The following is a 72,089-nucleotide window of genomic DNA, read 5'->3' as shown; positions in this document are numbered from 1 at the left end:
TATTCTGTCCAGACCCCTCACGATTTTGAAAACCTCTGCCAAATCTCCTCTCAGCCTTCTCTTCTGTAAGAATATCCCCAACCTCTTCAATCTGTCCAGCTAGCTGAAGTCCCTTATCCCTAGAACCATTTTCATAAATCTTTCCTACACTCTCCCTAAAACCTTCACATTCTTTCTAAAATGTGATGCCCAGAAATGGAAACAATACTGCAGTTGAGGCCAAACCAGTTTTATAAAGGTTCATCATAACTTCCTTGTTTTTGTACTCTATGCCTCTATTTACAAAGTCCAGGATTCCATATGACTTTATAACCACTTTCTCAACCTACTCTGACACCTTCAATGATTGCACACATTTACCCCTAGATCTCTCTGTTTCTGCACCCTCTTTAGAATTGTACCCTTTAGTTTATACTGCCTCTAATTCTTTTGCCCACCAAAATGTACCACTTCACACTTCTCTGAATTAAATTTCATCTGCCACATGTACACCCGTAGCACCAGCCTACCTATGTCTTCTTAATGTCTACCATTATCCTTCTCGCAGTACTTCCAAGTTTTGTGTTACTTACAAATTTTGAAGGTGTTCCCTACAAAACCAAGACTAGTTAATTAATGTAGATCAATAAAAGCAGAGGAACTAATACTGACCTCTTGCAGACCTTCTTCCAGTTTGAAAAACAACTGTTCACCACTACTCTCTCCTGTCATTTGTGCATCGTCATATCCAGCCTGCCACTTTCCCCTTCATTGCAAGAGCTTCAAGTTTGTTGGCAAGCCCTTTATGTGGTACTTTATCAAATGTCTTTTGGAAGTCTATATATACCACATCAATCTTATTACCTTCATTAATCATCTCCGTTACCTCATCAATAAACTCGATCAATTATTTGTCTGCATGCAAGAAATGAGTGGAAAATATAAACCATATGCACTCACTGAAATTAACGTGAGATATTCCTCCAATAGTGCAGTTCTTATCACTAACAAAGACTAATATCCACGTTTATACCTCCTGTGGGCAGTACTTTTTGGCTGAAGGCTTCTCTATAAATACCTTTGTTTTCTCTCTATCACCCCTTGTGCTCTTTCTAAATCTAATGTATATGCCAGCTATTTCACATGAGCCACAATAAAGTGATAAGGAGTGTTGCAATTCTAGTTCATTTTAATACCTCGCGCTAGTTTACAAACATTCTGCTTTGTATAAATATCTTTTAGTTTCATATTGGTATTCAGTTAGGAGCTACATTTTTTTAAGCACGGTTACCCTTGTGTACCCTGTAATTATTTTAGTCTCTATTTTTAAGTACTTCTGACAGTATATGGGAAAATTCAAACATCCTTTGATTGTTGAGAACTGAGTGATAAAGGAGTTAAAATAGAACAGCTTCTTTTCCTGAACCGTCCCGACTAATTCCCTATGTTAGAGCAGTTGGTTTGGGTAGCAGATGAGGTTTTGTAGGAGTCTCATTAATAAGAAAATTGGAGTGTTATGTTGTACATGTGAGACTGAAGACCTGAATGGATCACCATCGAGAAGCCATTGAAATCCTCTGCGAAAAGTTTCAATTTTTTGGGTTATAGGTAAAAAATAGGCTTTTCTGGGCCCACAGAAAAATACTGGAGGTCTCTTACTCCAGATTCCTCCCTACTGCAGCATCAGGACCCTCAATATGACCCCTCTTTGAGACTTAATGCGGTGCCAGCAGATGATTTTTGGCTGCCTAATCTCTGGTTCCGCTTCTGCTTTACAAGCCAGTTGCCACTTTCAATCCAAAATGGGCATATTGCACCACTAACATGGGTAACCCCACGGTACTGCCATCCACACTCAATGAGAGATGGAACCAGCTGTCATGTAACAGTATGTCTTCACCTAGTAAGTGTAATGGAGTGTAATCAGGATGGGCAGGGATGGAGATAATACTGAAGATGTCATCATGCCATTTTGTGCTATTAGAATGTAATGAAGCTCTCGCCCGGTTCAGAGGAATTCCTGTAATTCACCGATTTACACAGGAGATGGAGACCAAGTTTTACAAGACCCTGACCTTTTTCTGTGCAGTTACGTTTCATGAATTGGCAAGTGCGTTGGATAAATGTTGCAAAAATCTGTCTCAGTAACTCAGGACTGAGTTTGGCACTTACCTATTGCTATGACCTAATTTAACACTCGCAACTCTAATATGAGTCCCAGGTGCTAGTCTGTCTGTGAATTATATCACCATTATTAAATAAGTCATCATTAGAGGTTATAATGGAAAGCCAGAAATATAGGCAATCTGAAAGAACATGCTGGAAATGCAGGTTTTTTTCTAGCATCTGAAAGAGAAAGATCAGTCAACATTTGGATGGCAAATCATCAGAATCTATGTGGGAGATGGAGCTCCTTTTACTTCAGCCACCTAGAAATCATTCTAAACCCCGAGGAATGGGTTAAAATTATTGTCATTGAACAATTTTGCCTCTGGTTCTTATAGACATTAGTATGCAACATGAAACTACAATCATATTCTGCAGTAATTCAGCAATTTTATTCAAAGAAGCATGAGATATGTAATGAATCATAATATGATTGGAAATGGGGAGAAATAAACTGTTGAAAATCCTTCTCTCATATTTGGTATTAGACACTTTGACAGGGTGATCTATAGCGAGTACAGCATTGCACATGACCTGTGACATCAGGTGCAAACTACAAAAACATTCAATTTCTTGGCACTGTAACTTCCCCGTCAGTCACCTTGCTCAATATACACACAGCAAAAAGAATGAAAAGGTATGGAATGAATCAAAGGCAGGCAAAAAAATCCAAGTCTGGTTAGGTTTCAGACTTAGATTTTGTGTGAAAACAAACATCTGGAGTCCATATTTTAGCTATCAACTTTCACTATATATTGTGAAGATTTTCCCCCCTCTGATGTATGTGTAGCCTGGAACTTTATTGCCTTATAGCAGCTTGTGAATGAGATTAAGCAGTTTGTGGAAATGATCCCAATATTTAATGAAGCCACCCACCAGGATTACCATTGTCTGACATAGCTCATTGATGCAGGGAAATAGTAGTTTCCCTTCAACACATACAATTTAGTTCAAGTTCACCATAAAATTGTAATACTAAGAAAGATAGATTCACTAGTTGTTAGGTAATCTGTTAGTTAATTATACCATTAGGAATACTTTGTGTTGAACAGATGGGAGGAAGCTAGATATGTTAGCCTGGCTAATGCAGCAATAGAAAAGAACATCAGTAAAAACATTGAGAGAGTTTGGCCCTGATAATAACTCCAAAGCAGGAAGGGAAGAGAGAGAAGATTTAGCCACCAGGAAACCCAGAAGTATGAGTTTCCCAGAGGTCCTGTCAATTTAAGGATAGGACCTGATTTAATTTTTTTTCTCTGTTTCTCAGTTATAGCCATCTGTGTCGAGAGGCAGACCGTCAGGCGGGTAAGCCTGTATGAAACTAGGTTGCAGTCAGTGATTAGGGCAGGAGGGTCAGGATCAAGACGGGATTGGACAGTTGGAGGGTGATCAGACATTGAGATGGTGGTCAAACTGATATCAGACATTGAGAGAGGAGCTGACTGGGAGGGGGTCATATATAGGATGGGTCATTGACAATGGGTATGGAGAGGGGAACTGACGTCATGAGGGAAGCGGATATCTGGAGGAGGTCAGACCTTGGAGGGGCTGGACATCGAGAAGTAAGTGGACATTGGGAGGAAAAATGATTTGGAGAGGGGAAATGACAGGAAGAGACCTGGCATTGATAGTTGGTGGGGGGGAGGGTGTTGGTGAGGTGTTTTACATCGGGAGGGTAGCTGGCATTGGGTGAGACCAGATATCGTGAGGGAGTTGGTTGTCGAAAGGGGGTTGGATAAGAGGAAGGAATCAGCCATCGAGAGGGGAGTTGATAAGTGTGGGATCCAATGTGGGTGGTTTACAGGTAGACTGGAGGGGAAGGAGGGAAGCACTGTGCTCTTTCTTATCTGTTCCATCCAGCTGTTCTCACCTCCTATCAAGTGCCAGGTTTCCCGAGGCCTGGGAAAACTGGTTGGCTTGAATGAAAGTTAAAATGGACCAAAAATGGAGGCAAGAAGCCTCATTATGACACCTAAATTAGGGACTTGTCTCCACAGAGCATGTTAGCCACCTGCCCTTTGACCCTTCTCATTTAAAACTGGAAGTGGAATTTGAAGGAGGGTTGAGATTGACTTTCTGATATTTGTATTTTTTAACACCCTCACCACAAGGTTAACATTCCCCCTGTTCTAATGATAGGAGAAGGACAGGCAGTTCAATAAGTTGTACGATAATGATGTGCAGCAAAGCGATGTAAGCAATATTACCTTTGTGCAAAATGCAGCAACTGTTGAGAAAATGAACCATTTAAATTTAAACTTGGGGATAGCTGTACAAATGTTGCAGTCATATGGGAGGTTTTTTCCACTAAATATATTTTCAACTCAGGTAGTTATATTTCTTTCCAGATGGAATGAATATTCTTCTTCAGTAATTTCTTCTAGTCCCTTGACAAAAACTGCTTCATGCATTAATTTTGATGCAGTTATCTTTTCTACATGCAGACTACTCATGGTTCCTGCTTTTCAATGCACTGGTAATGTTAATGTTTAAGTGTAGCTATCAAGGATCATCCTTCCCTCACATTATATGGGGATACTTTGGAGGCCAAACCATAACTGGTAACTTATCAAGGCATAGTCTCCAAAGTCCTAGATGTTCCTCCAGTGAATTCTGTGCCAAAACTGCATCCCCACTGATCAGCTGAGATTAACCCCCTCAGGTTAAATTTCCATCAATGCACCTTCATTGCATATTCACATTAGGCTCCTCGAACTATTAGCAGCTGGTGGGGAGAAGAAAAGGGCCCTGCACAGCATGACAATTATTTAATTAGAATTAAATTATCAATTACCTGTGCTATACTGCTTTAGATATTTTATCTTATGCCGTGCCAGACTCCAAAAAAGTTTTTTTTCTCAGTTTCTTATTTTGCTCCATTACCTTTCTTTTTCTGTCACTTCTTTTGTCCTTTTATTCTTTCACTCTTTCCATTTTTATTATTGTATTAAATTTTAAATGTTGGCAATGATAAAGCCAATATTCTGAATCCTTGGCTCAGTGAAAGCATGCTTGCCTCTGAGTCAGAAGGTTTTGTGTTCTATGGACCTGAATGCATAATGGCTAACATTTTAGTGCAGCATTGAGGCAAGGCTGCACTGATTTTGATAGTGCTGATTTTGAGATGAGGTATTAAAGCAAGGCCATGTGTGCCCTCGCAGGTGGATGCAACAGGATGTAATGCAAGCGGAGGAAATCTTGAGTCAGCATCAACTAAATATCCTGTCATATTTGCAGCAAAGCTTTCTGGATGTAGATGGTCAATTCTTAGCAGTCACCGTACCCACCGGAACCCTACCAAAGACCTCAGATGATGAACATGGTTATCTTCACCTTGAAGGATAAACAAGAGAAGAAGAACCGGTTTGTGGTACAATCTAAGAGCAGGGGAGTTCACCCCAATGTCCTGGACAATATTTATCCTTCAACAAAAATCACTAAAACAGTTTACCTGGTTATTAGCTAATTGCTGGGACTTTGATGTGCATGGATTGTCTCTCATGACTCCCTACATTAAAATAGTGACTGCACATCAAAAGTACTTAAATGACTGTAAAATGCTTTGGGATGTTCTGAAATTGTAAAAAAGTGTTATAAAAATGAAAGCTCTTTTCTTCTGTTTGTGGCATTTGAGGCAATGGTGTAGTGGTATTGTTGCTGGACTGGTAATCCAGAGACCTAGTGTAATATTCTGGGGAACCTGGGTTCAAATCCTGCCACAGCAGATGGTGGAATTTGAATTCAATAAAAAAAAAAGTCTTGAATTAAAAGTTGAATGATGACCATTGTCAGTTGTTGTAAAAACCATCTGGTTCAATAATGCCCTTCAGGGAAGGAAATTTGTTGCCTTTACCTGGTCTGGTCTATGTGTGACTCTGAGATGGCCTAGCAAGCCACCCAGTTGTATCAAACCGCTACAAAGTCACAAGGAAGGAATGAATGGAATGAATGAACCTCCTAACATCTGTGCTAGTGCCAAAATTGGGAGAGCTGTCTCATAGACTAGCCAAGCAACAGCCTGACATTGTGTGTAAGACATGATTCCGTGAGGATGACAATGTCCCAGACACCATCACCATCCCTGGGTATGTCCTGTCCCACCAGCAGGGCAGATCCAGTAGGGGTGGCGGCACAGTGGTATACAGTTGGGAGGGAGTCCTCAACATTGACCCCAGACCCCATGAAGCCTCATGGCATCAGGCCAAAGATGGGCAAGGAAACCTCCTGCTGATTGATATGTACTGCCAAATCTAAATGCAATATCCAGGCTTGGGCTGACACAAGTGGCAAGTAACATTTGTGCCACACACGTGTCAGGCAATGACAATCTTCAATAAGAGAGAATCCAACAATCGCCGCTTGATGTTCAATGGCATTACCATCACTGAATCCTCACTATCAACATCCGGGGGTTACCATTGACCAGAAACTGAACTGAACTGGACTAGCCACATAAATACTGTGGCTCCAAGAGCAGGTCAGAGGCTAGGAATAGTACGATGAGTAACTCACCTCCTGACTCCCCAGAGCCTGTCCACCATCTACAAGGCGCAAGTCAGGAGTGCGATGGTATACTCCCCATTTGCCTGGATAAGTGCAGCTCCCACAACACTCAAGAAGCTTGACACCATCCTGGACAAATCAGCCCACTTGATTGGCATCATGGGTCAAAATTCTGGAATTCCCTCCCTAACAGCACTGTGGGTATACCAAAACCACATGGGCTTACAAGAATACAGCTCACCACCACCTTCTCAAGGACAATTAGGGATGGGCAATAGATACATAGTCTGCGATGCCCACATCCCATAAATGAATTTTTAAAAATGTCCCTGGCTGTAAAGGCCTTTCACTAGCACTAGCATGACACTAAGGCAGAGAAGGAATGTGGCTGTGTCCCATTGCCTGTATTTTAATCCTCCTGAAATCTTGTAGCTATCAGTGTAGCACGTGCATTACCTTGTGCTTCTTCGATGGCATCCTCACATGGAAACCGACCCTCATCTCTCAGTTCAGGTTCCTGCCTTTCATCATCCGAGGCGTTCTCAGCCCTGTCTCCCTTCTGGAAAGGGCCCCCTTTGAAACACCAGGTGTGAAGGGCATGCAGACCATGATGATGTTGGACACTATCTGCGGAGAGTACTGCAGAGCCCCAGCTGAGCAGCTCAAATATCGGAAGCACATCTTCATGTTGCCACTCGTCTGCTCGATGATGGATCTTATATGCTGCGTTGTATCTTTCCTCTTGACACAGAGGACGGCGCATGGGTGTCATGAGCCATCATTCGAGCGGGTGCCCCTTATCCCCAAGTAGCCAATCCTGTACTTGCTGGGGCCCTTTGAATATGTGAGGCACCTCACATAAGGGGAGGCAGTGACACAGTCGTATTATCACTGGACTAGTATTCCGGGGACCCAGGAGACTCTGGGGACTGGGGTTAAAATCCCACTGCGGCAGATGGTGAAATTTGATGCAATAAAAATCTGGAATTAAAAGTCCGATGATGACCTTGAAACCATTGACAATTGTCGTAAAAACCCATCTGGTTCACTGCTGCCCTTTAGGGAAGGAAATCTGCTGTCCTTACCTGGTCTGGCCTACATGTGACTACAGACCCACAGGAATGTAGTTGACTCTTAAAAAATGCCCTCTGAACAAGGGCAATTAGGGATGGGCAATAACTTCTGGCCTAGGCAGTGATGCCCACATCCCATGAATGAGTTAAAAATAAACATGAAAGTGACTCAGGATGTATGAGTTATGGCAACTCCGAGGGTCCTGGCACAAATGTGCAAGATGTGCTTCTGATGATTGCACACCAGTTGAATATTTAGGAAGTGGAACCCTTTCCTGTTAATAAACATCAGGGGCTGCTGCCATGGAGCTCTCAATGCCTGAGAAATCAAGCAGCCTGGCCAGCTTCATCGAGTGTGAACTTCACATAATAATGAGCCTTACTGTAGAGGGCAGCTGTCACCTCCTTGGTACATTTATGTGCTGAGGACTGTGAGATGCCACATCAGTCCCCTGTGGATCCCTGGAATAATCCACAGGCAAAAAAATTAAGCACGGCGGTGACCTTCAGGGGCACTGGCAGGGGATGTCCCCCCAGTCTAGGGGGTGTTAGATCCTCCTGCAGAATGTGGCAAATATGATCCACCACATCTCTTGACAAGCGCAGATGGGTGAGGCATTGTCTGTCACTCGTCTCCAGTCTTATTTGGTAGACCCTTGGTTATGCAAGTTGCCTATGTGGGATGGGTCTAATCTGGGTGTTGCTGGGGGTCCCCTGGACCATGAGCCTGAGGCCGAGACTCCACTCGAAGCTGGGCTAGGTGGCATTGGGCCCTTCTCCACCTCCTCAACTGGATCACTGCCATCAAGAAGGCAGCATTGAGCACAGGCTCCATTATTCAATCCTCCTTCTCCATGGGGGACTGACAGATATACGGGATTAACGAACACCAGGCAAATACAATGGACCTCCCATTCGCAAACAGAAAGCCACTGTCATGCCCTGGAGCTGCGTTTGCACTACTAGCTTTTTGCTGATTCAGCCTTGCAGCTGAGGTGAACACTCACAGATCTTAGTGACCATGATGCCAACCCTGGTATTTGATATTTCAATCCCACGGAGGCTGGGAGAGGGTTAGACACATTCATGAAATGTGTCACTTTTCCAAAGGCACTCCTGCAATCTCTGATCTGGTTTACTGATTAAGATCAACTTGGACCTCAGCAATGACTGGATGCCCTTTGTCCCGTGATCCATGCCAATTGGAGAAAGCACATTAGAGGCTTTCACTGATGATCTGGCAGGTATGCAGCAGCTGTGCTTCCTTAACGGTTGCCTGCATTTTCCATTCTCCCATGCCTCTCTGTTAATGCTCAAATGGAGTGACTGTGTTGTGAAGCCAATGACTCCTGCAGTCTCTCGTTAAAGCACAACAAAAGGCAATGGCTCTAATTGTATCTTCTCAAGAGAATCTGCCTCTTTTCTCTCAGCTCTGACTCCATTTCAATGCTGAGGCTCCAAGCAGCTGGAGGATGCCCCCTGAAAGGGTCCCTGAGTGCAGCCTTGGGTTCCTCCCACACTGCACAAGGCCCCTCCTGTGCAGATTCTTTCCTGGTTTCAATTTTAAAGTGTGCAATCATTTTGGGCTTTCAAGATGGTGGTGCTGCATTTTTATTTTGAGTCCAGATCCGACCCTCCCGCTGTCAGTGTTCGTGTCCCTCCAATCTCCCTGGAACCTCATGATGTGCAGGTAGAGCTCCTTTCGGTTATTCTCCAGTCTCCTCCAGTAACCCTGGATCCCACTGTAATTGCGCTGGACATTCTACCTGAACCCATCACTGTTGATGTCCCCATGCCCCATGTGGACCTCACCCTTCCCCATCTCAAGGCTGTGTGCATGGTCACCTACAAAGGAGACGCCCATCCCCCACCGAGCCTTCTTTATCATGTTTTACCCATTTACAGGCTGCAGATGCCTTCCCTAACCCTGACCATCCCATCTGCAGCCCAGTACCAAGCCAGACAAGACCATGACCACCAACTGCAAGACCATGACCACATACTACACACCAAGCTGTGCCTTATTTTAATTGAGCTTATGGCCCTTGCCCCTCCATTGAGCAGGCTGGCATGGAACGAGTCGGCTTCCAGCCATTTTTCCTTTTCGGTGGGGCACGGTGTGGGGCGCATGAGCCTTCTGACCCACCCTTGTAATTTGTAGCCCCTTGAGAGCTTGAGATAGCGTCTTTATATCTGAATGACTCTTTATATCTGAATGACCCATTCAATTTGAAATTACCCTTTTGAGCTAATTTCAGGAAATGGCCTTGGCCAGGATTGGCCAGGATTTTCCATGAAGCAACCATCGTCGTCAGATTGTTACTCCACTCCTACTTATCCGTGCCCTGATGCTGCTCCACATTTCTGGCTGAAACTTCTGATCCTAGCTTCTTCAGAATTACGGCGTGCACCTGATGGGTGGTGTGGCATGTGGTTAGGTTGGTAGGGTAGCTCGTGGGTGATAAAAACAAAAAACTGCAAAGGGTCATGAGGACTCGAAACGTCAACTTTATTCCTTCTCCGCCAATGCTGCCAGACCTGCTGAGTTTTTCCAGGTAATTCTGTTTTTGTTTTAGCTCGTGGGTGAGGTGGATAGGCATGTCAAGGATAGTCAAATCGAGTCAGGAGGGCTTATCATGTTGGGGGCTAGTCAGGTCACGTCGGGGGATTAGTCAGGTGCTGGGGGCTAGTCACGTCACATTGGGGGGTTGGTTGGGTGGTGGGGGGTAGTTAGGTCGAGTTGGGGGGTTGGTGTGAATGATTGGGGAATCAATTGTATAGTTACCCACCACTTGGACTAGGAATTTTCTATCTAAAATTTCCTGCGCAATTATCCAGATAAATACATCAGAACTGTCTGAAATCTCCAATTCTAACCCAGAATCGGAGAATTTTCAGTGTCTCGGGAGCAGGGCAATTGACAGTTGGAAATTCAAACTTCCCAACAATTCCCATGTAGGTCAGCGCGTCGGGACTTCCAAGGGGTTCCGAACCGCATCTTAGCTCATACGTCCAGCCTTCCATGATCTGGAGGCCGATTGATCTAGGCCATTGAGTCTTCGTCAGCCTGGAAAGGTTTTTTTGTTCAGTCTTGAGACAGGGAATTGTTTCAATCCACAAGAGACGTCAGGTGATCTTCAGGCAGCCATCTTTTGTAGCTTATTGTGGTTTTCAAAAATATAAAGTATTGACTGAAAGTTCATAATATATTAGAGCATGACACTTAGTAATGCTGCAAGCCTCACACACGCGCGCGCGCACACACACACACACACACACACACACATACGTGTACACACACACCCCACAGCTTCTACATAGTTCACGGTATTCAACCATGGCAGGCACATTCCCCAAACACATTGCAACACATTGACTGGCACTCTTCTCTCTGACTTGCAGGACAAAGTGGCAATATAACAGGCGGGAGTAGCAGTGAACCAATGGGAGACCGACATACCTGCACCTTCTGGAGGAGACAGTGCTGCGAATCACTGCAATTCAGTGACTCAAGCTATTGCAGCTGGCATCACTGAGAACAGTCAGGACGACATTATGTTCCTACCTTATGAACCTTTTCAAATTCCACATCACCCTTATCCAGTAATATGGCATTTATGCCTTCAGATACCCAAGAACTGTCCAAGAATTAAAATGGTCACTGTCGGTGAAATTGGTACTCAGCAAGTTTTTCTACTCAGCCTTTACCAGGGCAATTGAATACTCTCCCCTTACCATATTTAAAGAAAGCCTTTCATAGTGTTCAATATTCCTAGTTAAGCAATAAGAAAGCTTTTTACCTTTCATATACTCATGGTACCTAATGCCCGCTTAGCTGGGAAATGTGGAGAGAAACTGAATTATAAAACTAGCCACCAGCACATTTAAAATTGCAATATTAAACAATTCAGGATCTAATAACTAGATAAGAATGTTATTATTATACTATTTATAAGTTTCTTTTTGCCTCTGGGAACAGTGGCGTGATGAGAAAATTGTGTTTCCAGACTAAACTGAACTAGGTGGACAACAATCTGAGTCTGACTCACTCAGCAGCCCTGTAACTTTGATTTGTATAAAAATAGGAAAAATGGTAGCTCCCCAGTAGTTTTCTAAAACTTTTTCCAGACGCATGTTGCCAAACCACTCAAGTTACACCATTTGCCCTCTAAACTACTGAGATGAATTTACAGTCCCCTGCTGGTATATTAAAATGGGTGGCTAGCCCACTGCCTTCCCACCTGAAGTGGATTTTAACTTTAACTATTTATTGGGCTATTCCAGATTAGGAACACTTCTCTGATAATCACCTTCACTTGAGTTTAAAACAGGAAACTCTCGCAGACACTTGTTTGGGTCTGAAGAGATGAACTATTTCTCCCTCAAGGAGCACAATCAGCAGTAATTACCTTCTTCCAGATAGCCATCTTTAACAAGTATTGGCTGGGTTATAATTACCTGGATATTAGAAGGATCTGGGGGTCTCTCTTCAATAATGTATCTCCCCACTTATGCAAAGAGGGGTTCTATGGAGTTGTATACAGAATACTACATAAGGCATTATATTTTGCTAACTTATTAAAAAAATTATTAAAGAACCAAACATGTAATACACTTTAAGTGACTAAGTACATTGCAACGTTAAAGATTATAAAAAGATGGAAAACATAATTTTAGTTCTAACATAGAATTCAAAAGTTAAATGTCCATAATGCTCCAGTCAAAAATATCTTAGAATATCCATCAAAATCTAAAGTAAAGTTTTACCTTAAATTCTCCAAGTGGCAAGCTGTCTGCTTAGCAAACACTTTACCTCAATTTAGATTAGAAGTGGCCAGCTATGCATTTGGCTCTAGTGAGAAGTATTGATTGAGGATTTCAACACTTCTGAGTTTTTGGTGGTGAAGTTTCTATCTTTCTACTGTTTCTAATTTGATTAGATCATCTTTTGAAATTGTGGGTGCTGCCTCTCTGTGTAGTTTCATCACCTTTTCATTACTCTTATAAAGGCTATACCATTCACTATTGTTGGTAAATTATTTGTTGAAAATTATTTTATTATGAATTTGTGAGCTTTAATCTGGTTAAAAATATATGTAATGTTTTACAATAACAATTCCTAAAACTAGTTCAGCTGTTTCTTAACTTCATAATCTGCATTTTATAAAACAGGCTTTTAAATTTTTACAAAGAATGGTTATATAACATTTCCTCATTTTTTTCTATAGTTTATCCAAGAGTTAAAGCTTTTTAATATGCTTCAACTAGAGGCTATTACATCTGTTGTCTTGTAAAGGTGATGAAGGATACAAAAGACTAAGATGCTTCGGTACAGACTATTTCTTGCCCACTACAGAGCTGATTCCTCCACTCTAACACAATCTCCCCAGTGCTTCTCTTTTGAGAAAACCAATAAAACTAAATTACAAAAAATGAGGGACAAAGCAAAATGCAGCCCATTAAAGGGACACTGCAAACAACGTCAAACGTTAAAGGAACTGAGGCAATTATGGTTTTATGTAATGCGTAGTATACCGTTAAGAAGGATGTTATAAAGGAAGATCACATGATCTTATGTAACCAATAGAGGAGTAGTGTGGGCTACCTCTGTGGTCAGTTGTCAGTAGTCAGTAGTATGGAGACAGGGTTTGAGTTGAAAGCACACAAGTGTAGCTGCTGAGTACGTTTGTAAATAAACAGAATGTGATCCACCTAAGAGGTGTCTGCTGATCAACTCTGTCTATTGTCCCAACTCGGCCGTCCCACAACAAGCATGCAATCAAGATCCATAAGTTCCAACAAACTGGTGACTAGGATCCAACAAACTGGTGACGAGGTTGGGATAAGTTAACGGAAGAAATCAAAAGAAACAAAATTGGACTGTACCTCACACAGTAATTGTAAGTAGAATTTGCGTCCTAATCATTGAAGCCGTCACAGAAACCGTCACAGAATGCTGCACTTTGGAAGAATTGATCCTTTTGATCCAGCCATGGACGACTAGTCTCATTATATTGAACACCTCATGTTCTTTTTCCAAGCAAAACATTATGGGGGAAGAGAAGAGGCGAGTGATCCTCTTATCTACGTGTGGGAATAAAGCCTACGGTTTGATTTGAAGCTTAATGGCATCTAGTGCCCCAGATTCAAAAAGTTTTGATGAATTGGTGAACCTCATTAAGGATCATTACCAGCCAAAGCCCTTGGTAACGATGCAATGGTTCAATTTTAACTCAAAAAATAGAACCCCAGAGGAGACAGTTGCTTGTCACGTGGCAAGTTTAAAATAGTTAATAGAACATTGAGAGTTTGGTACATCTTTAAATGACATGCTTAGAGATCGTTTAGTGTGCGGTGTGAATGAGAACACGGTTCAAAACAGATTACTGTCTGAAACAAATTTGGGTTTTAAGAAGGTGCTAGAGATAGCACTGCCCATGGAAAGTGCAGTAAGGGATTCAAAAGCCATACAGGGAGCGCAAAATGGCACTATCCTTCAAGTTGGGTGGGAAGCCCCAGCCAAAAAGGGCTTGAAAATAGAAGATAAAAACAAAAAGCTAAAAGCTACTGCGGATGCTGGAAATCCAAAACAAAATAAAAACAGAATTACCTGGAAAAACTCAGCAAGTCTGGCAGCATCGGCGGAGAAGAAATCAGTCAACGTTTCGAGCCCTCATGGCCCTGAAGGCCCTGACTGATTTCTTCTCCGCCGATGCTGCCAGACTTGCTGAGTTTTTCCAGGTAATTCTGTTTTGAAAATAGAAGACTCTGCCGAGAAGCAGGAAGCAGGAAGCAGCCACCGCTAGCAGAAAAATAAAAAGAAATGACTTTGCAGTGAAAACAAGGAATAATTGCAACAGAGGTGGAAACAAGCAACTTTCTGATGATTGGCAGTTTAAAAAAAATCAAATATTTTCATTGTCATCGAAACAGACACATAATGAGAGAGTGCAAGGAAAGAATCAAGCAGCCTTTCAAACAAAAGAAATAACTGAATCAGATCTATAATGTAGAAGAGCCTGAAGCAACAAATTCAGATATTTATTCATGGTTTAATTTGAAGGTCGGAAAGACAGAACCAATACATGTAACAGTGAAGATAAATGGCAGACCTATTAGAATGGAAGTGGACACAGGAGCTTCCATTACAGTAATTGGTGAAAACACCTTCAAATATCTGAATTATTATTTTTTTTAATGGTCCAACATTTTATTACTTCAAACCAAGTTATAGGATTCACTTATGTTTACATAGGCTTCTGAGGAGGTCCCCGTGGGATGTTGGTGCCTGGCCTGAAATGTGGAGGTGGAGTTCGGTCCTTCCTGGCCTCTCGTGAACGATTTCTTACCACTTTGCTAGTGAACATAAATTAAATTTTGAAGAAATTGATGTCAGCTTAAAAACTTACATGGGTGAAGACATCCAAGTCAAAGGCATAAGCAGAGTTACTGTCCATCACAGAAGCCAATAAGTAAAACTACCCTTGATGGTAGTAGCAGGTGAGTGGCCAAACCTTCTTGGAGGAAACTAGCTAAAGGAGATTAAGTTGGAATAGGTTGAAATTTTCCAGCTGAGGGCAAGTGGGTTATCAGAGCTACTACAAGAATACACCAGTCTTCAAGGATGAACTTGGGAAGATCCAGGAGCTGCAAGCAAACATTCCTGTGGATCTGGAGGCAAGCCCCCGATTCACGAAGACAAGACATTATGCACTGTGGGAAAAGCTCGACAGCGAACTGGACAGATTAGAGAAACTGGGCATTCTAGAACCTGTGCAGTTCTCAGAATGGGCAGCACCAATAGTCTCCATCCTTAAACCTGACCAAAGCATTCAAATTTGTGGAGACTACAAATTGACAGTTAGTAAAGTGGTTGAGCTGTACAACACTGCATACCAAAAATCGAAGACCTGTATGCCAAGCTGGCAGGTGGAACCACCTACATGAAGCTTGAAATGATTCATGCTCATCAACAATTAGAGTTAGAGAAGGCCTCCCGGGAATTTGTCACAATTAATACACACTAAGGGTTGTACCAATATACCCGTTTGCCTTTCGGCGTCTCCTCAGCTTGCGCCATATTCCAGAGAACAAGGGAAAGTTTAATGCAGGGACTGCCACACGTTGTAGTCTATTTAGATGATATTCTGGTGACAGGACTCACTGATGAGGAGCATTTAGCGAACTTAGAAGAAGTCTTAAAACATTTCTTGCAGGCTGGAGTGTGTTTAAAAAAAAAAGAAAAGTACACGTTCCAAGCGAAGGAGGTAACCTATTTGGGTCACTGGGTAGATTCACAGGACCTCTGCCGGTTGAGGAGAAAGTGCAAGTCATGAGAGAGGCCAAAGAACACTCCGAGCTCGAATCAGTTTTAGGAATGATCAATTATTATGGGCGGTTCTTACCCAATTTGTCTACAGAACTGGTGTCGCTGCATTAGCTACTCAAGAAGAACCAACATTGGCTTTGGCAAACACCACAGAAAGAAGCTTTCATGAAGGTGAAACAATTGTTGTACTCGTCAAACCTATTAGTACATTATGACCAGAGGAAAGAATTAGTGTTGACATGTGATGCACCTCCCCACAGAGCGGGGGCAGTGCGCTCCCATCAAATGGACAATGGCACGGTACGGCCTATAGGATATGTATCAAGAACACTCACCATAGCGGAAAAGTGATACTCACAGATAGAAAAAGAAGGCCTATCAATCATCTTTGGTGTCAAGTACACAGCCGTCATTTTACTATCGTTTCAGACCACAAGCAATTGCTAGGGGATTGTTCAGCGAGGACAAGGCTATACCACCCATAGCCTCAGCAAGAATACAATGATGGGCACTGATCATGGCAATGTATGAGTACATTTTCATCCATAGACCTGGAAATCAAATTGCAAACGCTGATGCACTGAGTCATTTGTCCTTACAAGAAAATGATGAGGGTGTCCCAGTTCCTCAAGAACTTGTTTTATTGTTAAATTTCTTAGATTCATTGCCGGTATATGCTAGACAGGTCAGAGACTGGACAAGTCAAGACCCAGTCTTATTCAAAGCACGAGAACAAGTGCCTCATGGTTGGTCATAAAAGCATGTATCTGATGAAATGAAACTGTACTTTAACAGAAGAGTGAAATAATCAGCCAGGATGGGTATCTTATTATGAGGAGCATGAGTGATTGTTCCTCCAAAAGGAAGAAAGCCATTATTAATTGAACTACATAATGCATATCAAGGAATTTCCCGAATGAAGACCATAGCACGCTGCTATTTATATTGGCCTGGGATGGATGGAGAAATAGAGGCTTAGTGAAGAATTATGTACAGTGTCAGCAACTGCAAAAACTACCTTCAACAGTTCCGTTACACACTTGGGAGTGGCTAGAAAGGCCATGGGTGCGGCTACACATTGACTGTGGGAACTTTCATGGGAACAATATTTCTGCATATTGTTGATGCTCACTCAAAATAGATGGACATTTCTGAGGTGACGTCACCAATGTCTTCTGCTGCAATTGACAAGCTACGTCAAAGTTTTGTCATTAACAGACTACCAGAAGTCGTCGTATCCGATAACAGCACTGCATTTACGAGTGTTGAATTTCAACGGATTATCAGCCTCAATGGTATCACTCATGTGAAAACTTCACCATACCACCCTTCCTCAAATGGACTGGCTGAAAGAACGGTTCAAGCATTCAAGGCGGGCATGAAGAAATTGGCTGGAGATTCCTTAACAGCCAAGCTAGCATGCTTTCTTTACCATTATAGGACCACCCCTCACCCAACAACAGGTGTCACACCTGGGGAATTATTGATGAAGTGCCGTCTCAGGATGAGATTGAGTTTAGTAAAGGCAAATTTAGGGGGAAGGTGGAAAACTTGTCAGGGAAGTCAGAAAACTAGACACGGCTGGCATAGTCATGACAGGAAGTTTACTATAGGAGAGATGGAATATGTGAAGAATTTTGGAGAAGGACCAAAGTGGTTACCAGGTGAAATAAGTGCTGTGACTAGACCTCTATCTTACCACGTGAAGGTGGAAAGCCAAGTCATTCAGAGGCATGTGGATCATTTAAGGAAGAGAGAAACAAATCACCAAGAAATGATTCCACCTGCATTCATGGCCGGATCACCGTTTCCTGTTGAGAGAACTCAACCTAGTACAGCTGTGTCTGATGTGTCTGTTGTACCTGCAAGAGTTGAGGAAACTGATTTGCAGGTGTCCATCAAAGAGCTTGATGTTCAGACAACTCCAGAAAAGGAGGTTCCTGACAAAGCATCTGAAGCTATAGAGCTGAAATGTTCTACACGCATAAGGAAACCCCCAGAAAGATTGAATTTGTAAATTACTTATCTGTGTAAATAATTTGCTATTTTGAGAAAATTGTATTTGTAAATATAAAATGTTTTTCCGAATAAAGGGGGAGGGATGTGGTAATTATGGTTTTATGTAATGTGTAGTATACCTTTAAGAAGGGTGTTATAAAGGAAGATCACATGATCTTATGTAACCAGTACGGGAGTAGCACAGGCTACCTCTGTGGTCAGTAGTCTGTAGTTAGTTGTCAGTAGTACGGGGTCAAGATTTGAGTTGAAAACACACAAGTGTAGTTGCTGAGTACCTTTGTAAATAAAAAGAATGTGTTCCACCTGAGAAGTGTCTGCTGATCAACTCTGTGTATTGTATCAACTTGGCCATCCCACAACAAGCGTGCAACCAGGATCTATAAGCCCCAACAAACTGGTGACTAGGATCCAACAGGAACCTTATAAACATCAAACCAAAATGTGATTAAAGGGGTCTATAAAGCACTCCAATCCCTGTGGTGCCCATTGAGAATGGAAGGCAGACAGCAGTGCTGACTGACTCTTCCTTATACAATTGAGTATCATTAGCAAATCAACACCCAGCACATGTTCACCTTATTACCTTCAAATACTGGGTATTTAACCTTCATTAAACAGAACCATTAGATGCTAACAGGTGATGTGTGATGTTCCATTCCCATGATTAATTATTTTTTAATTAGTTGATAATAGCTCACTAGGCACTAGTGCTATTTCTTCTCCAAACTCAAAACATTAATTTTACCATTTTATAGACAAAACTGACATTAGTGCATGTTGAGACCCTTTTAACAATCATTTTGCTAAAAGCTATATTATTCTTGCAATCTTCTGTTTTTCCCGTAATACTGTGTGCCAGGTACTCCATATTCAGAAAGATTTTAAAGAAATTCCAGCAAATTCTAAGATCATTAAAGAATGGACATTGGTTTCAGTTCAAGTATCAGAGATGCCCCTGTATCTGGGTGAAAACTTTAAGCCTTTTCTGTTTTTTGTTATATAAAAGAGTGACCACTTATTCAATTCATTTGTATTAACTAACATGTAATGTCCTAACTATATCTGAATTTTACCTAATTATCTATATTCCACGGAATTATCTATATTCCTTCACACACTCATCCCTGAGCTGTTCCCCATATTATGGGGGAGGGGGGGGGTGTGGGTCAAGCAGCCTGTTTACCCTTAGACCCATTGAGACCCTTAAGTAGTCAATTAATGCCCACTTAAGGATGTCATTCTGTCTCCACTGCAATAATATGTGCAGCTGGGGAAGGTGGATTGATGGTGGTCAACCTGCAGCTTGCGTTAAAAGTCAGGAAGGAAAGGGGATGCATTCTTTGGGAATCCCCTGTGTCCATACCCACCAAGGTGGTACCACCTTGTGGCTCTTCAACAGCCTCTAAAATCCAACCTCACCCTCCTCCCCACCCCTCACCTCCTTGTCACTATGGTCCCCACTCACACCCCAACCAAAATCCCTGAATTTACATTTAAGCCAAGAGACATATCCCTTCTACAGTGGGCTGCCTGTAGTCCCAGCCACCATTTTCTCCTGGCACTGCTGGGAATACTCAAGGCCAGCAGCTCTTGATGGTGGGATATCCTGTGACTGAGGGGTGGAAGTGCCCCTCTTACCTCATTAAGGCTGCCTCCAGTGTATTTGGACAGCCCAATTTAAAGTCAGAGTGATGCCAATCAAGTTTTTGACTGTGGGTACCAGGAATATTCCTCTTTCTGTAAAATTTGTCCCATTATGTTCATAGGACTAACAGGAAAGAGGTCATACTGAGGAAATGTAGCCAGGTCTTATCCTCGTAGGGTTGTACTTCTACAAAGTGATTGAAATTACTTTTCTGTTTAAATTATCTTGCAATACACTGCATTATAATTTGCACACATGCAAATTAATAAATATGAGCAAAATACTGTGGATGTTGTGAGAATGGATATTTTTTAAAACATATTTTTGGGCAACATTTTGTTATTCTATGAAGAAAGCTGTGTGCGTGTGCACATATGCATGTGCATGTACGTGTGTGTGTCTATGTGTGTGTCTATGTGTGTGTGTGTGTGTGTAAATGATTTAACTAAGCCGGGGAGAGGTTACTAGAGACAGGTTGTCTGGAAGGTTAAGACATGAAAGGGTAGAGGAGTTAGGTGTGCATTTGTAATGAGATAATATGGTGGGTTTGAGGTACAAGTAAATAGGTTAGATCTAACATTTGCATTTCTAGATAAGTCAAGGTTTTGTTTGCATATCAAAGGGAAGTCAGAGGTACCAAGAAACATTTTTGCATCCTTCAGGAGTTCCATGAGTAAACAGAAGAGGGTGTATTATATTTTGAGACAAATTAGAAACATGAAAGATTTTATGTTTGGAAGGATTTGAGTTTCAAAGAGGTGTGAGAACAATGGAACACGAGATGAAAGGGGGAAAGTATATTTTAGAGTTATTGTGGAGAGCTTAGTTGTTGGCTGTTGGTGGTTGGTTGTTGGCTATTGGCTATGTGAGGAAGATCTCCTAGAAACAGCTCCAGGCTGGGGGAAGACGCAGTTTGAATTAGCCATCTAGTTAAGCCAGAAAAGCCTTGGGCTGCAAAAAGCTTCCCTGTTCTGAAGTCCTGGATTTCCACGGCAGAGTTTAAGAGGTCATGTGGTATGCCTTTATTAAAGCTACTGCAGTTTGCCTTGGGTAATATTACTGAATTATCTTGAGTTGGTCCAAGTCAAATGGAATGCCTGAGGTGGCGGCTGCGGCGAAGGGCAGTGCGTCCCACAAGGGGTCGAAGCAGTCACTGACTAACGTCACCAAGAAGCCACTTAAGAAGCAGAGCTATTCCACTTACGTGTACAGGGTGCTGACCCAGGTCCATCCTTCCAGCAGGATCTCCTCCAAGGCCATGAGTGTTATAAATTCCTTCATTGTTGACATTTTCGAACACATCGCCTCCAAGCATCTCATTCACCACAATAAGTGCCATACCATCTCGGCCAGGCAGATCCAGAGTGCCGTCCACCTCTTGCTGCCAGGGGAACTGGCCAAACACACCATCTCCAAAGGCATCAAAGCAGTCACCAAATACACCAACTCCGTTTAGGTCGATCACTCTAAAGATTATAAAGGAGTGTTGCCTGGAAGGTCTTCACTTGTGGGCTTGACCAAGTAGGAAGTTCTCTGGGGGTGTGTTCTTTAAGACTAATTTTAACTGTGTAATCTTGGCCAGGATTTTACGGCCTCCTCCCACCTGGAGGGATATTACAGTCCCACCGAACTGAATGGAGATTTAAATGGCTCGCTGCATCTATTGGGGCAGGGGCGGGGGGGGATACGCCGTGGTGGTGCCATAAAATCCTGGCCCTTGTGTGCTAAAGTTTTCTTCTCTTCTTGTTAATAATACTTTTACTTTTAATTTTAAAATCCCAGAAATGTTTCTGGACTTCTTGCTGCTGAGATTAGTATGGTTTCTTCTCACTTTCAGAATTAAAAAAAAAGTTATGGCCCAGAAGTTAAGTTTCCCTCTGATTTGGTTTACTCAGCAATTAACATCTGCTGTGGACATGACAATGTTGAAAATCTGAAAGTGCTGGAAAATCTGAAAGTGCTGGAAAAACTCAGCAGGTCTGGCAGCAGTGTGGAGAGAGTAACAGAGTTAACGTTTTGGGTCAAATACGACTTCTTCATAATTGTAGAGAGCTGGAGATGTAATGGGTTTTATACTGTTGAAAGGGGGAAGGGGGAGGTAGCACAAAAGTGAAGGTCTGTGATAGGTTAGAGGGCAGGAGGGGTTAAGTAAATATGGAACAAAAGGGAAAGGGAGTGGTAATTGTTGTAGTAAAGAAACAAGCATAGGTCCATGGTAGGTATATATAGCAGAATAATGAACAGCTCTGTCTGAAAGCAAAAACATGAAAACAAGATACAGACTGGCCCTTAGCAAAACAAGGAGAATCAAAATGGAGGACAGAGTTCATGACCTGAAGTTGTTGAACTCCCCTCTCCATGCAAGAACTGAAATAGAGTTCCCCTTGCCCTCACATCAGCATCCACACTTAAAGGATCATCCTCCTCCATTCCTGCCACCTCCAGCATGGTGCAACCAACAGACGCATCTTCCAACACATTCTCCTCTCAGCATTCAGAAGGGACCTCTAGGACTCCCTGGTCCACTCCTCTATCATCTCCAAAACCTCGTCTCCTTCCCACAGCACCTTGGCATGCAATCACAGGAGGTACAACACCTGCCTTTTTATCTCCTCTCTCCTCACTGTCCAAGGCTCCATATACTCCTTCCAGGTGAAGCAGCAATATATGAGTACTTCCTTCAGTTTAGTATGCAGTATCCACTGCTTACAATGCAGTCTCCTCTACACTGGGGAGACTAAATGCAGACTCAGTGACTGCTTTGCAGAACACCTCTGCTCAGACTGTCAGCATCGTCATGATCTCCCGGCTGCTTGCCACTTAATTCACCTTTTGCTCTCACACTCACATTTCTGTCCTTGGCCTGCTACAATGTTTCAGTGAAGCTCAATACACGCTTGAGAAACAGCATCCCATCTTCCGATTAGGCCCTTTACAGCCTTTTAGGCTCAATGTTGAGTTCAACAACTTAAGACCATGAGCCCTGTCTTCCATCTTGATTTTGTTTTGCTAAGGGCCAGTCTGTATCTTGTTTTCATGCTTTTGCTTTCAGACAGAGCTGTTCATTATTCGGCTTTATACACCTACTTTGGACAAATGCTTTGTTTTTTTGCTGCAACCATTATCAATCCCTTTGCCTTTTGTTCCATAATATCTGTTATTTAATCTCTCCCACCCACTAACCTATCACAGACCTTTGCTTTTGTTTTATCTCCCCCTCCCTGCTTTCAACAGTACAAAGCCCATTACATTTCCAACTCCCTGCAGTTCTAAAGAAGAGTAATCTTGATCCAAAACATTAACTCTGTTTCTCTCTCCACAGATGCTGCCAGACCTGCCAAGCTTTTCCAGCACTTTCTGTTTTTATTTCAAATAAATAGTTTGGATTGTAACAAAACCACAGGGCTAATATGAAACAGATGCCTTAAAATTACCCCCCAAACCATTATTTTCACAGTTCATAACTTGGTAGACTGTTTAAATGTTCTCGAAAAAAACTAAAGCTGCTTTTTTCTTTTTGCCCTTGGTGGGCGGGCTCGGCAGGGGTGGGCAGGGGCAGTTGAGAAGCCGACCACTGTCCCCGATTGGGTCCAGAAGACGATTTCATGCTGTCGCTATGAGTAGGAGGTCCTGGAGCTCGAGTGGCGGCATGCACCTCGATCAACCGGCCACGGTGAGGCTGGGGTGTCAGGCGAAGGTAAGAGTGCGGTGCACAGATGTGAGAATTTTGGATAGTGCAACCGTTCTAGTGTAGCCTCTATATTGATGTGAGCCTTGAAACTGGAATCCCCATTGATAATCGAAAGTCGAGGGCGCCATGATACAGATCTCCGTTGTCTCATCAGGGTGCCTGGCATGCACAGTGACAGTGTGATGACTCTCAGTAATGACATGTTCTTCTTCTCCCTTTTAGGTTCACCAGCAGGCATTCCCACTGAGGACCCTGAAAGGCCACCCCTGACCCTGGAGGAGCACCATGCTCCCCACACACAGGAGCACCATGCACCCCACACACAGAAGCACCATACTCCCCACACACCTGCTTCACATCCGCTCTGTCAAGCAGGCACCTGCGCAGATACCAGCACCTCGGTGGGCAGTATATCGCCTTCTAGTATCTCGGTGCACATTGGTGAGGACACTTCACATTCGCTTGAGGTGCAGGCAGAGGCAGAGAGTGCCAAGGGCGTCGGCAGTCGGAGGACTGCTGGGAACCAGGACAATGCTCAATCGATGGCTGATGATGGGCCTCTGGAGTCGTCCCTGAGGCAGCAGGTGCTGGAAGTCCAGCAGGGTGTGTGGGAGGATCTGGCGGGGCTACATGAGGGAATGCGTGCCATGGTCTCTGCTTGGGAGGAATGCCTGTGGAGCATGACCGCTGCACTGACTCTCATGGCTGAGCGGAATGCTTCCTCCATGGAGTGGCGACTCTCATGGAGAAGTTGCACCAGGGACTCAATCAGGGGTCCCTGGGGATGCACTCGGACCTGCAAGCCCTCACACTGGCAATGACCTCAGGTGGTCAGTGTCCGTGTGGAGATTGATTGGACCCAGTATCCCAGCTTGGTCCCCATCCATCAATGGTGAGCAGGGAGGTCCAAAGCGACCTCACGTTGGTGCATGAGCTGCCTGTTGTCTCTGCGGGCTCCTCTCAGGGCGCTCCAGTTGACTCCAACAGCTCCTCCGCCCCGCTGCCAGTGCCCATCACATCTGATGAGGGTGCGGCGACTGAGGAGATTCCAGCCATGGCACTGGCCGCCTTTCTCAGGTGGGGCCAGCACAGGCTATACAGGCTAGAGGACGACCGCCAATGTCATCAAGGCCAACAAGGCCTCAGAGTCAGCAGGCTATCTCCAGTGCCGATGCCAGCGAGGGGGGGAGCACCCAGACATAGAACTCGCAAACATAAATGTAAAGCACCTTAAGCACAAGATGGGCTTACCACGGATGATATTTTGTTCCCCCCATTTTGCTTTGACTTTTTTAATGGTGTGATAAACAGCACCGGTTAATGTTTAGTTCAGCAATATGGCAATATGTCATTTGCAACATTAAATGAGGCTTCATTTTGTGCTATTGGCCCCAGTATGCTTCATTTGTTCTGTAGGTGAAGGGTAGGCTATTATGTAATGATGGACTTGTGCCTCCCAAAGCTTTATTGCACAGGCACAGAGTGTGTGTTGGTGTCCAAGGAAAAGTTCCTCTCTGGGATTGAGTATGGAGCCTGCAGCCCTGGCAAGTGGCAGTAGTTTTTATTTGGCAGGCTAGCTGAAGGAGCGTTGGATCAAAGTGTCCCAGGTTTCCCTGCCTCCCTGGAAGTTGCCCATGTCAGCGTCCATGCTCTCAGCATTCTCCTCACCGTACTCATCCTTAGACTCACTACAGGACTCATCAACTGTTTCCTGTGCAGCTGTGTCAACATCCTCTTCCTCCACTGGGTCTCCCCCTTGCCAGTGCCAGATTGTGGAGAGATTGTTAATCAACTACTATCAGTGACACCCACTCTGGGGGAAATTGTAGTGCGTCCCCTGAATGTTCCAGGCATCGGAAGCGCTTCTTGAGAAAACCAATGGTCCTCTCTATCGCTGCCCTTGTGGAGGCGTGGCCCCTGTTGTACCGCTGCTTGGCCCCTGTTCTTGGGTGCTGGAGAGGTGTCATGAGCCACCTTTTCAGGGGATAGCCCTTGTTACCCAGCAGCCATCTATTCAGCCGGGCTGGAGCACTGAAGAGCCTCGGCACCTGGGAGTGTCTCAGGATGTAAGCGTTATGGGAGCTGCCTGGGTACCTTGCACAGACTTGCAGAATTTGCATCTTGTCATACACCACCTGCACGTTCATGGAGGGGAATCACTTCCTGATGACAAAGGCATCCAGCTCACCCGCTGGCGCCTTGATGGCCACATGTGTGCAGTCGATGGCACCCTGGATGTGGGGGAACCCAGCAATCGCTGTGAATCCTCTGACTTGCTCAGCCTGGCTGGCCTCGTCCATGCGGAAATGAATGAATGTCAATGCACACCTGAACAGAGCTTCTGTCACCAGTTTGATGCAACTGTGGACAGCTGATTGGGAGGCTCCACACAAATCCCCCACTGAGCCCTGGAAAGAGCTGGAGACATAGAAGTTGAGGGCCACCGTGAGCTTCAGAGCCACTGGCATGACCCACACAGTCGGAGCTGATTTGAGGCCCGATCCTCTGACAAATGGAGGTCATTGTCTCCCTTGAGAGATGAAGCTTGCTTCAGCATTGCACCTCAGACATATTGAGGTACTGCATCACTGCCTGTAAGCTCTGGCAGCGGGATAGTGCCATCTTCTGTGGCCCCTTCCACTTTGGACTGCCTGCTCACCCTGTCCCCACTATGCCTGCGCCTCTCCTCCCACATCTCGCTCCCCTGGAAGCTGCATTGGGACACCTGGCCTTCTCTCCCTTCTGCCCCTCTTTTCCTCTTCAGAGGAGGTGCCTCTAGCAGAGACCACAACCCTCATTAGCAGGGTTATGGAAGTCTGTCTGATACCTGAAAGGGTCCACAAAGTCTGAATCCTCCGGAGGTCTGGGAAACAACAATGAGTCCTGAAATGAAGCCTAGAAATAATCAGAATGCAGCTCTGAAGTGAGATGAAGCTGTCCAGTTCACATAAGCAACCAGCAGCACACGATCTCCAAAACTCCTCATTACTTACATTGACAATGGTGCTGACCCTTCTTATCCTGCCCGTGGATGAGCTTTTGCAAATTGTGGCCTGCCCATCTGCCCGTTTTGCCCGAAAAATCATACGGACAACGTGAAACCGGCGACAATTGGTGTGTCAAGGGCCTTAACTGGCCTGTTAATTAATGGTGGGTGCGCCTCCATCTCCCACGTATGCCCACTGAGCAAAATATTGCGAGAGTGCGGGTTGACGTTGGGACGCTCGGCTGATGTCAATGCACGTTCTTTCACCCTCGAGTGGGTCGAGCGTGTACCTGCCCGCCGAGCGAAAAATTCTGCTCCATAACTAATTGTATTTGTTGCTTCAAAACTTGTGGGTTCTTCATTATACACAAAAATGACAACATTCCGAGCACATTTATAATGTTATGAAGAAAGATGTATGTCCATGAAGACTGCTCAACAGCAACCAAGGATATTCCTTGTACCACCGAAGCTATGCTGATAGTCAACAACATGGAGAGGGAGCCATGACTATCTGCAAAATGTAATTGGGTTGAAGCAGGAATTGGAAACTCATTATATATTTACAAACATTTAATCACACTTGGGTCATTTTAGAATTTGTGGTTATGCATTCACCAGCCTGTCCATAATATTGATATCTTCATTTCAGATTCAGCTCAGCATACATTATAGAATGTAAATTTTAATATGACTTGGCACAAGCTAAATAATGGATTTGATGAGTTACTTTTCAAAGCCACTATTATGTTGCATTGGATTATGTACAGAAATGCATAATAGAACTAGATCAATCTGATCTTTTCTACGTGTCTAAAGTCCTCAAATTCCACAGGGGTTCTCTCCTACACCCCTGATCTTCCACAGCAGTTTCAGTGAGAGAATAGGAGAGCCGCCTGAGAATTTCAGGGCATATATGTTTTGCTAATAGATTCACACTGCTGCAAATGGAAGCCATCAAATGTTGGTGACAAACAGAGCTAAATTGGAAACCCCATGTAATTAGAATTGGCTGTGAGACTACTTTACCTTACTTGATGTTTTTTGACCATGACAGTCGTGTCCCTATAAAAAATGATGGTAGATCAATGTGATTTCCCATGCCAATTCAAAATGAGGTTCCTTTCAATTTGTTCTTTCGCAGGCAGTTATAGGCTTACAGTGTCTTAGATCTCACATGCCTCTGACTCACACACAAAACTCTTCCCTGTATATGCCTAGCCTTCCATTTGAATGCAAATTCTCATTGTATCACTAGGCCCTTTGAACTATACCTCTTCTAACAATAAAACCCCTTTCATAGTGACAATTTTATTAGTAATATAAACATATTGCTTGGTGTCTCCTGGATAGGTGCAAGATTTCACTCCCAGTCTTTGAATGGTTTATTCCACAAAATGCAAGTGTACTCTTTACCTTCCTTGTTTAACATCTCAAAACTACTATATATCAAAGCACCCAGAATAGCTGACTTTAATCCAATTAAGACACACACACTCACACCCATGGACACAGACCCTACTACAAGTCCAATTTAAAATAATTTCCAATAACATTATATACATTAATATCTTCATGACAATCCCCTCCCTATTGAAAAATAAAGCATCCTAATTCTAAAAGATGGATTCATTTTTTAATGACCCATCTCACACTATCTCCTATACTTCTTACACTATCAGATGCATGTGTTAACATATCAATATATACACAAGTCCTTGGTATCAACAGAAATCACTCCAGTTCAGTGTCCAGGTTTTAAAAAAATGTCCAATTTTCCTTTAAGCTTCAAACTCTTGATAACGCAACTGCGAATAGATTCTCTCTACCAGCAACATGTATAATCTGTAGATTAAATACTTGTAATAATAGACTCCTCATGAAAAATCTTGCACTTTTGTCTCAAAATTTGTCTAAAAACTAAAAGGATTGTGGTCTGTATAAACAATTGTTTCTGATGAATTGTTGGCAAAGTAAATTTCAAAATGCTGCAATGCTAACACTAAACCCAAGGCCTCTTTTTCGATCATTGAATATCTTCTTTGTTTTACAGTCAGCTTCTGTGAAAAGTACCCTATTGATTTTTCAATTACAGTGTCATCTTCCTGTAACAGTACAGCCCCAATGCCTATATCGCTTGCATCAACGGCCGACTTGAATTGCCTGGCATAATTGGGTACTGCCAAAACTGGTGTATTAACTAGTTAATAAAGTTTTCAAACTATCAAATAACTTCTGACACTCCAGTCTCCATTGAAACTTCTTGTTCTTTTTTAATAGTTCAGTCAGTGGAGCAACCGCACTACTAAAATCTGGTACAAATTTCCGGTAAAACCCACTCATGCCCAGAAATCTCAAAGCTTCTTGTTCTTTTGTAGGCACTGGGAAATCCACAATGATCTTGACTTTCGCATCTCTCGGATCCACCTTACCATGTCCAATGGTATGGCCTAGATACGTAACTTGCGCTTTTGCAAATTCACTTTTAGCCAAGTTCATCACCAAATGAGCTTCTTATAATCAAGAAAATAATCCTTCCAGATGCTGTAAATGCTCGCCCCACATAGGACTGAAGACTATTAGATCATCAATATAAACAGCATAATTGCTTAGACCTGCAATTACTTTGTCGGTCTTTGAAATGTCGCAGGTGCATTCTTCATATCAAATGGCATGACTTTAAACTGAAAAAGTCCACCTGGCATTACAAATCCAGTATCTCCTTTGCACGCTCTGACAACGGTACCTGCCAATATCCTTTTAGCGATCAATCTTTGTGATAAATTCCAATTGCCCCACTTTCTCAATGCAATCTTCCAACTGTGGCATAGGATATGAATCTGCTTTTGTCACCACATTCACCTTTCGATAGTCCAAACACAGTATTTGTGTTCCTTCCAGTTTCAGTACCAGTACAATAGGTGAACTCCAGTTACTGCAACTAGACTCAATGATATCATTTTGAAACATGAAATCAATTTCTTTTTGTACTTGTGATAACTTTGCCAGAGTCATCACGTATAGCTAAATGTGTCTTTCCTAATTTATTCTCACAAACAGGTTTGTGAGACTGCAATGGCTTTTCCAAATCACTTTGACACTTGCTTGGAAGGTAACTCAATATTTCATTTAAATTTTCAAGCACCCCTAATTATCTAATTTGATTAGAGAAAAATCAATTTCAGAGTCCTGCACTTCTATCTCTTTCTCATCGTCTACCATCACTAGTACCTCTTTTTGTTCCTTTTCCCTGTCAAATTACTTTTTAAGCATATTTACATGACACACCCTCTGCTTCTTTCTTCTATCTGGAGTATTTATTAAATAATTTACTCAATTTCTTTTCAATCCTGTAAGGCCCACTAAATTGTGCATTTAATGAATTCCCTAGTACTGGTAACAAAACTAATACTTTCTCTCCAGAAACAAACTGTGAGCTTTAGCTTTCTTATCTGCTTTCATCTTCATCACTTGCTGTGACATCTTTAATTGTTCCCTAGCCATCTCACATGCTCTGTTCAATCTTTCCCTGAAATTTGATACGCAATCCAAGAGAATAGTTTCTGGATTTTGACCCACCAATTTCTCATGAATTAATTTCAGTGGTCCCCTTACCTTATGACCATTAACTAGTTCAAAAGGGCTAAAACCAGTCGATGCATTAGGAATGTCACTGATAGCAAATAACAAGAATGGAATTCCTGTATCCCAATCCTATGGATAATCCTGACAGTATGCTGCCATCATAGTTTTTAAAGTTTGATGCCATCTTTCCAAAGCTCTGTGTGACTCTGGATGATAAACTGTTGACTTAAACTGTTTTATCCCCAAACTATTCATTACTTCCTTAAACAGCTATGACATGAAATTTGACCTCTGATCTGATTGTATTTCCTTAGGTAAACCATATCTTGTAAAACAAAATAAACTCCTCCATAATCTTCTTAGTTGTAATATTTCTTAAAGGTATCACTTCAGGAAACACAGCAGAGCCATCCATTATTGTTAGTAAGTACTGATTTCTACTTTTAGTCTTAGGGAGGGGTCCTACGCAATCAATCATGACCCTAGTAAAAGGTTCTTCAAATGCTGGTTTTGGGATTAAAGGTGCCGACTTAATCACTGCTTGTGGTTTTCCTGTTACTTGACATGTACGACAGGTTCTAAAGAATTTGACTACATCCCTATGCAATCCTGGCCAAAAGAAAATCTCTGTATCTTTTCCTGTGTTTCCTAATTCCTACATGTCTCCCCCCCCGCCCCCGCCATTGGAGTTTTATGAGCAATCCTCAGGATCTCACTTTTATACCCTAATGGGATAACAATCTGATGCACCTCAATCCAGCTTTCATTTGCTGAGACAAGATCCCGTCTCCTTTTTCTCATTAAAATATCTCCCTTAAGGTAATAACATACCGGGCAACATTTTGCTTCTGTTTCTGAATAAGCTTTCTGATATAACTTCTTTTATTGCAAATCATTTTTTGTAACTCCACTAACCCCCTTGAGTTAACTGCTTCAGCCGAATTGTCCCATAGTCTTTTCTCCTGAACAATGTTATCAAACACAGTGCCAGCTAATTGGATTTCGACACCTTCTTCTCGCCTTTGAAATGCCTGCCTTCCTTGTTTATCTTGTTCTTCCCAATGAACTTTTGATCTCGCTATCACACAATCAGGAAACAATCCAGGATGCTCCTTGCTCTTTCAAAGAGCCAGTGCAGATATGATGGGTTGAATGGCCTCCTTCTGTTCTGTAAAGATTCTATGATTCAGTAATTCTGTAACACCTCTGTTGAAAACACTTCTACAGGCTGCTCAACTACCCTAGGCATCACCCACATTTGTGATCCAGCTATATCATTACCCAGAGTAAATTCTGCCATGTGCAATTTTTCTAATACTCCAACAATAACTTCACCTATCCTCCATTTACTCTATAAATTTACCTTCCACAACGGAATAGATTCAGCATCTCCATGAACCCCACTTATTATCACCTGCTCCTGTAATACTCCCTCTGAATAACAAATATCACTATCCCACAACATTAAAGATTGACTACCCCTTGTGTCTCTTAAAATTTTAACATCTTTACCTACTCCACCCTGTACACATGGAAATATTTTGCCTTTCCACACAAAGGGCAGAATTTTCTGCCTGTTGGGCGGGCGGGCCCGACCCAATCTCCGCCGGGCGGGGAGCTGATCCCTGCCAGAGAAATGTGTCACACTGCCATTTTACGTGGACGGGCCAATTAAGGCCCGCCCAGCGTGACGTCCAGCAGGAAGCGCTATGCACTTTCTGTGTGGGCAGGGGGGATTCCCCAAAAATGAGACCGCGCTCTTTTACGCATGCGCACAAAAGAGTGCACATCTCCCTGAGGCTAAGTGCAGCCTCAGGTAGATCGCTTCCACTTTGAAAAAGATTAAAAATAGAGAAAAAAAAAATCCCTAACATGTCCCCCTCATGTGACAAATTCACATGAGATGGGACATGTTCATAATTTACACTATAACTTTATTAAACTTTTCAAAACCCTGCATGAAACCTCATCCCGCCGGTGGATGAGGTTTTATGTTTTTTCTATTTGCCACCGGGGCTCCTGGCCTGCCCGCCAACCTTAAGGTTGGACGGGCAGGTCCTTTAATTGTATAACTGATCCTGTCAATAGCCTCAATTGGCCATTGACAGGTTGGCGGGCCCGCAGCTGATTTTGCTGCGCCCCCGCCTTCCTGAAAATTTAAATGGGGCGGGATGACGTCGGGGGTTCCATCTGTTCACGAACTAAAAAAATCTGCTCTCTTACAGATGCCAGCAGGCCTAAACACACATCCAGACCCAACATAAGCCCCAGCCTCCAGGCCACCTCAGACAAGGAAGCAGAGGAGCCATGTGAAGAAAACCCATCACTGCATTTACCTGCATCCTCCACCAGTGCAGAAACATACATTCTGCAAGAATAAAAAGATGGGCCCTAATTTTGGTGGCGTATGAACACACCTTTGTACATAGACCAGGGATTCATATAGCAAATGCCGATGCCCTAGATCACCTTCCTTTGCAAGAGAACGATGAACATGTCCCAATTCCACAGGAGCTCGTATTACTGATGAATTTTCTAGATTCCTCACCAGTTTGTGCCAGGCAGATAAGAAACTGGACCAGTCATGATCCAGTCCTGTCTCGAGTGAGAGACCAAGTGTTACATGGTTGGTCCCAGGAACCAGTCTCTGATGAATTGAAGCCATTTTTCAACCGAAGACATGAGATGAACTGTCAAGATATAATTCTATTATGGAGTGCACAAGTAGTAGTTCCTCCACAAGGAAGGGAACCAACCTTAGTAGAGCTAAACAGTGCCCATTGAGGGATCTCACGAATGAAGACGATGGCGCAAAGTTATCTTTGGTGGCCGGGGATAGATGGCGATATTGAAAAGGTGACAAAACATTGTGTGCAATGTCAACAGCTACAAAAGTTGCCAGTGGCAGCCCGATTACACTCATGGAAGTGGCCAGGTAGAATTGGCCTGGGTATGATTACACATTGATTACGTCAGTGCTTTCCTTGGAACCATGTTTCTACTGATTATAGATGCTCATTCCAAGTGGTTAGATGTTTATGAGGTAAAGTCACCAATGTCAGGCACTACTATAGAAAAACTACGCCAGAACTTCGCCATCTATGGATTACCAGAGATAATTGTCTCAGATAATGCTACTGCATTTACGAGCGCTGAGTTCCAATGATTTATCAGCTTCAACGGTATCAACATGTGAAGACTGCACGTACCATCTGTCATCAAATGGACTGGCGGAAAGGGCAGAAGAACCTTTAAGGCGGGAATGAAAAAGTTGACAGGTGACTCATTGGAGACCAAACTTGCTCGTTTTCTATTTCACTGCAGAACAACCCCCCACGCTATGACAGGAGCAACACCTGCAGAATTACTGATAAGGCGCTGTCTTCGAACAAGACTAATCCTGACATTTCCCAATTTGGAGGGGAAGGTGGAGACAAGCCAAGGGAAGTGAAAAGCGACTCATGATTTGCATAGTTGTAAGCGACAATTTACTGTTGGTGAAGCAGTATATGTAAAGTAAGTTCTGTGACCGGACCATTGTCGTACCATATGGAAGGGGAGGGTCGGATCACCCGTAAGCATGTAGATCATTTAAGAAAAAGGGAAATAATGCAACAAATTGATGTTCCACCTGTAACCATTGCTGAACCTATGGTTCCTTTTGAAGTTGCTCAACCGAGGACAGACGTGCCCGATGTCTCTGTCGAAATGGAAGACATTGAACTGCATGTGCCTAATGAGATACCTGATGTTAATGTGGTTATAAAAGAATGTGTTTTTTGCAAAAGAGTCGGAAGTCGGGGAGCTGCGATGTTCCACACGGATCAGGAAATCACCTGAAAGACTGAACTTGTAATTTTCATGACCTGTGTAAATATTAAAATGTCATAAGATAAATACCCTTGTAAATACAAAATGTGCAGAAAAGTTGAAGGGGAAGGAATGTAATAATTATAATTCTGATAAATGTAGGACTGTAACTTTAAGAATAACCTTGTTGTAAGATCACATGATCTGTGTAAACCAATGGGTTAGCAGTGCAGGGAAGCTCTAGGCGAGAGTTCTTCTTTAGTTATAGAATTTGATGCACACATGTAGTTGTCTTGCAAATAAAGTTAAATGTGTCCACTAAGAAAAGTTGCCTGGAAAATCAACTCTATAACACCAGGTCACTGGCACTCGGAGGACTGCTGGAGATCAGTCCGAGTCCAAAGATAAGCTTCTGGAAATGACGATGTCAAACATGCTGGAAATGCAATGACACTAAGGGACGGATTGAATGTGAATGTGTCCCGTTGTCTGTGCCTTAGTCCTCCTGGAATCTTGTGGCTATCAGTGTGGCACTGGCATATCTTCCACTTTGTGCTTCTTAGATGGCATCATCATGTGGAGGCCGACCCTCAGCTCCCAATTCAGGTTCCTGCCCTTCCTTCTCTTCATCGTCCAAGGAGCTCTGAGCCTCCTCCATGTCTCCCTCTGGCAAGGTTGCCAGAAGTTCCAGGTTGTGAAGGGTGAAACAGACCACGATTATGTGGGATGCCTTCTGTGAAGAGTATTGCAGAGACCCACCTGAGCTCTCCAAACATCAGAAGCACATCTTCAGGATGCCAATGGTCAGCTCGATGGTGAATCGTGTCGAGATATGCGCCGCGTTGTATCTTTCCTCCGAGTCACTCAGAAACCAACAGATTGGTGCCATGAGCCATCGTTTGAGCGAGTGCCCCTTATCTCCAAGCAGCCAGCCCTGTAATTAGCAAGGCCCTTCTAATATGTGAAGCACCCGGGAGTGATTCAGGACGTATGAGTCATGGCAACTCCCTGGGTCCTGGCACAAATGTGCCTGATGTGCTTCCGAAGATCACACACCAGTTGAACATTGATGGAGTGGAGCCCTTTCCTGTTAATGAACATCAGGGGCTGCTGCCAAGTATGTGCAATCGATTGCACCCTGTACTGTAGGGAAGCCTGAGATAGCTGCAAACCCCAGAAATCTAGCAGCCTGGCCAGTTTCATTGAGTGTGAGCTTCGCATTATGATGAGCCTTACTGTAGAGGGCATCTGTCACCTCCTCGATACTTTTATGTGTTGAAGATTGTGAGATGCCACATAGGTCCCCTGTGAATCCCTGGAACGATCAGCAAACAAAAAAATTGAGTGTGATGGTGACCTTCAGGGACACTGGCAGGGAATGTCCTCCCATTCCATGGAGTGTCAAATGATCCCGCAGGATGTAGCTGATATGATCCACCACAGCTCTTGACAAGCGCAGACAGGCGAGGCATTGTCTGTCGCTCATCTCCAGATAGGAAAGTCTTCTTCAGCCGACCCTTGGTCATGCGAGTTTCCGCCGTTGGATGGGTCTAACCTCCTCATCCTCTGGGTGTTGCTGGTGCTCCCTTTGACCATGACCTCAGGCTGGCCCTCCTCTAGATGCTGGGCTAGGCAGCACCAGGCCCTTCTCCTTCTCCTCAATCAGATTAATGTCATCAAGCTGCATTGATCACAGGCTCTATTATTCAATCCTCCTGCTTCCTGGGGAATAATAGACGCAAGAGATTAATGAACACTGGCAAATATAGTAGACCTCCCACTCACAAACAGGCAGACAATATCGTGCCCCAGAGCAACTTCTGCACTAGTAGCTTTTTGCTGATACAGCCTTGCAGCTGAGGCCCTCACTCAAGTATCTAGATGCCCACAATGCCAGCACTGATACTTTACATCTCAATCCCACAGAACATGTGAGGGCTTTGGATGCATAATGAGATGTGCGACCTTACCAAAGGAACTCCTGCAATCTATTGTTATGCATACGTATCAACCATAACTTGCACTTCAGCAATGACTGGATGCCCTTTGGCCCGCGATCCATGCCAATTGGAGAAATCACATTTGAGCCATTCATTGGTAATCTGGCAGATATGCAACAGCTGTGCTTCCTAGACTCTTGCCTCATTTACATTCTCACATATCCCTCAAATGGAGTAACTGTATTGTGAAGCCAATGACTCCCGCAGTCTCTCGTTAAAGTGCAAAAAAAGGCAATAGCTCCAATGGAACCTTCTCAAAGATACCTTCCTCTTTTCTATCAGCTCTGACTCCATTTCAATGCTTTGAGCCCAACAGTTTGAGGGTGCTCCCTGAAATGGGCCCCTGAGTGCGGCCCTGGGCTCCTCCAATTCTGCCTCAGACCCTCCTGTCCAGATTATTTTCCAATTTTGATTTGTTACTGCACCATTATTTCTTGTTGGCAAGATGGTGGCATTAAGATTTTATTTTGAGACCAACTTTGACCCTCCCTCGTGTCCCTCCAGTCTTCCTGGGGCACCATGATATGAAGATAGAGCTTCTTCCCATTATTTTCCAGCCTCCCCCAATAACCCTGGATCCCATAGGGATTGTGGCTAATATCCCAACCCTCCCATCTGTACCCATAATTGTTGATGTCTCCATTCCCACTGTGGACTTCACCCCTCCCCATCTCAAGTTTGTGTGCATGGTAGCAGCAGCAGTGTGTACCATCTACAATGTGCACTGCAGGAATTCACCAAGGATCCTTCGACAGCACCTTCCAAACCCACGACCATTACCATCTATAAGGACAAGGGCAGCAGATAAATGGGAACACCGCCACCTAGAATTTCCCCTCCATGTCACTCACCATCCTGACTTGGAAATATAATGCTGTTCCTTCACTGTCGCTGGGTCAAAATCCTGGAACTCCCTTCCTAACAGCACTGTGGGTGTACCTACAACACAGGGACTGCAGCGTTTCAAGAAGGCAGCTCACCACCACCTTCTCAAGGGCAACTAGGGATGGGCAATAAATGCTGGCCCAGCCAGCGAAGTCCACATCACATGAATGAATTTTAAAAATGGTCATGTACAGAGGAGAATCCCCCAGGGAAGTTTCAAATACCTCCCTCTGTATTATGTTTTCCCCTCTACAGGCTGCAGATGCCTCCCCTAACCCTGACCATCCCATCTGCAACTTAGTACCAAGCCAGGCAAGATCATGACCACCGACTATAGGACCATGACCACGCTTTGCACACCAAGCTGTGCCTTATCCCAAATGAGCATATAACCCTTGCCCCTCCCTGGAGCGGGACTAGGCCATGTGTGCCATGCATAGCCCTGTAGCATGGATTGCAAATTCCCAGGAAGGCCTTTAATCTCTCACCCTGACTATGAGGTGCACAAAGCTCCAGGACTGTCTTTAATCTGTCAACCTGACTAATTGGCCCCAGACCAGGGGCTATGTCTTTCATTGAGCTCTCCTGTTCCTTCTTTACTGCTGACAACACAGTGTCGCTTCCTTCCCCTCCACCATGAGTTTCTGTGCATCACATCCCTCATGTGCCACACTAACACAACCCTTCCCCAGCCCCCGTATTCCAGGGTCTGTGGCAATACCTCCAAATTGTGCAGTTCTGTTCCCATTCAACTCCTTGTGGTGTCTGTGTTCCAGTCTTTTATATTGGGCTCCAGTTTGCTTCAGTCTCCCCTCTGCCTGCAATCATCTCCCTGCCTCCAACCCCACCATTGCCCATTGTCCCCCCGATTCCATCTTCCTTCCCCCCTCCACCCCACCACCAGTCACAATGCTGGTCTCTGTCTTGTATGCATCCCTGACTGAACCACGTAGAAGACACCCTCCTGGGGACAGAGGAATCCAGTGAGCAGACCAACCCTGCACCTCCACCAGTGTTTCAGACCAGTCTAATTTCCTACTGACATGGTGATAGATTGGGAGGGGCTATGTGATTTTAGCAAGTAGTGTTTTTAATAAGCATTCATGACATGGTAATGCATGCTTCCCGCCATGGATCAGTGGGAAACCCGACCCACATTTGGCCCACCATGAAAGTGGTGAGGGGAAAATTCCAAACTGTTTTCCTGCCAGCTGGAATCTGATTTTTGACCTCTCTCCAAATTTTCCACTCCCACCCGCCATGAAATCAGCCACAGGCAGGAGGAGAAAATTCCGTCCTTTATTTTTCACAGCAGCTGTTGCCTGGCCCATAGAATTAGTGTTTCAGGTTGATGCCCTTTCATTGGCCCAGCATGTTGTGTCATACTGTCCCTGCCTCTCTGATGAATCAGAGCTTCCAAAAGCATTACTTTTCTGTCAGATCCCAATAGTTCTTTCAAATCAGATATATTCAGTTATTGCAGGATATTGGTGAGTGGAACCTCTCTTCCTGCAGTTATGCTACACCTTTCTGACATCCAGAATTTCTTCCTGCTCCTCCTCCTCCACGTCCTGCACATAGCACATGCATAATTTACTCTTGGTGATGATGGGAACCAAAAATAGCATATAAAACTTCAGCTCTCTATGAAAGTTCCCGGACAGTGGAGGTTGGACCATGACAAATAATGTGACATTTTTGACTTCTAAATGCTCAAATGTTGTTATACTTCTCCGAATCAAAGTTACTTATAAATTCAAAAGGCAGCTCAGATTGCTAATTTTTATATAGGCCATGATCTGCACTGATGTTAAGGGATGAAATCACTACAGAGAACATTTTGACTTCACTTCTGTTTATTTTAACTCCCATTTAAATCTCAGTGCCTGTATCAGGTGAGACATTTCAGTCCCCAATGGACTTGTGACCCTAAATGAGCATCAAAAACAAAGTGGGCAGATAGTGAGTTAAATGGGTCTCTGTTCCTGCTTCCTCTCCTGAACTCCAGTGAAATAGATGGACACAGAGCATGAAGCATGAGAAAAGTGGGCCAGTTGTGTGTCCTCTAGTAATAATTTCGAGTACCAGGTTTCCGTCTGCACTTTGTCCAAAATTTGGAAAACTACGATTCACTTTATTTGAAATTTTCAGTATGCTTTCGTTAAATGCTTTAGGTTTTGTAGTCAAGTTCAAAGAACATTCCCAGTTTTATATCTCTGTCACTCGATCCATGTGGGGGATTGGTGCCTGCTAGACAGATTATCAACTTGTTCGATCAATGATGAACATCTACCTAGCACAAAGACATTGCAAGGCCCAAAAGTCCAAGAGGAGGAAGATCAATGTCTTCAGCCCTAAAGCAGCCTGGCCAAAGAAAGGAATTCCAAGTATGGCTCACAACAAATCTGGAATATCTTCACACATCTAACTCAATTTCAGAACGGTGGGATCAAATTAAGTCAGTTGTTCTGGATTCCTGTACCCAGACTATTGGGTTCGAGGATCGTCGTCGCCAGGACTAGTTTGATGAAAATGGTGCTCAAATATGTGACCTAATGGAACATTGCCTGGCAGACAATCCAAGGCCACAAGTCAAGAAGACAGCCTTCCAACAGTTCAAAGCTGAAGCCCAAAGATGAACCTGTAAATAAACAGGGGGTGGGAAGAGAAAGCCATGAGGTCCGACAATTTGCTGACCATTGTGACAGGCAATTAATTTTTGAAGCCACCAGGGCCATCTATGGACAAGATCAAATGGACAAAATCTCCTTCTCTCACAGGATGGTGTTTTGCTTCTTAAGATGATAATGACAGCAGTCAACATTGGAAAGAACATTTTTAACAACTCCTCAACCATAAATCTATAGTGGCAGCTCCTACTCTCCAGGCTATCCTCCAGTACCCTGTGGTAGAATCCATGGGTGAGCTATCATCAGTGCTGCAAAAGTCAATCAAATGGATGAGAAACAACAAAGCTTGAGGCCCGATTGTAGTCAAGTTGAGGTTTTCAAAGCTGGCAGACCTTTGTTCCCATCAAGACTCCATGCACTCATCCTATGGATTTGGGAGGATAAAGAATCCTGCTGATTTCAAGAATGCAGCAATCGTAACTATTTTCAAGAACGTAGTTAAATCATGCTGTGTAAACTATCAAGATATCTTGATATCACACACTCTCTTGAATCATCTACTTCCTGTGCCTGAGGAGATCCTCTCAGGGACATAGGCTGGCATTTTCCGCTCTACTTTGTGGCAGGCATCATAGCGGGTGGAGGCAGAAAATGTCAGGAAATCACAAAAATGATTTCTCGTCAAAACGGTTTGTGATCATCTACTCCACGGCAATGGCAGGCCAGGTTTCCCACCGCCATACATCGGGAGCCTAATTTCAATACTTTAGCATCTCATTATTAGCCCTGCTTGACGGAATCATCCCCCCAGGCTGGATCATGAGTTCACCACGCTGATATGTTTCACAACTGTACATAAGCGACGTGCACCTGGCAACCTGCACTTGGCTCGGGATTTTGAGGTTCGTTTGCCTATCTTACTTCCTGCAGCACTTGCAGTCATCAGCGCCAGGCTTTGCAGGTAGCACCACATCGCTTTTAGGGGGGCTCACGGGCAGGTCACTACTTACCAGACCAGTGGTAAAGTGGGGGTGGCTTACCAACCGCTGCAGGGCTAGGGCTTGCTTGGGGAAGGTGGGTATCCCAGGATGCGTGTGGGGGCACATGTTGATCTGTGCATGCAGCTTCAAGGTGGTGAGGGCTGAGGAGGCAGTCTCCAGAGAGAATGAGGCCAGGTGGACATGTGAGAGCGTGTGTGAGTGAGTGAGTGGTGCTGTCCCTTGAGCTGGCAATGCGTCAGATGCCAGTGAATGAGTGATGGCCTTGTGATTTTTAAAAATTAATTCACGGGATGTGAGCGTCACTGGCTAGGGCAGCAGTTATTGACCATCCCTAATTGCCCTTGAGAAGGTGTTGGTGAGCTGCCTTCTTGAACCACTTGCAGTCCATGTGGTGTGGGTATACCCACAGTGCTGTTAGGGAGGGAGTCCCAAGATTTTGACCCACAGTGAAGGAATAGCAATATCTTTCCAAATTAGGATTGTGGCTTGGAGGGGAACTTCTAGGTGGTGGTGTTCCCATGTGTCTGCTGCTCTTGTCCTTCTAGATCATAGTGGTCATGGGTTTGGAAGGTGCTGTCTAAGGAGGCTTGGTGAGTGCCGGCAGTGTGCCTGGTAGATGGTACAAACTGCTGCTGCTGTGTGCCAAAAGTGGAGGGAGTGAATGTTTGTAGATGGGGTGCCAATCAAGCAGGCTGCTTTTGTCCTGGATAGTGTCAAGCTTCTTGAGTGCTGTTGGAGTTGCACTCTTCCAGGCAAGTGGGGAGTAATCCATCACACTCCTGAATTGTACCTTGCAGATAATGGACAGGCTTTGGGGAGTCAGAAGGTGAGTTACTCGCTGTAGGATTCTTAGCCTCTGACTTGCTATTGTAGCCATAGTATTTATATGGCTAGTCCAGCACAGTTCCTGATCAATGGTAGCCCCCAGAATGTTGATAGCAGGGGATTCAGCGATGCTAATGCCATTGAAAGTCAAGGGGCGATGGTTAGATTCTCTCTTGTTGGAGATGGTCATTGCCTGGCACTTGTATGGTGCGGATGTTACTTGCCGCTTGTCAGCCCAAGCCTGGATATTGCCCAGGTCCTACTGCATTTGGACATGGACTGCTTCAGTATCTGAGGAGTCATGAATGATGCCGAACATTGTGCAATCATCAGTGAACATCGCCACTTCTGACCTTATGATGGAAGGAAGGTTATTAATTAAGCAGCTGAGGAAAATTCTAAGAAATTTTGGAAAATTAAAACCAATGCATTAGCTATCACACCAGCCACTGCTGTAAAGACCTTAGGATGAAACCCATCTGGACCTGAAGATTTGTCATCCCACAACCCCAACAATTTGCTCAATACCACTTCCCTGATGATTGTAATTTTCCCCCGAGTTCCTCCCTCCCTTCCTTTTCCTGATTTATAGCTATTTCTGGGTTGTTACTTGGGTCTTCTATAATGAAGACCGAAGCAAAATACCTGTTTAGTTCATCCGCCATCTCCCTACTTTCCATTATCAATTCCCCAGGTGCACTATTATAGGACCAATACCCACTTTGTTAATTAAGAGAACCACCCCTCCATCTTTTTCTAACTTCCTGCCCTTCATAAATGTCACATTTCCTTCAATATTCAGGCCTCAATCTATGTCATCCTGTAGCCATATCTCTATAATGGCTATCAGATCGTACTTATTTATTTCTATTTGAGTGATTAGTTCATCTGTTTTGTTTCAAATGCTATGTGCATTTAAATACAAAGCCTTTAGTTTTGTCCTTCTATTATTTTTATAATGTCTAGCCTCATCTGCTGATTTACTCTTAGATTTGTATTCTTCGTCCCTTCCCTCAGGGTCTGTTTATCATTTTCCATATTAGTACCTTTTTCTCTTGCCTTATCTCTACTCTTGGGTTTACCACATCTTCCCAAATTTGATCACTTGCCACCACTATTCAGTTTGAAATCCTCTCTACTTCCCTACTTAGGTAGCTCGCAAGGACACCAGCCCCAGCACGGTTCAGGTGTGGACCGTCCCAATGGTACAGATCCCACTTTCTCCAATATTGATGTCAGTGCCCCATGAACTGGAACCCACTTCTCCCATACTAGTCTTTGAGCCACACATTCATCTCTCTAATCTTATTTGCCCAATGCAAATTTGCATGTGGCTCAAGTAATAATCCCGAAGTTATTACCTTTGAGATTCTGCTTCTTAATTTGGTGCCCAGCTCCTCATACTGACTATGCAGAATGTCCTTCCTCATCCTGCCTGTGTCATTGGTACCTACGTGGACCACACCACTGGATCCTCCCCCTCCCACTACAAGTTCCTCTCCAGCCCTGAGCAAATGTCCCAAACCCTGGCACAGGGCAGGGAACATAGCCATCTGGACTCTTGCTCCTTGCTACAGGGAACAGCGTCAATCCCTCTTACTATACTGTCCCCTACTACCACTACATTCCTTTGTGCTCCCCCCATTTGAATGGCTTCCTGTACCACAATGCCATGGTCATTCAGCTCATCCGCCCTGCAGCCCCCACTCTCATGCAAAAAAGCTGAAAGAACCTCAAACCTGTTGGACAATTGTAGATGCTGACACTCATGCACTCCTGCCTTCTGGGACTCCTTACCTACCTCAGCTGAGTCACACTCTCCTGTCCCTGACCATTGTTCAAGTCAGAGGACCCTATCCTAAGGGGTGCCTCCTGGTACAAAGCATCCAGGGAACTCTTGACCTCCCTGACGTGTTGCAGTGCCTACAACTCAGCCTCCAGCTCAATGACTCTAGGCCGAAGCTCCTCAAGCCGCAAATACTAATTGCACACGTGCTTGTCCTGGATAACACTGCCATCCAGGAGCTCCCACATGCTGCAGCCATGACACATCACCTGCCTTGCCATACTTAGGTGCTTTAATTAATTACTCAGTTATTTTATTCAATTACTTATTTTATTAATCTCATCACAAATTAATATACTATTTTGAATGTTAGCAATAGAATAGGCCTTGACTACTTAGCAGATGCTCACCAAACAGTTAGCTTCTTGCCCTGTAGTACAGCAAGAACCAGTTGCTACAGGGTGAAAAAGTTAGAAAAAGTAAAGGAGCACCTCCCTCACCTCTCACTGAACTCCCTCAGCTCACCAAACCCGTGCACTCCATTGTGGTCTCACTCCAGTCATTTTCTGATTAGCAGGATATAACAAGTGGAGTCCTGCAAGGGTCCTTGTTGGGGCCTCAACTTTTTACAATTTATATCAATGACTTAGATGAGGGGAGCGAAGGCTTGATAGCTAAATTTGCAAATGACACAAAGATAGGTAGGAAAATATCTTGTTAAGAGGACATAAGGAGGTTGCAGGCGCATATAGATAGATTGAGTGAGTGGGCAAAAACCTGGCAGATGGAGTATTATGTGGGAAAATGTGAAGTTGTTGACTTTGGCAGGAAGAATAAAAAAAAGCAGGGTATTGTTTAAATGGAGAATGACTACATAATTCCAAGGTACAGAGCAATCTAGGTGTTTAATTGCATGAGTCACAATAAGTTATTATTGTTATGAACCCCAGCTGAAGTTACCACTGGACAAGGGTGGAACCCAGCTTGATAGATCCTAATTTTTTTTGTTTGTTTAGATACGTGGAGAGTAGCTACTGAACAGTCACAGGAGTCAGCTGATAAACTTTTAACAAAAAAAACCATTTATTAAACAAGAAAAGATGACAATACTCCTTCACCCACACTATACCTTTACAGATATATACAGATTTGTAAGGATGACAGAAGTTACAAAAGCTATCTAATACTCAAATGTCCACAGTAAGTACACAGCCATATACCAATAGGCACCCTGTGGTCAGACAGACCACACTCTGAAACCAAATGATAGATGCCACCTCAACCTGATGCTATGGGCCTCTCCTCAACCTCCCCTCCCTCCCAGATGCTTGTTACCTTGCGAGCCAACCAGTCTTACCGAGCTCAGTCCTTCACATGAGGGTTTCCAATCTCCACTCACCAAGAGCTCACCTTGGAATCTTTTCCCAAATCAACGCTTTCTCTTTGATACATTCAGCAAGGGTTCACCTCCAGGGTTTCAAACTCTCCTTCTGATGTTCCTCTTCCCAGGATAGCCACATGCATTCAATCTGTCTTCCATGCACTCTCTCTCACTGACTCAGCCATCAACAGTATACCACTGCTTCACATGTCCATAGAAAAGAGTTACAGACCTTTAGCCATCTCTATGGACCTTCTTGCCTCTTGCAAGCTGTTCTTACTTTCAAACTGCTTTATTAAGCTTTTGTCTCTTTAAATCTGAAGCTTGGTGCCTTTCTTTCTGCTTTCCCCTCACTCTTAACTTCACTTAACAGGACCTTATCCAAGCTCCTGTCCTTCCTTTGACTAGAAGGTCTGCTTTGGGATTTCCCCTGTTTCTGTCTCATTCCATTGGCCTTGGGACCTTTCGGTTCTTTTAAGAAATCTGCAACTCTCTCTCTCAGTGTCCAATCTCTCTGGGGTCTTGTCTTCAAACTGAACTTAAAATGCTGTTTCTTTCGTTTTTCTATGTGTCTGTGAGAGGGACATGCTTTTCTTGGCCCTTGTTGCTAGGCAACAGCCATATTCTTCCACCCTTATTTGTTCATCTTAGCTGCAACAGTCTTAAAAAACAGTCATAGAAATGCAGGCACCTTTTTAAAGGGAAACTAAAACTCAGTTTGACCTTTCTTAACATACAGATACAGAAATACAAATCAAATTAAACTTTAATGCTAAAGCTCATTCCTAACACCCAAAAAATACAAATATAACTTACTTAAGCTATCTATGGGTAGAATTTTCCTCCCATTAGGGGGGAGGTTGAAGAGCGGGCATGCAGAGGTGTGTCTCAGATCAGCGCCCCCATTTTACGTGGGTGAGCCAATTAAGGCCCGCCCAGCATGATGTCCGCACGGAAGCGCTATGCACTCCCTGTGCGGGCAGTGGGGGGGGAGTCCCTAAACCCAAGAGTGCGCTCTTTCGTGCATGTGCATGTGCACGAAAGAGAGCACTCATGTCCCTGAGGCTAAGTGCTGCCTCAGGGAGATTGGCTCTACAATAAAAAATATTAAAAATAGAAAAAAAAATCCCCTGACATGTCCCCTCATGTGACACATTAGTTGGGACATGTCCATCATTTTTAAATACAGTTTAATTAAATTTTTAAAAACCTACATGAAACCTCATCCCACCTGTGGATGAAGTTTCATGCTTTTTCTAATGCTTGCCAGGGCTCTGGCCTGCCCACCAACCTTAAGGTTGGGTGGGCAGGTCCATTAATGACTCTGTCAATGGCCTCAATTGGCTATTGACAGGTCGGCGGGCACACAGCTGATTTTGCTGAGCCCCCGCCTACCTGAAAATTTAAATGGGGCGCAGAGAGGTCGGAAGTTCTGCCCAACATCACCGCGCGTCATTTTATGCATCGGCGAGCGGGCCCCACTCCCTGCTCGCCGACAGGAAAATCCTGGCCTATATTTCCTAACAGTATATAGGTACAACAAGTAATTAAGAAGGCAAATGGATGTTATCCTTGATTACGAGTGGAATTGAACATAAAAGTAAGGATGTTATGCTTCAATTATACAGGGCATTGATGAGACCACAACTCGAACAGTATGTGTAGTTTTGGTCTCCCTGTTTAACAAAGGATGTAAATGCATTAGAGGTGGTTCAGAGGAGGTTTACTAGATTGATATCTAGAATGAGTGGGCTGTCTTATGAGGAAAGGTTGGACATGCTGGGCTTGTTTCTACCGAAGTTTAGAAGAGTGAGGGGTGACTTGGTTGAGGTATATAAAATCCTGAACAGTCTGGACAAGTTGGATGCGGAAATTATATCTCCTCTTCTGGGTGAGTCCAGAACTAGGGGCCATGGTTTTAAAATTATGGGGCACCCTTTAGGACAGAGATGAGGAGAATTTTATTCTCTCAAGGTGTTGTGTGACTTTGGAACTCTCTGCCTCAGAAGATGGTGGAGGTGGGGTCATTGAATATCTTTAAGGCGGAGGTAGATAGATTCTTGTTGGCAAGGGAGTCAAAGGTTATCAGGGGTAGATGGGAATGTGGAATTAGGAATACAAAGAGGTCAGCCATGATCTTATTGAATGGCGGAGCAGGATTTAGGGGCAGAATGGCCTACTTCTGCTCCTGTTTTGTATGTTCGTATGTTCATAAATACCATCTAGAAGGACAAGGGCAGCAGGTCCATGGGAACACCACCACCTGGAAGATCCCCTCCAAGCCACACATCAGCCTGACTTGGAAATAACTCGCCATTCCTTCTCTGTCACCGGGCCAAAATTATGTATCACACTCCCTAACAGCACTGTGGGTGTATCTACCCCAAATGGATTGTAGCAGTTCAAGAAGACAGCTCACTGCCACCTTCTCAATGGCACTTAGGGATGGACAATAAATGCTGGTCTAGCCAGCGAAGTCCACATCCCATGAACAAATAAAAAAACGAATTCCTAGCCTCTGACCTGCTCTTGTACCACAGTATTTATATGACTAGTACAGTTCAATTTCTGGTCAATGGTAAACCCCAGGATGTTGATAGTGAGGGATTCAGTGATGATAATGCCATTGAATGTCAAGGGGTGATGGTTAGATTCTCTCTTGTTGGAGATGGTCATTGCCTGACACTTGTGTGGTGTGAATGTTACTTGCCACGTGTCAGCCCAAGCCTAGATGTTGTCCAGATCATACTGCATTAGGACATGGACTGCTTCAGTATCTGAGGAGCTGCAAATGGTGCTGAACATTGTGCAATCATTAGAGAACATCCCCACTTCTGACCTTATGATGGAAGGAAGGTCATTGATGATGCAGCTGAAGATGGTTGGGCCTAGGACAATACCCTGAGGAACTCTTATAGTGGTGTCCTGGAACTGAGATGATTGACCTGCAACAACCATAACCATCTTCCTTTGTGCTAGGTATGACTCTAGCCAGCAGAGAGTTTTCCCCCTGATTCCCATTGACTCCAGTTTTGCTAGGATTCCTTGACGCCACATTCAGTCAAATGCTGCCTTGATGTCAAGGGCACTCTCACCTTACCTCTGGATTTCAACTCTTTTGTCAATATTTGAATCAAGGCTGTAACGAGGTCAGGAGCTGAGTGGCCCTGTGGAACTCAAACTGAGCATCGGTGAGCAGGCTATTGCTAAGCAAATGCTGCTTGATAGCACTGTTGATGATCCCTTCCATCACTTTACTGAGTGTGTAAATTTAGAGTGATGATATGGTTGTATTATCCTGGTGGCATGGATGAAATCATTCATCCTCTTCTGCACTGGATAGCCAACATCTTTTGTGCAGTGTTGGCACTGACCACCACTGCCACCACCTCCCAAGCCAAAGTGATGAGATTGCTGGACCTCCTCGGCCAGAGCAGGGTGGAGGGCATCATGGCAGGCCTCCAAAATACATTCTAGGGATAGGTCACTTAAATCTTCTTGGCTTTCGGGGCCATGTCTTCACTGGAGCAGTTCTGGCCTGCAAGCATTGAGGATAGTGTGCGCGGCTGCAGTTTAGATGTGGCACCTGAGTGAGGAAACAGTGAGGTAATGGCGTGGCAGGAATTTCAGAGGTTGCCCGACAGTGAAATGATGTGTTTCCTTTGGCTGCATAATTAATAAGGTGGGAAACAGACAATACAGCACAAAAATCTACCCTTGCAGCTGGCGGGAAAATCGTCTTTTTTAACGTCTCCTAGCACACAGTGCAATTCAGGGAAAAGTCCGCCTATAGTGTAATTTTAGACCTTCCAGGGGAACCTCTGACAGTCTTTGTTACTAGACAAATCCAAGAAAATTGGAAAGAGAAAAACCAGGGACAGGATTATGGCCCCGCCGAACTGACTGGAGATTTAAATTGCTCAGGAAACATGCTATGGCGTGGCTGTAAAATCCTGGTCCAGGAACTTTTCATTGCATTCACCGACCTGAACAAAGAATTTGACTCAGTAAATTGTGAGGTTCTGTAGATTGTGTTCCAATGATTTGGATGTCAGAGCAACTTCATCACAGTCCTGCAACTGCTTCATGATGATATGGTTGTAACTATCTTGATGCGAGATCTGAAACAGATGGCTTCGAAATCTGGACTGGTGCCAAGCACAGCTGTGCGAAATCTCCCATACCATTTACAATCTACCTGATGGTAGCTATTCACCATGTCAAAGATCAACTGTCATCTGTCCAGATAGAAAAGTCTTTCACTCATTCGCCTCCGTACCAAAACTAAACTGGCCGCCATAAATATACACGGGGCAGCATTTTCCAGTTGGCGAGTGGGGGCGGGCCCTGCTCGCCGATGCGTAAAATGACTCGGGGTGACGTCAGGCATGCGTCCCGACGTCACCCCGTGTCATTTAGATTTTCAGTTCAGTGCGCACGCAGCCGACTCGGGTGTACGCCCGCCGAACTGTCAAAGGCATATTATGGCCATTAAAAATCTAATTAATGAACTTAATGGGCCTGCCCATCCAACCTTAAGGTTGTCGGACAGGCAAGGAGGCTAGGCGCCCTTCGGACAATGCGTGAATCCTCATCCATGGGCGGATGAGGCTTCATGCAAGATTTAAAATGTCACAAAATTTTTGAAATAAAAGTAATGGACATGTCCCATCTCGTGTGACAGTTTCATATGAGGGGCCAATTCCTTACATTTTTGTTCTTCTTTAATTAGGTTTTTAAAAGTAACATTGATCTCCCTGAGGCGGCACTTTGCATGCGTGCGAAAGGGCGCACTCCTGGCTCGCACAGCGCTTCCGGGTCTACTTCACACTGGGCGGCTCTTAATTGGCCCGCCCACGTAAAATGGCGGCACGCCCCCAATCGGGGGCGCCGATCGGGAACCTGCCCACTCCCGCACAACGCCCCCAACAGGGGGATAATGCTGCCCCATGGGGCTGCATTTTATGAGCCCCCCACCGTGCGTGTTTTTGGCAGGGGTGGGGGAACAGTTAATATAGGGTTGGTGTCCACCCCACCACCTTATGGCCCACCACTGAGCTCACCCCCATAATACGGCAGCCTGCCTGCCATATTTAAAAAGATAATCAAAGGTCAATTGATAATACACTGCCCATGCCATAAAATGGCTGGTGTGGGCAGTCAGATTGGAGTGGGCAGCCCAATTTTATCAGAGGCAGCGAATATCATTACTGCCCTTAACAGTTGAGTCCTTCCAGACACCCACATGGGCTATCACAAGCTCACAAGAATTAGCTGCTTTTCTGTGCATTGGGGTAATACATAATGATTCACTATAATGCTGTCAGGGGTTAAAGGTTGAAATTATGACAATAGGTTGCAAAAACCTAGTTTGTATCTAATTATGTTTAGAAGGTTGAAGATTGATCTAATTGACGTATTTAAAATTATTAAAGGATTCAATAAGGTAGATAAGGAGCAATGATTTCCTTTAGTGAAGGAATCCAGAACAAAAGCACATTATCTTAAAATTAGATCTAGGCAGAATTCTTCCCATAAAAGACTGTTGACGTTGGATCAATGGAAATTTTCAGACTGAGGTTGACAGGCCTGGATCAATGGGAAGTATAATGAGGTTACACGATGGGAATTGAGGTACAGACCACCATGATATAACTGAATGTCAGAACAGGCTCGTGGAGCTGAATGCCCTACTCCTAATCTGATCTTTCCATGCTCATATGTTCCAGTAAGATGATCCTGTTTTTCATACATGCACTCCAGCAGGTAAAATTTTTCCATTTCGCTGCCCTCCCTAAGGTACAAGGCTTCATTAACTGTACACATGTAGCCAGTCATCTGTTCATCATGAACACTACAGCATACACAAATTGAAAGGGCTGTTCTCCCTCAATGTGAAAATATGTATGGCACTTAAAAAGTAATTCTGTACGTGATGATTCAACAGAGTAAGAAGGCACAGTACAGATGCAAGCATTTCTATTTTGATTCAAAGTGGTTCCCGATATAATACATGTCAGTGGATGGTTCCCTGGAGGTTCACAGCATGCATTCATTCTAAGGCAATGAAACATCACACAGCTCTATGAAGTTGAAAGAAATTACAAGTAACGCCTTGGTGATACTTGGTGACGTGACCGTAGACAAAGATAACTTTTCATAGCCTACATACCTTAGCAGCAAAATAAAGAACTTACGTTTACATAGCACCTTCTCAAGTTCTCAGGATATCACAATGTTCTTTAGAACTCTTAGGGCAGAGTTTTACTTTCAGGAAACAGATGGATGCCTCTCCCGATCATGCCAGATTCCAATATTATGAAGGCAAGGGGGCCAAAAGGTTGGAAGCACACCTGCCTTCTGTATCAGGCCAATTATCCAGTCGTGGTTAAATTGTCAGTTCCCTGGTATTTAATGCAGTCTGTGCAATTTGACGTTGTCAGACGGGCTGCATGGGAAGGCAGAAATTGTTGCAGCGTGGTCGAGGGGGCTACAGGGTGGGCTAAGAGCCAGCACCAGAGGAGTACATTGAGGAGTAGAAGGCTGCAGCTGAGTCTGCCAGAGAGGTCAGTGAAGTTGTCTTGATGCTAAAGGCTAACAAGGCCAACTAGGGGAGCGTGGGCAAGTGTCCCCAAGGAGGAGACATTACTCTGAAGGAACGGTGTATGGGCAGTGCTCCAATTACCTTCAGATGCTGGTGTTGCAGAAAGCTAGGTCTATCCAGGAAGTTGCTGACGTCTATCTGTGACATAATTGGGTGGGGTGCAGGGGGAGGACTCACGACGCCTGTAAATGAAGCTGAAAGACACCATTACATATTACTCAGTGAACGTGAATGTATTTTCAGATTATAAAGTGACAAAAGGTGTTCAATTGAGCAACCGCTTGTGTTCAGAAATTCTTAACTTTCGAGGCCTATCACTTCTTTTAGGTGCTGCCCTGACACCCGCAGCAGGGTGGAGACAGCTTGTGCAATGGTTGGCCCTGTTGCCGCTGATGCCTATGGCATGTGTCCTCTGTAGAGCCAAGGCCTTGAGGTCCTCCTGTGGCCTAGCTGCTCCCTCTGTAAAGGGGAGCGGACAGCCTCTGAGATTCCTGAGTGAATGACCCTGGGGAGTCCAGCTGCCGCTCCTCCTCCCTTCAGGTGCCCAAGAGCCCGGGCCTGACTCCTTGAGAGGAAGGAGCACCTAGAGGGGCATCGAGGTGCCCTGTTTCCCTCTCGCATTGCTATTGCAAGAACTCACCCATGGCTACGGCGATGGAGTGCAGGTCTGCGTACATCTCTGCATTCTACTGGACCAGGGTCTCCATGGTGTCTGCCATCCTCCCCATGGAGACCTCAGTTCACGCACATGTGGACACCACTTCATCAGAGAGCAGGTAGACGCACTCCTCCAACTTGCATGTCACTCCGATAAGGGCTTCCAACAGCTCTGTGTGATATCCCCCCGCCTTCTGCGGACTCTTCATGAAGGGTTTGAAGGCTGAATCCAGGGGCTTATCATCTGACTTGGACCTCACAGATGCCTCTTCCCCAGCAGTCCTCCGAGTGCTGGGGAGCTCTGCTGAGGCTGCCTCCTCCTGCAGTGGACAAGTGTCCATGCGGTGACCACCAGATTGTGAACCCGAGCCTGCTCTAGATCTAGGTCCCACCGAGGTCTGTGTCTCTGTGCTGGTGGAGGGTGTGGGTAAGCGCTGTGACGGGTCTTCCAGGCTGCCTATTTCCAGCCCTTCAATGGAGGAGGTGTCCTCTGGGCTGAAGATGAGGACCTGGATGGAGCTGAGGGGCTGACTGGCTGAGGGTGTCGGTTGTTTAGCAGAGCTCCCTGTGAACCAAAGTGGAGATAATTAGTGCATGGTATCAGAATCAAAAGCAAGAGACAGAGCACTCACCGTTGCATTGACAGAGGGATGCTGTGGTGCAGGATCCTCACGTGGGTTTTCGCTGCCAACCTCGCCATCGCTGCAGGCACGGTCCATGTCCTCACCAGTCAGCATGATCGCAAGTGAGTGAGGGGCCTAATGTGGGCCACTCCACACCCTGGTCTGGGACTTCTTCCTCTTGTTGTGAGTCAGCTTTTCCTGTATGAAAACAGATGGAGAGAGTGCGAGCAGGATGCATAGTACTGTGTGGAATGTTTGTGTGGTGAGCGGAGCCATGGACAGGATAAGGATATGAGTTCCAGAAGATATGAGTCTGATGGAGATGTGAGGGTGTGTGTGTGAGAGTTAGTGGTATTGTCTCTTGGGTGTGAGATCCCTGTGGATGTGTGCTGTGGTTGTGAGTGTGTGAGTTGAGAGTGATGAGAAGAGTGACTTACGCTGGTGAAACGGATGAGACCATTCATTTTCTACCTGATGGCTGCCCTCTTTTGCGGGGCATTGGTGTTAACCACCGCTGCCACTGCCTCCCATGCTGAATTGGTGACCTTGGTTGCTAGTCTTCACCCAAAGCGGGGGTAGAAGACTTCGCAGTGGGCTTCCAATGCATCCAGTGGGCACTTGAGGGAGGCATTGCTAAATTTGGAGGCAGCATGTTTCATCCCTTTGGCAGCCATCTGTCCCCAACAGCTTCCTATCCCTTGACGAGTGCTAGCTCAGTGCAGTGGCGGTCTTTATATATAGCGACCTGTTTGCTGAAGGCCTGAGATGACAGGGGGGCAGGTGAATCAGAGGACGCCCTTCCAGCGACCCGGCGTGCTTCTCAGGAGTGCATATTAGTGAGGCTAAACACACTGGGAATGGGGGTGATACAGCGCAAACAGCCGCCATTGTGGACGACGGTAAAACATCCTTATTCCCATCTGCTACCTCACTTAGTGCAATTCTGGGACAATTCCGCCCATAGTTAACTAAAGTGGAATTTGAAAATTGGTGGAAAGGTAAGATGGCAGAAAAGCATTGGCAAACATTTAAGGAGATATTTGATAACTTTCAACAAGGATAGGTTTGATTTTGAAAGAAAGATGCTGAGAAGGATGCACCATCCGTGGATAACTAAGGAAGTTAAGGATGGCATCAAATTGAAAGAAAAGTTGTACAATGTTGTAAAGGTTAATGTTAGCCCAAAAGATTGTGAAAATTTTAGAAAGTAGCAAAGGATGACTGAAAAAAATCAAAGTGGAGGGAAATTGGAGCATGAGAGAAAATTAGCAAGAAAATTAAAACACACAGTAAAAGATCCTACAAGAATATAAAAAAGAAGAGAGTAGCTCAAGTAAACATTGGTTTCTTAGAGGATGAGATTGAGGAATTAATAATGGGAAACGAGGAAATAGCAGAGACTTTGAACTAGTATTTTGTGCTTGAACACATACTCTTTGTCTTCACGGTAGAACCACATCCACTTTGAACCTTGAAATGATAGGGCAGGGTGATATCTAAATAGTAAAAAGCTAGGAACAGTGGGGATCCAAAGAGATGAGGTCCAGGTACATAGGCTATTAAAATACCATGAATAGATACAGAAAATTGTCAAAAAAGCTCATGAAATGTTATGCTTTATATCTAAAGGACTAGAATACAGGGAGTAGAAGTCATGCATCAGCTATAAAAAGCACTAGTTAGACTACACCTGGAGTACTGTGAGCAATTCTGGGCAACACACCTGAGGAGGAATATGACCTTGGATGGAGTGCAGCATAGATTACCAGAATGATTTCTAAACTCCACTGGTTAAATTACAAAATGAGATTACACACCTAGGATTACATTCCCTGGAATTTAGACGATTAAGGGGTGATTTGATTGAAGTTTTCAAGATATTGAAGGGAACAGACTAGGCTAAATCGAGAGAAAATATATTTGCTCATTAGATAGTTTTGGACTATGGGGAAGAAAATTAGACCCAGGCCTTTCAGGAGTGAAATTAAGAAGCACTTATACACCCAAAGATTGGTAGAAGTTTGGAACTCCCTTCTGCAAATAGCAATTGTTGCTAGGTCAATTGTTAATCTTAACTCTGAGTTGGATAGATTTTTGTTAACCAAAGGCAAAAAAGGAATATGGGGAAGGGAGGGGGCTTACATGGAATTAGGTTGCCGAGACACAATCTCATTGAATGGTAATACAAGCTTGAGGGTCTAAATGCCCTACTCCTGTTCTTATAATTACTGTTGAAGTGAGCTTACTGTTGTTTTGTAGAGAAATGTAAAAGCCAATTTATGCACAAAGAGAAAATGAATGAATGACCAAGCTTCTCTTTTTTTTGGTGGTGTTGGTTTTTCAGGAGCACAATCAGCCTTTTACCAAACAGTGCCGTAGAATCTTGGGCATGTACTTAAGCAAAGCAACAAGCCCTCAGTTTAACGTCTCATCTGAAAGATGGTGCCATGAGTTGAGTACTCCCTCAGTTCACAACATCCAATCCATGCTTTTCTGTTTGGCTGAATGCCTCTGTCTGTATTATCTGCCCACGGGGTAGCACATGTAAGGTATGAGACACATGTTTTTCATGGGCGCCAACTTTAATATACCTATAACTATTTCCACTGGAAAATAACTGTGGAGTCTGAAACTATATCCTGCCATGCTAATTTTATCATGCGCTCACCTTTCCTAATTTAGCCTCTACTGGCAGGGCATTCAGCATTTGGAAATCAAATTTCAAAGGAAAAACCTGAGTTTTTGGCCAAACCAACCACAGTAGATAACATTTTATCCAATTTGACCTTTTCCAATGACCCAGTTCCAAACTTATTATTTGATTCATAGGAGCTATGTTAAAACTCATACATATTAAATTATAGACTAATGGCTTTCACCCTTTGATATGTAATTTAAAAAACATACTACTATAGGATAGGGTGTCAGTTTAGCCTTAGGTCCCCAGATCCTTACTGACATTTGTAAACGCTGAACAATATGATTAAACAACATTGCAATAAGCAGCCAAGTCATTACATCCAAGAAATTAATTATTTTAAATACCAAAAATAACTCTAGACCTCTAGAAATTAACATTAGATTTGCAATGATTTGAAAAGCAGGCAGTGCCTACGGGCTGTGTGCTAACATTTGTCAGCCGTCCAAAATCTGGAAAAATTCTATGGGTGGAATTTTCCATGCCTGCTGGCATCAGGCGTCATGGCAGGCATGAGCGGGCAATATGGCGGGAAGGCCAAAAGTTGGTTTCATGCCATCGTGAAACAATCTTGCAACTATCCGCTCCGCCGGTAAATGGTGGGCTGCGTTTCCTGCCGTTGGACATTGGGAAATTCATTGTAATACATCTGCAAGTCATTATAAGCCCAGCTTTCCAGAATCATCCAAGAATCGTGCCGATGTGTTTCATAACAGTATTTATAAGGCGTGCAACTGGCGAGCTGCAGTTCGAGGGGAAGTGAGTGCACAGTAACGTTGTGCAGTGCTCGCGAGGATCACCTGTTGGATCTCAAGGTTGAGGCACCACGCATTCAGGTGAGGGCGCAGGCAGGTCACTTTTTCCTGGTTGGCTGACAGTGCAGTGCTGGGGCAATGGCTGCCCTGCGGTTGAGGCGAGTTGGAGGGAGGAGGCGCAAGGGCTGCCCTGCGGTTGAGGTGAGTTCTGGGGGTTGGGGTGGCATGGCTGCCCTGTGGTTGATAGTAGTGAACAAGCACATGTGCGGGGGGAGGGAAGTGGCCACATATTAGGGAAACCTTGTATAGAGTGACCATTCCTTCGCAGCTGAGGCAGTTCAGCCACAGCCACATTGACATGCTTGGAGTTGGGCGTCTAGCTTATTTGCCCACTCAAGCAATGCAGAGGCATGAAAGTACCAACAAGTGCTCCAAAGCTTTTCACTCCCATGCAAATTAATGAGCATTTTAGTGGGTTGCAGAAGAATTGGACGACTGGGCATGTTGTACAATCTCCTTGCGAAAGTTTGCCATGGAACAGTCACTGGTGGAGGTGCTCACAGCCCCTTGCAATGTCATTATTCAGGTTTGGACCAGTGTCCCTCATTGTACAAACTAACAGTGCAACCTTGCAGTGTGGGTTAGGAGAATGCCTGCACCTAAGCTGAGAGCACAGCATGCAGTCCAGTGGGGAAAGCTGCCATCAATCGGTCAGATGGAGTGGGGTGGAGGTGAGTAGGGTTTCGGGCAGCCATGCAGTGCACTAAACTCTGGCCACCCAAGTGGTGGCCAGCACTGTCTGGGATGCATTTAGAGGCCTTCAGACTTAACCAAAAGAGGTTCTTAAAACACTCAAGTTAACCCACCAGTCTCTTTCTTTCATCCTGAAAGAGGAGTACATCAGGAGCATGGAGCCTGGTGACCTCACTGTAGGCCTCATGGCTTACAGAATGCGGACACAAAGGAGTAGAGAGTGACTGAGGTGCCTGGCTGGGCAGAGGGAGGAGCAACACCCTCCGAGAGAAGGGGTAGCTGGGCCTCCTGCTCAAGCCGCTGAAGAGCCACAGCGATCTGTCGCTGGCCCCAGGACCTATAGACACTGCTTTTCATTCCTGCAGATGACCGAGAACCAGTGTCACTGATGATGGCGCATGTCTAGGGAACTGGTCCGGCACATCTGCCATCTGCTGCAGGATTTGGTGCCACTGGGACATGGAGGGCATCCATTGCCAGTGGCCGAGAAAGTGCCATGGTGTTCAATTTTTACACTTTCAGGGCTACACAGGTGAACTCTGTGGAATATTGCAAGCTTCCACCCACAAATGCATTCATGAGGTGATAGATGCCACCTTCTCAAAGGCACACAACTTTGTGCATTTCGCCCAGGACCAGGAAAGCCAGGGTGCAAGAGTGCTTGGATTTGCCCAAATCTTGAGTTTCCCACAGGTGCAGGGTGCCATCAACTGCACTCATGTGGTGCTCAGATCTCTACAGCAACAAGCAGTCAACTATGTCAACTGCAAGGGCTTCCATTCGCTGAATGTTCAGCTGGTGTGTGACCACCACAAATACATCCTACAGGTCTGCTCATGGTTTCCAGGGAGTGTCCACGACTCCTACATCCTTAGCAGGCCTCAGCTCACAGGGCCCACAGGGGCTGCAGGGTTGGATCCTCGGGGACAAGGGCTACCCACAGAGGACGTGGCTGATGACACCTGTACGGTGGCCTCAGAGTGCAGCAGAGAGAAGGTACAATGAGGCTCATGCTGCAACTCGCACCTTGGTGGAACAAACCATTGGCATGTTGAAAATGAGGTTCTGGTGCCTGGATTGGTCTGGTGGAGCCCTGAAATATAGTCCACAGAGGGTTTCACGCATTGTTGTTGCTTGCAGCATCTTTACAACCTGGTGCTGCAATGGGTAGAGGAGCTGGCTTAGGAGGAGATGGAGGAGCTGCACATCTCTGCCAATGAGGATGTCGACAGGGATGAGGGTGAGGAGGTCCTCAAAGGTAGCGATGTCGGTGATGAGGCCATCGCACTAGCCAGACAAGGCAGGCGCACTCGGGAGGCCTTCATAGCTGCTAGTTTTATGGAGGATGATGATGACATGCAGTGAGGAAACATAGATCCTCACATTGCATCCGTGAATATTTGACTCCAGTCTGGCTTATGGCAGCACGAATACCCTCTGTGATAAGGCTCCTGTCATGGAGATGCAGAGGGGACCCTAACAGTCGCTAGATTCTCGGGGGATGGTGACAACATGCAGTGAGGACACTCCATAGATCTTCACACAGCACCTGTGAATATCTGACTCCTGTCTGGCCGATGGCAGCTCGCTTGTGCTCTGTGATCAGGGTCATATCATGAAGACGCAGCCATGAAACTTTAAATACACCTGATTCTTTGGCAGCCTTCAGCACCTGACCCCTTCAGGAGCACAGCATCACCAGTCACAGATGCTGAAGAGATGGGGGGCCAACCCCACCTCAAAGGTTCTGGGAGCGCACAGAGAGAATGTCAGAACTCTGTGATGCTTGCCCACGACGTTCTGGCAGCAATGACAAGCACTGTCGAGGTGCAGGCATCACTAATGTGTCCAGTGAGTGTGAAGCTGCACCATCACTTTGGTCTGAAGGTTTCACACTGCACAGGTAAGAGGCCCTGGACTGAGACACCTGCCTTGATCTTGTGCAGGAACCAAGGTTTCACATCTGAATGACACGAGCACTGCTCATCATAACAAGGAGTCATAGACAAGGAGGCATTCTTGGGAGTTTATCTACAATACTAACCATTATGTACATGTGATTAACAGCCATGCCAGGCTGTGCAACTACATTTTCTTAACCTTTCTAACCCTGCCGCTAAGTCTTGGTGCTCCCCTGACATCCACAGCGGAGGCAGAGGCAGCCTGTTGACTGCTACACCCTGTCTGAGTAGACCTTGATGGGTGTTCCCTGGAGAACTGAGCCCTGGAGGTCCCCAGCCTGCATTCAGGGTTGTGCTGTCTGGCAGTGTCATCCTCCTCAGCCTGTGGAGCCGGAGTTGCTGGGGTCACAGGAAGAGGGGATTCGGATGGGCCGGACACTCCTGCAGTCACCTGGGTGGATGGCCCCAGGGTGTGCACCTGCTGATCCTCCTCCCAATGCATGCCAGAGGGCCCCTGGCTGACTCCTTGAGGAGAAAGGGAAGCTGGAGTGAGATCAAGCTGTCCTGCACCCCTCTTGCATTGACACTGTTAGAGGCCAACTATGGTGTCAGTGATGGAGTTCAGCCCGCACAGTAGTACAGGAGCAGTGTCCTGGACCAAGATCTCCAGTGTTGACCTCAATGCGCTGGCATGCCGACGCTCTCACCTCAGACTAAAGGCAGACGGACTCCTTCATCGTACCTGGCAATCTGAAGGGTGGAGCGGACATCCCTTCCTGTTGTTCCTGGGCTTGCCTTTGCTGCTTCAGCAACTGAGATATGACTGAGTCCAGAAGCTCCTCATCTGACTAGGTTATAGCAGATTTCTGGCCTCCAGCAGTCCTCTGAGTGCCGAAAACCTGGGAAGCCTTTGCTGCCGCCTGCAATGGATCAGGCAGTGCAATGAGCTCACCAGATTGTGACCCCGAGGCTACTCTAGAACTAGATCCCACTGAGATGTGTGTCTCTGCACTGGTGGAGGATGTGGGTGAGCGCTGTGACTGGTCTTCAATTGGGGTTTCAGCAGATTCCTCTTCCGAGGCGTCTTCGGGGCTTGAGTCGAAGACCTGGATCATGGACTCCCTCAGCTGTTTCCCAGATGTGGCTACGAAAGCAAGGATAGATAATTAATGCACAGCAATGGCCTGTGAAACAGGGCACATCACTCACAACATGGTTGTCTGATGGACGCTGCACTGCTGGATCTTCACTTGGTTGAGCACCGCTGATCTCACCATCAGCACAGGAATGGTCCAGATCATTGCTGACCAGCTGGATGACTCTACTTTCGAAGTCCATGAGGGCCTTGATTTCAGGCATTCCTCCACCAGTGTGACCTCTCCCTTTTGTTGTGTGCCAGCTTGTCCTGCATGAAGACAGATGCAGAGAGTGTAAGCAGGACACCTGCCAGGCCAGATGATGAGTATGCCTGGCATGTGTGGGTGGTGAGTGGTCCCATGGATGGGATGAGGACAATGAAGGTGTGAGTGAGAGAGTGAATGGTGATGGCCCTGGAACTGGTGGTGAGCGAGATCCCTGTGAATGTGTGGTGGGCTTGTGAGTGTGTGAGTTGAGATTGATGAGAAGAGTGACTTACCACTTTCAGCACTGGGTGGCTGTCCTCTTTTGCAGGGCATTGGCACTGACCAGTGCTGCCACCACCTCCGAAGTTGGATTGGTGATGTTGCTGCCTGTCCTGCGGCCAGAGTGGGGGAGTGGACATCACGGCGGGCTTCCACAGCAGCCAAAAGGTGTTCCAGGGACACGTCACTGAAGCGGAGGGCTGCCTTCTTGCCTTTCAGGGCCATGCCTTCTGTGCAGCGATCATGGGCTGGAAGCACTGAGAGGTGTGCACGTGGCAGCACCTTAAATATGGTGCCTGGCATGAGGAAGTGGTGAGATGATGGCATGGCGGGCGAATGAGAGCCTGCCCGCCATCGAAATGGTGTGTTTCCCAGGAATGCTGATTAATGAGGGGGGTTTTGGCCGATGTGGCATGAAAAGCCACCATTGCGGCTGGTGGGAAATACATTCTTTTTCCTACCCACGACCTCACCTAATGCAAATCTGGGATGATTTCATTCTATATGTTGTTCTTCTGGTCAGTGATTAACTGCCATTGGTTAGAAGCTGCACCCATTGTGGTGGAATGGTTCTCGAAAGGCAGGTCACAACAAAACAGATTACCAGTCAACACTGCTGACATCGAAGTGAAGTAAATGGCTTTAAGTCTGTCAAGTCAAACTATATGTAATTCATTACTATTGCATGAAACATCATTTATTAAGATTTCCATTAAGAATTCTGAGGAGGTTTTTGCTCACCATTTGATTCATTTCTGTCAGCTGTCAAATCTACACTCTGCCCTTCAAAGGTACAAAATCCTTAAATTGGTTTTGTTCCAGTTGTTTTCTAGTTTTAAATGTAAGGCTTGTGGAAAATTTTGCAGTTGTACAGGCTGTTGCATGTAATGAAGCATGTCTACAGATCTATCACTTGGGCAGATGCTCATAGCCATTTATTGATGGCCTAGATTGTATCCTCACTCTTGCAGACATATTGAGGTAGCAGATATAGCTGGAGATTAAAATGAAAATGGAGAACCAAAGTGAAGGTACTCTATTTTAAATTTGGCCCGAGCTCATAGGGAGCTCTGATATACAACTTAAAATTTGTTCAGCTGAATGGGTCAGATTTTGCAGTAAAATAACATTGAGGCTATCAGCACTCACCATTATTGACATTTAAATCAGATAGCAACATCTAGTGACCACACATGCGCAGTTCAATGTGTACATCAGAAGGTACAGTCTGAGATGACCTGCCCCTCCAGAAACTGTGTCATAATAGTCTCTTTGAGGGAGGCACCACTGAAGTACATGGGACCACTGAAGTACATGGGGCCATTGAAGTACATGAAGTACACACGACCCTCTCGCAGCGGGAGTGGGGCCAGAAAATGCGGTCAGCTGTTCAAAAGTTTGGCGGGACCAGAAAATCCTGCCAGCCGGAGGGGCTATAAAATTCCACTCATGGAATGCTTTAAGGTTGCTGATATACACTAAGCTCAACAAAAAAAAATCAGCTTTTGTCCATTCCAATGGTCAGCAGCAAACAAATGGTCCTGACCGATAGATTTTCCCATCGATTTTCTATGGGTTTTTGCACTGTAAGTTCCTGTCAGCCAACTACCCAAAAATTATGACTCCATCTACCAAGCATCTGTGTGATCTGAGGCCTGTGTGAAGAGGCCAAGCAACTCAATGGGCTGAATTTTCACTGAGTGGGCGGATCCCGATTCCAGGATTTCCAACCCCATTACCAGGCTGTCTGATATTCGGGAGTGCTTTTAAAGGATGCCGGCCAGTTCCTATCAAAAGCCCATATCTGGCACTCCAGACCTGACTGGCTCCATTGTGGAGATAGGGATTTCCTATTCCTCTGACATCAGTATTGGAACAGGAGGGATCTGTACCATTGGGATGGTCTCCACCTGAACCGATCTGGGACCAATGTTCGAGCGAAAAGGGTGAATAGGGTGGTCAACAGGACTTTAAACTAGAAAGTTGGGGGGGAGGGAAGGATAAAACTCCAAGAAGTATGACTAATGGGAAACAAAGCAGCAGGTTAGCGTGTGGGGGGGTGGATTCAACTTCATGGAAAATTATGAAAAAACTGAAAAGAAGGGAGAGCCCAGGAGAGGCTATTAAAGTCCCCAGAACACAAAATAGGACAGAGTGTTTGGAAAGGGCTAGGAATTGAACTTCAAGCACATCAGATAAAGGGATGACAATGAGAAAGGGGACGGGAAATACAGGACTGAAGGTGTTGTATCTGAATGCACGCAGTATACGAAATAAGGTAAATGAGCTTGTGGCGCAGATTGAAATTGGCAGGTATGATGTGGTGGGCATTACGGAGACATGGCTGCAAGGGGATCAGGACTGGGAGCTAATTATCCAAGGATATACATCCTATCGAAAAAATAGGCAGGTTGGCAGAGGGGGTGGAGTTGCTTTGTTAGTAAGAAATGAACTTAAATCAATAGCAAGAAATGACGTAGGGTCAGATGATGTAGAATCTGTGTGGATAGAGTTGAGGAACCGCAAAGGTAAAAAAACCATAATGGGAGTTATGTATAGGCCTCCGAACAGTAGTCAGGATGTGGGGCACAAGATACACCAGGAGATAGAAAAGGCGTGTAAGAAAGGCAAGGTTACTATGATCATGGGGGATTTCAATATGCAGGTAATCTGGGAAAATCAGGTTGGTAGTGGATCCCAAGAAAAGGAATTTGTGGAATGTCTACGTGATGGCTTTTTGGAGCAGCTGTGGTGGAGCCCACTAGGAAACAGGCAATTCTAGATTTAGTGATGTGTAATGAGGCAGATTTGATAAGGGAGCTTAAGGTGAAGGAACCCTTAGGAGGAAGTGACCAGAATATGATAGAATTTACCCTGCAATTTGAGAGGAAAAAGCTGGAATCAGATGCAACGGTATTACAGTTGAATAAAGGCAACTACAGAGGCATGAGGGAGGAGCTGGCCAGAATTGACTGGGAGATGAACCTAGCAGGAAAGACAGTGGAATAGCAATGGCAGGAGTTTCTGGGAGTAATTTGGGAGATACAGCAAAAATTCATCCCTAGGAAGAAGAAGCATACTAAAGGGAGGACGAGGCAACCATGGCTGATAAGGGAACTCAGGGACAGCATAAAAGCTAAAGAGAAAGCATAATATGCGGCAAAGAGCAGTGGGAAACCAGGGGATTGGGAAGCCTACAAAGACCAACAGAGGACAATTAAAAAAGAAATAAGGAGGGAGAAGATTAAATATGAGGGTAAACTAGCCAGTAATATAAAAGAAGATTGCAAGAGTTTTTTTAGATATATAAAGGGTAAAAGAGAGGCAAAAGTGGACATTGGGCCGCTGGAAAATGACGCTGGAGAAGTAGTAATGGGGAACAAAGAAATGGCGGAGGAACTGAATAGGTACTTTCTGTCAATCTTCATGGTGGAAGACACGAGTAACATCCCCAAAGTTCAAGAGAGTCGGGGGGCAGAGGTGAGTATGGTGGCCATTACCAAGGAGAAGGTGCTAGGAAAACTGAAAGGTCTGAAGGTGGAAAAATCACCTGGACCAGATGGATTACACCCTAGAGTTCTGAAGGAGATAGCTGAAGAGATAGTGGAGGCATTAGTGGTGATCTTTCAGGAATCACTGGAGTCAGGGAGGATCCCAGAGGCCTGGAAAATCACTAATGTAACTCCCCTGTTTAAGAAGGGAGTGAGGCAAAAGATGGGAAATTACAGGCCGATTAGCCTGACCTCGGTCGTTGGTAAGATTCTAGAGTCCATTATTAAAGATGAGATTTCAGAATACTTGGAAGTGCATGGTAAAATAGGGCAAAGTCAGCATGGTTTCATCAAGGGGAGGTCATGCCTGACAAATCTGTTAGAATTCTTTGAGGAGGTAACGAGCAGGTTAGACAAAGGAGAGCCAATGGATGTTATCTACTTGGACTTCCAGAAGGCCTTTGACAAGGTGCCGCACAGGAGGCTGCTCAGTAAGATAAGAGCCCATGGTGTTAGAGGCAAGGTACTAGCGTGGATGGAAGATTGGCTGTCTGGCAGGAGGCAGAGAGTGGGGATAAGGGGGTCCTTCTCAGGATGGCGGCCGGTGACTATTGGAGTTCCGCAGGGGTCAGTGTTGAGACCACGCCTTTTCATTTTATACATTAATGATCTAGATGAAGGAACTGAGGGCATCCTGGCTAAGTTTGCAGATGATACAAAGATAGGTGGAGGGACAGGTAGTATTGAGAAGACGGGGAGGCTGCAGAAGGATTTGTACAGGTTAGGAGAATGGGCAAAGAAGTGGCGGGTGGAATACAACATGGGGAAGTATGAGGTCATGCACTTTGGTAGAAAGAATAGAGGCATAGACTATTGTCTAAATGGGGAGAGAATTCAGAAATCTGGAGTGCAAAGGGACTTGGGAGTCCTAGTCCAGGATTCTCTTAAGGTTAACTTGCAGGTTGAGTCGGTAGTTAGGAAGGCAAATGCAATGTTGGCATTTATTTCGAGAGGACTAGAATATAAAAGCAGGGATGTGCTGCTGAGGCTTTATAAGGCTCTGGTCAGACCACATTTAGAATATTGTGAGCAATTTTGGGCCCCGTATCTCAGGAAGGATGTTCTGGCCCTGGAGAGGGTCCAGAGGAGGTTCACGAGAACGATCCCAGGAATGAAAGGCTTAACATATGAGGAATGTTTGAGGACTCTGGGTCTATAGTCGATGGAGTTTAGAAGGATGAGGGGGGATCTGATTGAAGCTTACAGAATACTGAAAGGCCTGGATAGAGTGGACGTGGGTAAGATGTTTCCATTAGTAGGAGAGACTAGGACCCGAGGGCACAGCCTCAGAGTAAGGGGAAGACCTTTTAGAACAGAGATGAGGAGAAACTTCTTTAGCCAGAGAGTGGTGAATTTATGGAATTCATTGCCACAGAAAGCTGTGGAGGCCAGGTCATTGAGTGTATTTAAGACCGAGATAGATAGGTTCTTGATTGGTAAGGGGATCAAAGGTTACGGGGAGTAGGCGGGACAATGGGGTTGAGAAACGTATCAGCCATGATTGAATGGCGGAGCAGACTCAATGGGCCGAATGGCCTAATTTCTGTTCCTATGTATTATGGTCTTATGAAATTTTCATGGATTTGGGCCAGGTTTTGAAAGAGTCATGGTACATGGCCCCTTAGAGGAGTCATGGACCCTGGTCTGTATGAGTGGACTTTTTAAAAGTGAGTTCCAAAGTCTTTCTCATGCCCCCTATGCCAAGGTACAGGTCCCCACTCATGCCCCCATGTCAAGCTATGGCACTCCACCCACTTCTTCCTCGTTTCACTGGCCAGACTCCAGCCCTCACCTGGCCCCTGGCAATGAAGATCCTGCCTCTGTGGACACATTCTGAAACCAACCAGAAAGTAGGTTATATTAGACTTGGTATTGTGCAACATGACAGAATTAATTAATGACCTCAGAGTAAAGGCACCCCTAGGTAGCAGCGATCACAATATGATTGAATTTTACACCCAGTTTGAAAGGGAGACCTTTCGCTCCCCTCATCTAAGTCATACCAACCAGAGAGCCCATATAGATGAGTGGGTCTAAGGCTGGTATTTTAAACTTTAATAAGGGCAACTATGTGGGCATGAAAGCTGAGCTAGCTGAAGTGAACTGGGATACTAGGCTAGGGGATAGATCAATAGAGAAGCTATGGCAGACATTTAAGGGGATATTTCCGAATACTCAGAATAAGTATATTCCTACTATAAAGAAAAATTCTAAGGGGAGGACTCACCATCTGTGGTCAATTAAAGAAGTTAAAGAAAGCATCAAGCTTAAAGAAAAATCATATAACTGTGCATAGGTGAGTGACAAGCCAAATGATTGGTCAGAATATAAAGAACGGCAGAGAATGACTAAAAGACTAATCAGGAGAAAGAAATTAGGTATGAGAGGAAGCTAGCTAGAAATATAAAAACAGATAGCAAGAGTTTCTATAGGTGTTTAAAAAGGAAAAGAGCAGCTAAAGTGAGTGTTGGTCCTCTAGAGAGTGAGAATGGAGAGTTACTAGTAGATAATAAGGAAATGGCAGTTGAAATGAACAAATATTTTACTTGTCTTCACTCTAGAGGATAAAAAAAAAATTCCAGTATTAGCTGCAAATCAGGAGATGGTAGGAAGTGGGGAGCTTGGTGAAATTACAATCACAAGGGAAGCAGTTATGAGCAAACTGATGGAGCTGACAAGTCTTTGGGTCTTGATGGACTTCATCCTAGGGTTTTAAAGGAGGTGGCTAATGAGGTAGTACATTTGTTGGTGTTAACTTTCCAGTATTCGCTAGATTCTGGAAAGGTTCCATCAAACTGGAAAGTAGCATGTATAACCCCTCTATTCAAGAAGGGAGGGAGGCAGGAAACAGGAAACTATAGACCAGCTAGCTTGACATCTGTTGTCATTAAAGAGGTTGTAGCTGGGCACTTAGAGAAATTCAACATTATCGGGAAGAGTCAGCATAGCTTTATGAAAGGGAAATCATGTTTAACCAATTTATTGGAGTTCTTTGAAGGAGTAACATGTGCTGTGGATAAAGGGGACATGCTTTACTTGGATTTCCAGAAGGCATTTGATAAGCAGCCACATCAAAGGTGATTGTGGAAAATAAAAGTGCATGGTCTAGGGGGTAATGTATTAGCATTGATAGAAGATTGGCTGACTGACAGAAAACAGAGAGTATGTATAAATAAGCCTTTTTCTGATTGGCAGGATGTGACGAGTGGAGTCCCGCAGGGTGCTAGGGCCTCAACCTTTTACAATTTGTATCATTGACTTAGATGAGGGGAGCGAAGGCATGGTAGCTAAGTTTGCAGATGGCACAAAAATAGATAGGAAAGTCTGTTGTGGAGAGGACATAAGGTGGTTTCACACAGATATAGATAGGCTGAGTGAGTATAATGTAGGAAAATGTGAAGTTGTTCACTGTGGCAGAAAGAATAAAAAAGCAGAGTATTACTTAAATAGAGAACACCTGCAGAATTCTGAGGTGGAGAGGGACCTAGGTGTGTGAGTGCATGAGTCACAAAAAGTTAGTATGCAGGTACGACAACTAATTAAGAAGGCTAATGGAATGCTATCCTTTATTACGAGAGGAATTGAACATAAAAGTAAGGATGTGAAAAAGCTCTTCAGAAGGAATCTAACTCTGAAGAAGGGTCATACAGACTCGAAACGTCAACTCTGTTTTTCTCTCTCCACAGATGCTGTCAGACCTGCTGAGTTTTTCCGGCATTTCCTGTTTTTGTTTCAGATTTCCAGCATCCGCAGTATTTTGCTTTTATAAACATAAGGATGTTATGCTTCAATTATACAGGACATTGGTGAGATTGCATCTTGAATATTGTGTGCAGTTTTGGTCTCCTTAATTAGCAAATGATGTAAATGCATTGGAGGTGGTTCAGAAGAGGTTTACTAGATTGATACCTGGAATGAGTGGGCTGTCTTATGAGGAAAGGTTGGACAGACTGGACTTGTTTCCACTGGAGTTTAGAAGAGTTAGGGGTGACTTGATTGAAATATATAAGATCCTGAATGGTATTGACAAGGTGGACGTGGAAAGGATGCTTCCTCTGATGGGTGGGTCCAGAACTAGGGAACACTGTCTTAAAATTAGGGGTTGCCCTTTTAGGACAGAAATGAGGAGAAATTTTTTCACTCAGAGGGTTGTGCGACTTTGGAATTCTCTGCCTCCAAAGGCGGTCAAGGCGGGGTCACTGAATATTTTTAAGGGAGAGGTAGATAGATTCTTGTTAGGCAAGGGAATCAAAGATTATTGGAGACAGGTGGGAATGTGGAATTCAAAGCACAAACAGATCAGCCATGATTTTATTGAATGGTGGAGCAGGCTCGAGTGGCCGAATGGTCCACTTCTGCTCCTGTTTTGTATATTCTGCTGAGGTGAGTGAGAGAAGCCGGGAATTTTCCCAACTCACCTCGAATGATGTTTTAAGTCTTAAATACTGCCAAACAATCTCTCTGGCATTTTAAGTATGGATTCTCATTCCTTTGTATTTTAGTTGTCGTTGGAGCTCTAAAAATTCAAAAACAGCTTTGTTAAATTTTTCTTTCTGTTTCTTTTATCACTTTTTTTTTCACTTTCTGTACCTGATTTGATATTGATTTCATTATTTCACCTTGCACTTGCTGGTTTAGACTCTGCCCTATTCATTAAAAGTTCTTTAAAACGATTAGTTAAGGAGAAACAAGTTGTTTACCCTGTTTACACACATTGCCGATGTTCTGTAGAGGGTGCTGCACTTTTTTTAACTGGTTAGTTGACAGCAACTTCCAGTCAAAAGCCCCTTGAAGCCTATGAGGCTAGCCTATGGGCTAGCGGCATTCTTTCATTGCGGACTACAAAATCCAATCAAATGTGGTCATCTTAATTGAGATTTAAAGCAGAAACAAAATTCTTTCCACCAAATTGTTCTATATATAACCTTCTTATTTTCAAATCATATTTGTGAAGAAAAAGGTTAAAATAAGTTTTAAGGACTGCAGCGGTTCAAGGAAGTTGCTCACCATCACCTCTAAGGCGATTAGGGATGGACAATTAATGTTGACCTTCCCAGTGATGAACAGATCCCATGGACAAATAAAAAAAGGGTGCCTGCAGATCCAACAGCATGCCAATGAACTTCATTTGAATAATAACGCATAGTTACTTAATGAAAATATTTGTATGGTGATCCCAGTGCTAATGTATGATATGCTAAGAATGTGATAGGGACTGGAATGCTAGGTGCTAGCAACCATGGAAAGTTTGCTGGCTACCTTTTGCAATGTCACTATATTTTTAAAAAGTGATCCGAGGTACAAGGATAACTTGCAAGAACACCGGAGGCCAAACAAATCCATGTCTGTAAATGTCATGTGATGCCTGCATCTTAGCCATATGAGGACAGCTGTGGCTCAGTTCATAGCACCCTCGCCTTTGAACCAGAAGGTTGTGGGTTCATGTCCCACTCCCGGAAACCAAGAACTGTGAATGTACTCGAATGAGTTACTGTCTGTGACTGTTGATAACTCGAAAGAGTTACACCTTCCATGGAAAAGCCTGTAGTGTTTCAATCAGCAGGAGCTGATGACACTTGTGTGGACTTTGCGTGGAATCAACTAAAAGGGCATTATTATCTTAGCCATATGAGGGAGGTGTCAGCTGTGGCTCAGTTCATAGCACCCTCGCCTTTGAATCAGAGGGTTGTGGGTTCATGTCCCACTCCCGGAAACCAAGAACTGTGATTGTACTCGAAAAGAGTTGCAATCTGTGACTGTTGGTAACTCGAACGAGTTTCCTACAGGTAGGAAGTAGACGATAGAGATTTAATCTTAGCCATATGACAAGGAGAAGGCTATCAGGAGTAACATATCATCTTAAAATTAGGCATCCCCCTAAGAACACATCTTTAAGGGAGATTAAAGAATTGGAGGGGAGGGGGCAATTTTAACTGCAAGTAGATTTGGGTGGGCATGCTTGTATGTTTATTATAGTTGAAATGTTGCGGCGATGTTTACTTAAGAGGTTAACAGCTAGAAAGGTAAGGTTACAAAACAGTGTGTGGATTCATGTAGCTAAAAAACTAGAGACATGACATCTGCAATCCTTGCAGGAAGGGCAGTCCAGTGAGATGTTTTTGTTTTAGGATTAGAGCTAATTAATTTAAGAGATTTTGGTAAATGCAGAAGAGTTGTAAAATCCATTTATTTCATCAGATCAGAGAAGGAATTTTAAATGAGAGGTACTTAACCTAAAGGTCTGTTCAAGGATATCCCAGAGGATTATAGATCATCATGGAGATGTGTGGAGTTTAGGGTGGTTCCCTGGTTACAAGTTATCTGGGTGATTGCTGAGAGAGTTAGTTGCAACTTGGACCTGTTGTGTGGAGTATGCCACTCACTGATAGGAGATAGCCAAAGCAAATGACAGTTTGTAGGCCTGTACTATAAGCAGAGAAAAAGCTAACTTCATTCACCATGTGGAATATGGGTAGTGCTTAACCTCAGTTTGGATTACATAAGGGAAAAGAAGCTGAAAGATTGCCAAGTTTGAAGCGAGTAGAAAAATCTATAGTGGTCCTCACAGAGTCTTGTGACAAAAGAAAGCAACCACCAGATTGGCTTCAAAGTATTGAGAAGGCAACCAGAATAAAAGACTGAAGCATCCACATTCAAGGGGTACATATGAACATACATACAAACATTCAAATTGGGAACAGGGGTAGGCCACTCAGCCCCTCAAGCCTGCTCCTCTTCAATAAGATCATGGCTGATATAATTGTAACCTCAACGCCACATTCCTGCCTAGCCCCAATTACCTTTCACCCCCTTATTAATCAAGAATCTATCCAGTTCTGCCTTAAAAATATTCAAAGATTCTGCTTTCACTGCCTTTTGAGGAAGAGAGTTCCAAAGACTCACTGCCTTCTGAGAGAAAAACATTCTCCTCAACTCTGTCTTGAATGAGTGACCCTTTATTTTTAAACACTAGTTCTAGATTCTCCCTCAAGAGGAAACATCCTCTCCACATCCACCCTGTCAAGACCCCTCAGGATCTTAAAGGTTTCAAACAAATTGTAGTGGATACAAGCCTAACCTGTCCAATCTCTCCTCATAAGACAACCCACCCATTCCTGGTATTAGTCTAGGAAACTTTCTCTGAACTGCTTCTAACATATTTACATATTTTCTTCAATAAGGAGACCAGTACCGTACACAATACTCCAGATGTGGTCTCACCAGTGCCCTGTACAACTGAAGCATAACCTCCCTTCTTTTGTAATCAATTCCCCTCACAACAAATGAAAACATTCTGTTAGCTTTCCTAATTACTTGCTGTACCTGCATAGCCTTTTGTGAATAGTAGAATAGTAAATGAAAGTCTTACTTCTGAGAATAGCTGGAACTGAGGAGAAATAAATTGGTTTCTAGAGAACTGTGGCATACTTATGGGTGGTTCTCACAGAAGTAAATAACTTAAAGACTGGGTGAGTCTTGTAAGGAAAATGTTCTGGGGAAGTAAGCATTAAGCTGAGTGCATATCATGCATGGTAATAACTTATAGTGTTAAAACTGCTTGTTTTGTTTAATTCATTTATACACAATAAAGTTTGTTTTCTTTTAAAAATGTGAAATCTTGTGCCATAGTTCCATTGCTTAAAACAAGGTGTTTGGATTACTCTTCAAATGTGTATGGTCCCTAATTGGGACATAAGGCTAACATAGCAATTTGCATGATCATACTAGGGTTCAATTACCTCTTTTTAATGAAGTGGCGCATGACAAACCAACTGCTGCCTGAGATGTTCCTGTGGGTAGCTGGATGGATCATGTAGCCTACAAATTGAGGTCAGTCAAAACTATCATTGACAGTGGACAGTTGGATGGTACAATGCTCCTACAAGTTTTTAAACAGACAGCTCAGCCACAACACCCCTTCTAAGCCTGATATTTCTAATGCACTACATGGTCATAGCTAGGTAGCTAATTGTTTTTTTCAGAGGACTGCATTTTGTGAGCCATGGATCTATTATGGAGTATGGTTCCAGGGTGGCCTCTCCTTGTACTGTGGCACTGGGGATATCCAGCAATGATTATACCCATGTTCCATAGCTGAAAGCTCTTCAGGAATATTCACCTCTGCTACTGCTGTGATGAAAAATATTCTTTTTTCAATCATCTTTCATCCTGCATAGTTTATGATGAGTTTTTCATGATTTAACATACAAACATACAAATATAGAAAATAGGAGCAGAAGTAGGCCATTCGGCCCCCTGCTCTGCCATTCAACAAGACCATGGCTGATCTGTTTGTGTTTCAAATTTCACATTTCGATCTAGCCCCGATAACCGTTGATACTCTTGCCTAACAAGAATCTAACTACCGCCGCCTTAAAAATATTCAGTGACCCTGCCTCCACCGCCATATGAGGAGGATAGTTCCAAAACCTCACAACCCTCAGAGTAAAAAAATTCTCCTCCTCTCTGCCCTAAAAAGGTGACCCCTAATTTTAAAACAGTGTCCTCTAGTTTTGGGCTCACCCACAAGAGGAAATTTCCTTTCCACATCCACCTTGTCGAGACTGTTCAGGATCTTCTATACTTCAATCAAGTCACCCCTCACTCTTTTAAACTCCAGTGGAAACAAGC

The sequence above is a fragment of the Cetorhinus maximus genome, chromosome 2, assembly GCF_964194155.1.
Source record: "Cetorhinus maximus chromosome 2, sCetMax3.hap1.1, whole genome shotgun sequence".
NCBI classification, from domain to species: Eukaryota; Metazoa; Chordata; class Chondrichthyes; order Lamniformes; family Cetorhinidae; genus Cetorhinus; species Cetorhinus maximus.
The sequence above is the reverse complement of the archived record's forward strand: the minus strand, read 5'-3'. Positions refer to the sequence as shown.